Below are 72,089 nucleotides of genomic sequence, written 5' to 3' on the forward strand. Positions count from 1 at the left end.
CTTTCCCCCCTCGAGGATGGTAAAGAAGTGAAACTCGAAAGCGGAAACGCGAAATAGTTACCGCTCAAACAAGAAAACAAACGTGGGAAAATAAAAGCTTACAATTTTAAACTAAACAAACCAAACATAAACCTAACGGGCATAAACAGTCTGAGTGGAATAAGCCTACTTCTCAACAAAAGTGCTGAACAGAAAAACAAACAAACAAACTTAAACCGCGTGTGCGTGTTCGACAAGCAATATCGAACAATTTCTCTCGAACGACATTCGTATCACCAACTCGGGATGCGTAAGTGCGCGTAGTGTGGAGCATGAGTGTGAGAGGCTACTGTGTAGAGCTGTGTAGGACGGGGAAGATGGACACACGGTGCGCGAAAGATTTCCACCCCAGCTCGGTCAAAAGAACCATCGAACGGGAAACTCGGCCGTGCAGGAGGAGTATCTTGTGAGCGCGTGTGCGTGTGCAGAAAGAAAGGATGTAAGCGGTGTAATGAATAACATTTAGTAAAACCGGAAGTGCTTGCAAACGCACGAGATGAGAACTCAGTTGAAAACGAACAACTTGTAGCCGCCATGTTGATGTAGAGGATGAACAAACCATTCCAATACATCTTATACGTGTAATGTGCGAATGTTTAAACGTCGTGTGCGCGCGTGGACGGGAAAATCAAAGTTAAAATAGACGTCCCGGAAGTAGTGTAGGCCGGAAATACGAAACAAGAGAAAGCAAAAAACAGTGTGCGTTGTGTGTGCGTGTCGGAAAATCGATACGCAGTGCTGCTTACATCGAAGCAGCACAAGAAGCACCGAAGGAGTAACAAGTGGCCTCCGGGCGAAAGTGCTTGTGGAGTGTGGGTGCTTGTGTCTATATCGCCGTGATCGCGCGCAAGATCCAAGTGTGAGATCCATGCCAGTTCTAGCCGAAGCAAGGACAGCCAGTGACTGTGCAGTGCAAGTGAGAGTGTTCAAATCTATCTACCACCGGTACGTGCCAAAGTCAATCCAGTCCCAAGTTTTCAGGGCGAGCGTTTCCATCGGAAAAGTAGCCATATATAGTAATATCACACATCGGCCGGTTTCCAGCCTAGTCCCAGCATCGCACTCCCGTTGCCACGTCTTTGTGTGTACCTTGTTCTCCGGTGGGCGGACAGAGCACAGCTATAAAACACTCTTTCCGTTCCACCTGAGACGCACGTGCTACAAGTACTTCAAGGATTTGGGGGATAAAGCTTTAGGTTTTTTTAAATATTGGGCGCATGTCTTTGACATCGCACCTCGTTTATTGGTAAAGCTCATCTGTCACTCCGCTGCTCTCCGATCGAGGCCAGCAGAAGCGTGAAAAGCTGTTTCTGTACTCTGGTCCCGACCGGGGAGTGCAAGCGCCCAAGACGAAAGCCCGGAAAGCTTAGGCTCCGGAGTCTACAGATCCTTCTTTCGGAGGAGGACATTCTGCAACTATCATCACACACCGTTTGAAGCGCAGGCCAACCGCTTCGGTTGGTTCGATCGTCGGGGGCTGCCAGTGGGGGGATGCCGGATGGCGCACGTACGCTTGGTCCGAGACGTTTGGCATCGTCTGGATCTTCGTGGTCGTCGGCGTCGTCGGGATCGTAGCCGGGGTCGTCGCGCGATGTAACATCTTCACCAACTCGAACGGCGGGAACATCGTTGGCACCGGGGTGGCAGTGCAAGCGCGTGCAATTTCCAAAGCACCAAAGCAAAAGAAGAAGAGAAGAAGAAAAAAGAAGAGATGTCCTGTTGAAAAAGTCGAAGTCGAAGACGAAGAAAATGAAGAAGATAATGCAGTTTTCATGAGGAGAAGAAATCATCAAAGCCAAACTGTGATACTATGCAAATACCTGAAGAAATATGCGAAAAGAAAAGAAGAAAACTGTTTTTTATTAGTGTGGACGGTTACCATATGGTGATGTATCATTCAAGAAAAACAAAAAAACAATATAACCGAAATAATCAAAGCATATAGCGATTACTTTTATCTGTTTCCAATTGGCTCGATTTACTTAATACAAGTTTCATTTCAGTTTTGTACATTAATTAAGAGTTTTTTTTTCGTTTTCAGATATTGAATAGATATTATTTCATTTATTAAGTCGTGCTTTTTCCAATGTAGAATTGCTACAGTAACAAAGTGTATCATCATTGGCTGGATGTACCAAAACAAGTATAATTATGTGATAGTTTTAATGATTCATATGGAAAACTTCGTATGACCGTATGATTAAGAGCGGCTAATTTATGTATAACTTTGGTTAACCTTCTTCAGTACTAATATCTTTACACTTACAAGAAAAACAATGAAATAAATAAAATATTACTTATGTTAAAAATTTTTAAGATATCAATGGATCAACGAAACTAACAAATATTGAAAAACACATTTGAAAACTAAACCGGTACCGGATTTGATATACCGTTTTATACCGTTTCAATGACCTTGCCGCGGTTGATCTTGCGACAACTACAATGCCTTATTACCGGTTCGTTAGATTTCTGAACCGGTCGTAAACGAGCAATACCATTGCATACCTTTCAGCTATAACGGGTTTTGCGCCTGTGCTATATGCAATCCACACAACATCTCTTGAGCATTGTGATAAATCGAGGAATATGTTTACTAAATTACATTTTAAACATGGAAAAAGTTAACTTTAGGAAATTTTTTTTTCAGTGTTTTATGCTAAATCTTTTTCATTCATTATTTTCTCTTCTAAACCACTAAATTGCACTTCCTACCACTTGTCTTTGCAATCAATCACTAATGTGTTTTACAATCGTTGCAGATACTTCCACAAAATATTACCGACATTCGACACGAGACCGAAAACTACCACTGATGTCAGGTGAGTCACCCATAAGTACTCTTGTTTCTTTCCCATACCATGTTAGCAGTGTTACTGACGAACGCACGAGCGAACGCTACCAACTCTTCCATCAAGTGGTCGCAGGCACGCATGGTAATCAGACGTAAATTAATGGTGCAATTGGTTTTGTTGAGGAAATCGTACGAAACGCATTATGATATGAACGCGGTAGCAAGAGCTTGGTGGCACTCTGTTGTGACACTTTCGATTGATAAGACTCGCTTGAAGATGATGCATTCGGCGCAGCGTCAAGTAGATGCACTTCGCCTTGGGCCCAGCTGGTGGCAGTCAAACGACAATAGCTACAACATCAACTCCCTTCCTCCCGCGGAGCTGGGTTCATTGAGGTTATTTGGGTGTTTACGGCTGCAAACAAGGACGAAAGCTGTCCGCGATTTCTATCCTCATCGAGGTTGCACATCGAATGTCCGTGCATTCTTGCCACCCTCAGCTCGCTCCTCGCCGGCAGTGAGGTGGCTCTTCTGTCTGGGTCACCTGGTGGGCTGTCGAAACTGCACGTAGCGGAAACGTTTCGAGTTCACTTCATTTCCCACATGGGTGGACATGCACACGGTGGCCCATGCACAAAAAGTGCTCTTGTCGTCACTTTCTCGAAGAGACAACCCGCTGAACACTGACGGCCTGCAACCTTTCACCTTTCACTCTGTCCCGCCGGTGTGGGGGTGCATCCAACATAAAACTTTGGTGCTATTGGCACACTCGCAAATTTGGTGAGCAAAAAACAAAAACACGGCCCCAAACCCACACACTCTTATACGTGTGATGCATTCGATGACAAGAAATAAATTATAAACCACTATGTTATCGTATTTGAAGTTTTATTTAGCTGGTTTCTTCCTGCCGACTTCCTATGGCGCCTATTGCACCGATAATCATTTCAGCACGCGAATGCGGTACACTTTGGGCTCGCTCACCCCGTCGCCGTCGCAAGCCTTTGCTTTCGTCCCTTCTTCCTTCCCCGAGTGGTGAAAATAGAGACGAATGCCACCGATACCGATGCACGGCAGGACGGACTGCACCACGAAGGAATCGAAAAAGCATACCCCGCACGTTTACGCTCTTTTCTTCTTTTGCACGTGAGGATGACAGGTTATGTGTGATATGAAAATCGGCCGATAAGAAGAAACCAACCAAGCTGTGAGGCTCACGTTATCCGCGGCCCGGGGGAGTTTTCTTTCTGTTCTTCTGGTCCGGGGGTGCAATTGTTTCGCATTAAAACATACATACCGTGCACCAACCCGCCGCCGCTGTTATTTTATCGTTGTTTGCAATGATGATAGTTCGAACATTATGCACGCTTTGCCGTACGAAATTGCATCTAAATTGTTCTACGCCAGAAGTTTTTCGCCCCCACCAGGTTTGCACCGAACGCAGTGCAAAGAAAGCGCTTCCATTTTGTGCCGACACTTTCTCCGACCGAATCGTTCTTGGATGGTAAATTAAAATTTCCTTCCACCAAAAAAGGGAGCTGAAGAAATTTACCACCCCATGCGCACGGTTGCACTTGCATTTGCAAGGAAAGACGAAGAAGAAAATCGGCAATTACGACCAACTGAGTTTTCTCCTCCCCGTTTCCCGAGTTTCCTTTCGGAAGCGTCCCGAGGAGGTGGGTTTTGATTTTTGATGAACTTTTTAACCCTTGCGCAAGTAATGCAAGCAAAAAACTTGATTAAGGCCTACGTCGTGCCGGGTGTACTAATTGGATTCCTGTCTTCGAAGTAGACCGAGCGAGTCAAATCTCGGTGCCGATTAAAGGGAGTTATTGATTTTTGACCAAACTTCTCCCCCAGTGCCTTCTGGTGACGGTTGCAGACTATGCCCGTCTGATCCAAGTAATGTTTGTGTTCTGAAAATTAATTGATGTTTTCTTGTACTCGTTTAGTTTTCCAGTTTTGTTGGTTGGTTTTCTAGACGATGTACATCGGCGTTGCATCCTCGTACACGGGTGAATGCATTTCGCGAGTTATGAAAAGGATGATTTTGAAAAGGTTCGGTTATTATATTTGCCTTCCCATCAAACGAACTCTTAAACGAAAATTCTTTACTTGAAGCGAATAGGGGATGTACAGGCACGATTGGTCGAAAAAAAAATCGTGCCTTCATGCAGTGAAAATAAATGCGCTCCTAAAGAAGTCATCCTTTTCGATCCTGTTTGGAGCCAGATGGATGCATCGTTGCGCTGAAAGGATCGATACAAGTTTACGCGATAGATCTGCACTAAAAACGTTCCTATATTCCTAAAGGCTGTAAAGAAGATAAAAAAAGATAAATGATGGGCTCCACTTCTGCTACTACTTGACGGTGCAATCTCCACATCAATATGCCTTGCTCGTTGTTGGCGTGGTTGCTCGCTCCCACACTATCACAACTACCTCCACCTGCGCTCGCGACCGGAGATTCGTGGCGAGGCAAAAGATTCACATCGCGATTTTTCCCCCAGCGAATCGTAGTCCGCGACATCGAGTCGTAGAAAAAACAACCGGCTACCCTCCGCGAGAAGTGGACCGTGAAGCCGCCAGTAAACTGGCCAATAGCTGACCTGCTGTCCGTACCAGCGGAAGTTTTGGTGGGGGAGCGCAATACTGCTTCTCTACCATCGCGACGCGAAATCTAGGGGAAGCGCATAACTCAACACAACCGTGCGCTCGATCTTGCTTGCCTTTTGCACAACTTTGTATGCTACCGATGGTTACGTAGGCTGAAGTTTATGTGGCGCGGAAGAATGTAGGGTTGGGTGGGAAAATCAATAAATGAGCGCTGATCAGAAGAAGAACGAAAAAAATCCGTTGGTATTAACAATTCACCATGAAAATTCGCAACACTGTACAGGAATGAGTAAGGTTTTCCTACCTCCTGACAAGTCGCTTGAAACAAAATTGACTGTCTTGTCGAAGGTGTGACGCTTAGTAAAAGTAAGCGTAAAGGTAGATAGATGAACTTTGTAGTTCTTTTTAAGCAAATCCATTCAGGAAAGTCTACTGAATGTCATTCAAAACACCTAGCGCAAAGGTTTGAACAGCTAGTTAATTGGATTGTTAAATTTACATTCTATCGGTTTCAGTTTCTTTTAGGCAAATTTAATTTTGTTTTTATTTGAAAGCCGCCTCTTATCGGGACAAACTGGACTCATTTCTCCGCTCTAGGCTGACAAGTGAGAGAAAGGCAATTTCATATTTCGTCACGAAACGATTACTGTGGGGAAAATTTTCTTGCTCATATTTTTGATTGATTCGTATCTTGGCCCGGGCTCAGCGAGTGGTGTTTCGAGCACACAAAATGCGCCACACCTACGGTGCCCCCTTCAAGAACGCACGAAGAACCCTGGAGGTGGTTATGATTAAATTTTCTAGCCATAATTTCAACATGATAGCTTCCTTCCCCAACATGTCTTCCGAAGTGACACTGACAGAAACCGGGAAACCATACCGGAAGCGGCACTTTACGCTGCCGGTCACGCAAGGGCAAGAAAATCGAGAAAATGTGTGTTGTGTGTGGAGTTTGAGGTTCCTTTGGTTGTTTTTTACCCCTACGATCATGGGAGGGTGTTGTTCTGCCAACGTTCATGATGCTTGATTGCGCTTCCACGAATGCCAAAAACTTTTCACTACCGATGCCACACACTAAATGAGCGACTGCTCAAGAAACTTGAAACATGTACTGACATGTCACGCACTGAAGCGAACTTATGTGTGTGTGTGTGAGTAATCAATAAAATTGCAATGAATGAGTTTCTTTATTTTTGCGATTTTTGCGACATCAAAACGACCCCGACCGATGCATGGTTCGATGCACCACTCTTGATCACTTTTAAGTTCGTAGTCCGTTCAAGAAGGATAAAAGAAAAACAAACCCATCAAGAAACTAATTCAGAACTTTTCTAATCATACGTCCAACCACAGCTCCCAATGATTACCAAATGGATGCTGCTGGCGAAGCACTTGCAATCAACAGGAGTACCGTGCGGCGGGACATAGTCGTCCTCCCCTTTCAAAAACAAAAATGGACGGAATTGACTCCTTCCGATGCTTTTTAGCACACAAAAACACACACCCACCCTCACAATAGGTGCAGTTTGCCAAAGAAGCAATTCGAGGAAGCTGCTCTTTTTCCATTAGCATATTTTCTTCATTACTTCGAAATCTATATCTCGACCCCCAAGCCTCGGATGTCATGGAGAGGAAGCGAGAACGAAGGTGTAGCAACCAGAGCAGAGTTTGCAATCATCAGAATAAAACCGGGCAGAACCTTCACCTTCTGGTCAGTGGCGTCCTTCCCCTCCCCATGGAACCCGGATATATCAATACGTTCACAATCGGAAATCGGTAACTCCGAGCTTCCTCCGGAGTGGTTTCGCCAAAGGTTTTTCACCGGACATCCCGAGTCTTGCTTAGCCAGCCCGTCCATCCCGTGTACTACCGTGCAGCGAGACAAAAGCGAGGATATAACAACTTCGCCAGCCTCCCAGGGCTCATTGTGTTCGAGTCCATCTGCAATACATACTTCAGTGCCTCTCGGGGTAACGCACAAAAGTGCAGCAAGTTCATCGTCAGAATGCACAACCGTGCCGGTCGGTCACTTAGGGGGCCCGCAAGGGGTAGCGGAAACGGGAGCCAACCCGGGAAGGGGAAGGAACGGTTGGATGCTTATTAGCTGCAACTGTTTCGCTTCGAGCGGCTTTTGTTTTCGGAATGTGTAAAAGGATGCAATAGAAACGATGAATGTGGCTGCTTTGGAAAACTAGTCCCATTAAAACGCCTTTGGGCCAATGGCGGGGTGAGACGGTGGGTTGTGGCCTGTCGAAGAGGGTGGTTAATTTGGTACGAAGGAAATAAGTAGAAGTGGGAGCGGGTTTTGTTTGTTTTACATACAGAATATTGTGGTGTTAATTACTTGCAATTGCTGCTATTTTTATTACATCGTGATTGAGAAGAATCAGACGTCCACTTGTTTTTAACTCGCATGAAGTGAAATCATATTACAAATTTATTTTATTTTTAAGCATATTCTTGTGAATGATAACGTAATGTTTTTTGGTTGATTACGTTTTCAAGGACGAATTTTATGTTTCCGATGAAATTGATCCTTTAACTATTTTTGTTCTCTTTTTATATACGATGTATATTGAAAGGTATACGAATGATTCAGTATAATTTTTGAAAGAAGTCATACATAAGAGCAATATGAATCTCAAGCACAAAAACGTATTCTGAATAACATTTATCGGCTATGCTCTTGTATTGCGAGTAATTTTGTAATCTAGACAACTAAAACTGTGCGTGCTTTATTTTTATTTGTAAAATGATGACTTAAAACTTTCCTTTCGGAAGACAAATTAGAGTTTCAAAATTGTTCTTTCCAAATGCTAAGGTGCCAAAGGTCAAAAGTATATTTTCACAAAACCTTTCCACATTTGATTCCTTCGATCCATTATTTACAGGGATCAACGATAAGAGAATTCACTTCTTGAAAGTCGACTACCATCCATCCTACATATTAAATTCCGGTAATGTCCACTTAGCCACCCTCGGACGATGGGGGAAATGGAACAGAGAACTCTAAAGCCATCATTTACTTCCGATTGCAATTTCCGTACTTGGGCCCGCCGCGATGCGCCTCCGACCGCGTCTTTTGCCTTGCACCGTGCGGCCACACCTGGGCCCTTCTGTTCTGGAGTTTTTTGAAAAATAAAACTTCATTCCGGAGGAAAAAAGGGGGTGGAAGCGGAACCTAGTGTCGTTGGACTCTACCGTTGGATGGGGTCGCGTATGTTTCGCTTTGAATAAAAATAGGGCCAAAAAACCCCAGGGCCTTCGGTCTAAATACCTCACCCTCAAGAACGGTGTAGCACCCTGTGTTCACAATGCATGCGTGTGTGGAGTGAAGTTATTTTTCGTGCCGCTTTTTTTTTTATAAACACCACCGTTTTAAAACTCACCAGCAACGAAATGAAAAATGTAAAAAAAATACAGTGGAAGGGAAAAATCGGACCGGAACTACTGTCGAAAGATCATGACTTCTCCCGAAGTGGGCTACCGGCCGGAACCGAACGGACGCTAGGGAGCCGGAAGAGCGGCAACGAACCTCCACTTGTATAAGTGAAGCGGAAGAAATCGTGTCGCAAGTGGATGGAAAACGGAGAGCGGGATGAAGGGACTGTGGTACGGTGCGGTCTTCAGGGTGACCGATGACAATCAAATGATGTTATTTTTCCGACCACTATTCGACCCGCTCCTTCCTCCACGCGCTCTCCTTTGGTTGTCTCATGCAGAACGCGACAATGGTTATTAAGTTCTGGAAAATGAAGTCAACTTCGTGGGGCGAAGCGTCTACTCCGGACGCGATTTGATTGCGCATATTTCCACCACCCCACCCCACCCGGTGCTGATGGGAGCTTGGGAGGGGCGAGCGCCAAGTGCACAAGTGTACGGCTACGGTCAACACCACCAACTCCCTGTGGCCCGCTCCACAGCTTCAGCTTCAATGGAATGGATTGGCTCGAAAACTGATGACCTTTTGCGTTCGCATGGCTTGAGGAGAGGGTTTGGCTAAACCAGCGCCTAGAACCAACCGGTGTAGGGGCCAATCAGAGCTCAGAGCAGCACCCCAGATTCCGCCGAGCAGGTCGAATCTAGTGCCGCAGACATATGCCATGCCCGGGTTTTGGCGCGGTAAGTCAAGTGGAGCGCTAGAATAATACGCGCGTTGATTCGTGGCGTGTTTTCTGACCAGCGATGCGAGGAGGCACCGACAGAATCGGAAGTACTCAATGCCGTAGATGGGAAGGGAGGGGGAAAAGCTCCTCATCCCCCGCGGGGGATTTCTTTTTTTTTCCTCCCACTCTGAAACAACAATGATTACGTGCGAGCGCGTGAGGCCCGCCTTACACTCGGAAGCACGGTTCTTGCCGTCCGGTTGCGGCTCCAATCTCCGGAAAATGAAAAGGGGGACGTCGCGATATTTACACAAAACACCGGATATGAGAGGAAGTACCGGGGCCGTGATGCGATATGATGATTCTAGAGATCGGGAGGGGGGGGGGGAGCGAGAGACAGATCGGTCACTACTTCGCAACTGGTGCGCGTCCGTCGCGAAACGGACCGAAACCTCGCCATATCGAAAGGTTTGTTGCGACATGCACACAATGGTGACGCAAACTAATAAGAGAGCGTGCAGTGCTATCGTTTGAGATCTGGACACGGGTTTGCCACCCGGTTCGCGTTCGCTGCTTGCTGCAAGTGTTCCGGTGCTTTTTGTGTATATTGTGTGTATGTGTGTCTCTGTGCGTGCTGCCTATCCTCCTCGTTTGCCATTGATTTTGAGAGCCATTACCTTTAATATGGTCGTCCGCGTTTGCTTTGGGGCCGCGTCGTGTGGATGAACGATTCACATGGTAATTACTTCTAGAACGGTTCTAACGGCGAGCTGTTGGAGGAGGTCCACGTGCGAGGAGGGACCCCCCACCAACATGTACACGATGTCGCTTTTGGGGGCCTATCTCCCGATGCTGATGGTTTTAGATGTGCGACTCGAGATTTACTCCGCGCTTTGAATTGCTCGCCTCCACCGGAAGTGGGGAGTTCCGCTCGGGGTGGAATAAATTAGATAAATGTTTGTCTACGAGGTACGGCCCACCAATTTGGCCAGTTTTTCCCCCCGCGGTGGGTGAATTAAAGTGATGTGTCGTTAACTTTAAAACTTATGAGAAGGTGAGATAATGCACGATGATATTTTTCCGTTTCCAATGTTTTATATTACTTATATTATTTGTTAAGAATTTCATCATTGAGATTAAGGATTTCCTGCCTTTTTCGCAAATATTCAATCTAAACTTTTCCTTCATCCACATCCTGTTTTTGCTTTCCTTTTTTATTTGTAAGTTTTATTCTTTTGTATCGGAACGTGTTCATTTTCTCACGCCCCACAGAAATAATAGTAGGACATGAACCCGGGGTGCGGAACTGCGGCATTTTCAGGAAACTCGGCAAAGCGTAACGCCACACCACATCCCTATTTTTGTGCTTTTGTTTTTCCCCGTTCCCTCCATGGGGTGCGGGGTCCCATTTGAAGGAATTTCCCATGATTTCTTGTGACTTACCGATCCTGACCGCCCTCACATGGCGTATCGCTTCCCGCTCGTCTAGTTCAGTCATTTTGCTTGTGTTGCCCTCCGATGTCCTTTTGCTATACAGCGCGGCACATAAAGTTTTCGTCCCCCTCCGTGCTGCCTGCGCTTTACCTCGCAGGGAAAACAGGGAAGCAAATTCTTATCGTCATTAATCAATTCCGTTCAAAGGGAAGATAATTAAAATTTTGAATTTGTTTCCCAGTGGTCCTTCCTCACCTGGGAAAGCGGGAAGAGAGAGGGGGGAGCCCTATGGCAGAGGTAGGGATCCTTTTCGCCACTACATGCCGCTCCAAGACAGTGCAAAACAATGGGAAGAAAAACTCGACTCCTCCCATGTGTTTGACAGCGATATGTGTGTGTATGTGGACCGAAAGGGGTGAAAGTTTTGGGAAAAACTTTAATTGATTGAATTTTTCTCCCCCGTTCGTTATCGATCATCAACATTCCCATGCGGCCATATCCTGGTGGAAGGATATGTTCGGAGGAAAACCATCTTTTCAAAAGCCACTTTCATGCATCATCGGTTGAGAACGTAGCAAAAGCTGTGCGTCACCAAGAGAGGATGGAAAGTGATACACACACGAGTGTGTGTCGGTGTACTCGCACCAGAATGGATTTTTTTGTTTTATGCGCCCCTCTGCATGTCTTTCAGCAATTTTCCCACACCGCACACGGCGAGGTCTTATGAATAATTCAAGAAATTATTTAAATGTGCTATCACCCAACTATCGTTTGCCAAACACAGCTCAATTTCCTCCTCTGGATTTTCCGTGATTTTCCCTGCCCTGTTGTTTTTTTCGGCCGAGGGGTGCCCCACCAAGCGTGAAAGAACACTCCCACGTGGAGTATTTTTCCTTCCTGCTCCGCACTCCACCACAGGTGCATTGCTGCAGGAGGCAAATCACGCGAACGCCACCGGATGCCGGTCCGGAAATCAACTACTTCCGGAACTTTCCCACGAAAGTCCCACAGCTCATTACCATTGAGTGTCAATAGTCTTTTTCACACGCCCCACATCAACTGCCAGTTCAAGCGGAGGGGACGACTTGCTAACCTGTTGCACCGCAACCCGGAAGGTTTCCGGTTTTCTTAAGACGAACCGCCCGGCTGGAAAGGAATGGGGGTGAACAAGTGTTCAATCTTGCCATTCACACGCCCCCAACCCCCTTGGGTGGAAAATCCCCGAGGGAAAGCGAACGCTAAGGTAAAGCATAAACCCAACCAGCCGATGTCTGCAAAGTGCAAACAAAGCCGACCGACCCTCCGTTAGCTTGCTCCAGACGGCGAACGGATGTCTTCAGTGCTTCTGTTTTCTTAAGACGTGCCGTCGACAGAGGACGACGAACGATGCTTTCAACAGCTTGTCGTGTTTGGTCACGGCACGGTGGCGGAGAGCAGAGGGAAATGTTAAACGCTGGTAATCTTATTCCAGGTTGTAGCTAGTAGCAATGGGAAAACATCCCTTGCGGAGGATCGAAAGGAGACCGGGAAGTGAGGTGCTAAAAGGATAAAAGCAGGATGTAGCCTTTTCCTGCTTATACACTTAATTAAAACTTACTTTATTGTCTTAAATCGGATGTTCCAAGGAAGTTTTGCATATTTAAAAAGAATTCTTACAATTCTTAGAAAGGAACAGCATTGGTTTTAAGAATGTTACCCGTCAAAAGACAACACCCTTTATTCATTGCGTAAAGTAACTTCATCGTTCGAACATCATTAAAACGGCAAACTTGAACATCGTGAACCTCTTTTCAGGGCACCCGGGTGTGTCATCTTGAAATCTCATCGTTTAAGACGGATTTTATAGAATCGTCCGGTGAACGGTCTAACTCCTTCTCCCTCTTTGAAAATAACGCAGCACAATTAGGGTTCTATTTGTTTCTCAGCGCGAAAAGAAGCTGGCCTTTTCTCCATTCATCATTTCTTATAACTTTTAACCATCCCGTAAGGTTTACCATGAACTGGTGGTGTTGGGGAATTCAACAGACGATTTTACGGTCGGTCGAAATATGCTTTCCTTTCCTGTTCGAGAGTTGCTTCAAGCGCGTCTCGAGAGCGTGAAAGTGGATTAATTTCTTTCCCGCATCTCGCGACTTCTTTTCCTAACGCACTTTCAGTCCGTTCAGTTCAGGCTGAAAGGCACATCTCACGCCGAGTCGTTGAACGGAAAGGACAAAAGGAGGGCTAAATTTCTTGGGTGGCATCGAAGGATGCTTCGGATTCTGTTACGCTTCGTTTGGCGACTTAGCAAAGGAGAAGAAAACTTATCGGCATTGTTTGGACCGGTTTCATGGTAATTAAACCGTCTTCGTGGTCATTGCGGTTTTGAAGAGTTTGCTATTTCTCTTCAGCGCCGGTCGAGAAAACTTATGTCTCTTTCGAGACAACAACCATGGGCACGTCTTGAGCTGTCGGAGCGGAGCGTTGATCGATCGGTTGCCAAGATGGTGCGATTTTTCCCTGCGGAGTAGAACTTTCAAAGAGAAGAATAAAAACACGGGACGTCTTGCTAACCACCATAAACATCTTCCATCAGAGTGGTTAGAAGCATAATTATTTCCCGTGAAAAAGATTGCCGTTCCGAGGAGCTCTCAATCTCTTTTTTTCATGCCATCAGAAGTGCGGCATGATATAAATAACATTTAACTAAAACCGAAAAAGGCCAACTTCTTTGCCTCCCGACCGAGAACAAGGCGGAATAGCGAAATGTTCGCAAAAGTTGGCAAATTTTGTTCATCTAAGTAGATTTATTTTGTCTTCTTCGATGCTGCATTCCTTTGGCTCACCTGCGACCAACTTTTTGCAGGACAAAAGTTCTCTCCTAGGCTACCGTCCGTGCCTTTCGCGCCCTGCCCTAAATAAGCCTGTTTCCGCCGCAGACGCTTGGAAATATATTTCGAAAACTTCTTACCCCGTCGTGTTCCGTTCGCACGAATAACCACAAACTAAACCTCCTTCGTCGTCGTCGTACCTGATGGCCAGCAAGCCTCGGCTGTCCGGGTTTTCAAATTATAAGCAGTTGGGTTGGGTTTTCAGTTGAAGAAGTGCTCCGGCGTCTTTTCATCCCCCGGTGTGTGCGTGTGTACGCTTATTATTCATGCCGGTATTCTTAGCGGTGTACCGACTTACCTCTTTCTTCATTCACTGTCAATCTTGCTTGAAGGCGAAAGGTGCACCAGGAATGCACAATTGAACTCGCGTGTGATGTGGGTCGATGGTCTTCGATTGACATGTCAGATTTTTGGCACCCCTTTATTTGTATAAAAAAAAGAGCTGGAAAGAAATTGTGGGAATTATTCTGTGCAAATTCTTCACAGGATTCTTGAAGCGAAGCGAGGATTTGGGTCTTGCTAAGCAAATAAAGGATTTACCTGCGGCTCAAGAAACTTGCATTCAGCATGATACCATTAGACTTATGACCAAAAGAGGTGGAAGTGTTTGCTTCCGAAAATATAAATTTATTTTTTACTTTTGCAGATTCTTGTCGAGACCAACGTTTTGGAAACCTTTGTTTTTGTTTGAAAAATGAATGAACTCTACAAGCAAATTTTATTTCAATCGAAAGTATATTGTTAAACGTGCTAATTATTTTATTACTCTCCAAAAAGCAAGCAAAGTTGGTGTTATTTGGTAACGATACGCCGTTGGATTTCCTACCAAAATTTCTATACCTTTCGTCATTCCCATACAGCGGGACGCTAAAGTTCAACGCCTAGCTTTCTTCGAACGCATCGCGCAACGGCTGACGCGTGCCGGCCACGCGACCACGCTACCAGTTTCCCGATTTTCCAGGTGAGGTAACATCCTCATCATGAAGACGCCTTGCATGAAAAAGTAATCAACAAGCCGTGGCTACACGACGGCATAGGTTTTGCTCTCTTCCGGTGCTTCTTCACCTCCCGATGCCACCAAGCACAACTTCATGTTTCCCTTTCCCGTTGCGCCGCTTCTTCGATGGGCGTCGTTTTAAACCCATCGATAAGAACCCACATTTAGAGGCAACAGCAGCGAGATGGGCACAGCAACAAATTGTAGCAGCGGAGCCCAGGGGTCTTCATCGTGGCGTTCGTTTTTTTTGGGCACGCGTCCACCGTTCCGGTGTCGCGAGTTCCTGCACACAAAAACGTGTACGTGTGCGATACAGTCGGAAGAAATTGCTGTCCAACTGTTTCTTGTCACCCTAACGCCATGCGGTCTATTGGGATGGCCCTCTTCAGAAGGGGTTTTTCTCGCGTGGAAAGCCAACTCAGCTTGAGCTTGAACTAGTAACAATCAAACAGGCGACAGCTGCGTTGTTCGTTTGAATTTGAATGTCTATTCGGAGGAGAATGCTTTTTTTTTGTTATTCTTATTGTATTGTTGAACTTTTTGGCTAAACTATTTGCAATCCAGTTTATCTGTGTTGCACATTTTAAAAATGTACAATATACTTTATTTTACATTTTTGGAATTGAAGTTCCTTTTTGTAAAATTAGCTAAAAATCGATCCATCCATCCGAATCCATCCAAAAATTATCATATATGTTTTCCTTCGTTAGTCGAAATCTTTGCCTTGTCATGTTTCAAAACGCTTCAAGTGGTTGAATTAAATTTATAACTATTCAATTCAATGGAACCATAAACCCCTTTGGAAAATTGTCAACTGCGAGCTGGTGTTGTACAGTCTACAACCTTCTAACGCCACGCACGCCGGGTAAGAGCAGATGTCCACAACCCAGGCGAATCTCGAAGACCACGGCGTCCTCGATGTCAAACAGAAGTGCTCCTACTGCGGCATCGCGTCAACCGCGCGAGACCTTCTAATTTGCACGGAATCCACTCCGGAAGGGATTGTAATACCAACACCGGCATCAGCCTGCGCTCCCTTACCTTGATTGAGTCCTTCGGTGCAGCTTAGCCGTGCTGCCACCTTTACAAACATTCTTCATTCCCTCGTTCGCTGCGGCGTCCCTTTTTGCCGTGCCAGAGGAATGCAGCCTACTGCACACGCTGTTCGGCGCTGGTAAATCTTCCCCGATAATTCCGTCGAAGCTCGGGCCGGGTTGGGGGAAAAAACCTCCTAACCTTCCAACTCAAGCCAAATACAATAGATCCCGGGTTGTCCTGGCTGGCGTCCTACGACCCTTCGGAGGGACCCTCGACGCTTACGGTGTCTCGTACCGGTGTTTCTTCCCCTTTCCGAGCGGCGCACTCCTTTACGTCATAGATGCAGCAGCTGCAGGATCCGATAGACGATAGCGTCTCTGTGTTGGACGAGCGTGTACGTACCACGATGCACACACAATGCGAACCCCGGACAGGGCGAGTCCTTCGTCCCTTCAGTCGTTCACCTTGTTTTTCCCTTTTGCGAACAGGAATAGGAAAGGAATAAAGAAGAAGAAGGCACGCACACCATCTCTCGCCATGAAGCCCGCGGTTGTCCCTTTCTCAATTCCTCACTCACAGGGACCGAGGTCCCTGTATTCCAAGGGGTCCTTTTTCTTTTGTCATCCATCCAGTAAAGCTAAAAGATCGTTGTCGGGGGTTCTCGTGCTCGCGTTTGGGGTGCGTTTGGTGTTCGTTGTAGCGTTTATAACGGGGAAGTTCAAGGTCCTTACTGAGGCCCGTATTTCCAAGAGCCTATAACAGGATCGTCCCGCAAGTACAGTTTGACGCCGGAAAGTCCTGCGCGTCGTTTGAGGGAAACGTTGCTGGCTTGAGCGTGGACTTTAGTGGAACATTTTTGCAAAAGGGACGCTCCAGACGCTCGACACTCGGTTTGTGTTCGGTATCGAGGGTGCACAACAACGGGCGCCTGGTCGTAAGCTCATATGGCACACGGAACCGCACATTCGTCGCATCGCTGACTTTCGATCAGCTAACGCACCGATCATCAACGATGACAACGACAACGCGGGCACGACAGCTGCGAAAGTAATTTTCTTACGGACCCATCTGACCGATGATGCGACCAAATCCCCTGTCGATGCTAACTTACCTACTGGAAGACTCGATCTAACTGTGCCTTCTTTTGAACACTGAAGCTCCAGCTACCGAAAAATGCCACCACTCGCGTTGAAGTCTCTCGGCGATCTGAGAAATGCGGACCGTCTTCAACACGTCCCCATCTCACGCAATACTCAAGCGCGCGACTCTCGAGCAACAATAAGAAACTTCCAACTCCCGTTTGTAAGAAAGTGCGCGCTTGTTCGCTTTTCCCCTACTTCTCAACAGCTTGCGTCGTTCCGTCTTACTCATACACAAAGCGAAGGAAACCCAACGCGGACCAATTTTCTTTCCACCACACCACCACCAAAGGTTGCCTCTTCGGTCGGTCGATTTCTTCCCCTGATTTTCTTCGCTCGCGTCTACGCAACAACGACGTCTCTGTGTTCGTTGCATTCGCCTGTGGCCCTTTCCGGTATTTAAACTCTTACGTCACCGAACACGAAGGCGTTTCCCGTGTTTTCTTCTCCTCACCGACAAAGGCGGGTTTTCTTTCGATCGCCGCGAAGAAACGGGTGGGAGAAGACCCACGTCGTTAACGGTGACGTAAGCAATTCCAATAAGAAACTCGTGGTGGTGAGTTTCTTATGGTGAGTTCGTTTTCCTTTCAAACGATCCTTCGAAGGAGGTAGAACCAGCAGCTCGTCGGCAAGGCGAACGAGGTCATAACGGCGTGCCACCATATGGTGGTCGGTGGTGGTTGAAGATGATTATCGGGAGGTCGTTTAACTCTGGCCAACCAAAGGTACGTTGTGTTGGTGGTGGCGTTCGTTGGGTTTGTTTGTTGTTCCCTCCCTGTTCGACCTTTCCTTGCCGGTATGGCACGGGGCCTTCGTCGTCAGCTGAAGTTAAGAAACAGATGGCAGAATCGTTTTTTGTAGAACATCATTTTGTTAGCTGTAGGGGGTCAGGAAAGGTGGTATTTAACAGAATTGCACACGTTGTAAAGGAAGAAAACACCTCAAAATCATTCAAAAAGGAAGAGGAACATTACCGGCATAGAGAAATTATCCATTTATTTTGACATACGACAGGTTTAATTGAGATATTTAAAATACTCATTTTTATTTGGCAGACTATTTGAAACAAACATGTCAAACATTCAATGTAACATAAGTTAAATGAATGTTCTATGTTTTTAAACCAATTACCTTTTTTTTATTATTATTATTTTTGGTACATTTCTTAAGTATTTATTTCTCTATTTTGAAACAAATTACTTCTTTCTTTTTTATGTTAATATGTATCAATATTTCTTTAAATTCATCGTTTTTTTTTTGTTTTAAAAGTTTCTTTTCTTCTCATCAAACCCCTTTGTTTTCGAAGATGCGTTTCTCATGCTTTCTAACCGCATTATTTACTTCATGCCATGAAGTATCTAAAAAACATTCTTTCCGTTTTATTTTAAAAGGAACTCCACTTCCGTCACACATTTCCGGAAGTTAGTGAAACTTTGATATTTATTTGTCTACATGCATCGTTGGTTCGCTCACCCCAGCTTCTGCTTATGCTTCGTTCATTAGCACATCGGACAAGACGACCCAAAAGGACGCATGTACATCCTTGAAGTGGATCGTGTGTTTTAGTCCTTTCGGGCTTACTTTTCTCTCCTTGTGAGGATGCTTCCACGGGACATGTTTCTCTCCGGGCACATTGTCACCTTGTCCGGGCGTCTTTTGTTTACGATGTCGCTTCATTTCTTTTCCTGCCGAAAGGCGGGTCTCCTGTTTGTCTGACTGCTCTCTTGGAAGGATGTCGGTCGCTCGAGGAGCTGGTGCGACGGTAGGACGATGTTTCCGGCCAATGTCCTTTCTTTGGTTTGCTGGCAGTTGGTTTAGATTTTTTTCAATTGATCTTTATTTTGTTTTCACTCATTTGCTTCTTCTGCTGGTTTCTTTCTTCCGGTGAATCAAGGTGGTAATAATGTCTTAGAACGGTGTTGGAAGGTGCATGATTGTCTTAAAATTACCATTGCCAAGGGAAACAAACCTTCTGCCCAACGGTAGCGACTCAAAGGGAAGGTGACCACTGTGACGCATTCATTTCGGGACAGGACAACAACACAGTGGGATCCCTACGTACCTTTGCACCACGCGGTGAGGACACATTTCCCGAGGCGGAAGTCACCATTGATTCATTTCATGGCAAATTGAATTATAATTGAATGTCATTATTCCGGTGTCCGCGTTCGTGAAAAAGGTGTGAAATGGAAGTGCGCCGAACCGTGTCTCACCGGGCCAACCAGGGAATCCGTTGTCCACCAGGCTGGAAAAGCCACCGTTTCGGAACACAACCGTCGCCTTTGCTCGGCTTGTCTTCGAAGACGACGACGTTGGTTCCAATTCATTCGTTTGGCGCATCAACTGCACCGCGGGCTACCACATATGCCTTTTTTGGGGCGATGATTAGGGCGCTTTCTCGGTAATCGAGCCCGAAATGCAAAGGGAAGGAAATTGAGCCACGCCGCAGCCGGCCTCGGGTCGATTTATTGCTTCGGTTTATTGAAATCCCTCATCGTGTTTCGATGGCACGCAAAAGGCCGGCATTGATATATGCAGGCGGTGGCAAAGGTAAAGATCTTCTCCGACGCTGGCGCGGACGCGTTCACATTCATTAGCGCACGCCCGCATTCGCCAGGAATTCGATTCCTTCCAAGGAGATGCTATGGTTGATAGGTTGCGCTTTTTTTTTCCTGTGTTTGTTCCTTCGTCCTTCGGATCGTCGGGCCCAGTACAAGCTGCCGCTTGCATTGAGACCGGATTGACGTGTGCCATAAGGCCCGCGCGGGATGGCAGGTCGCTCGTGCTAACCTTCCCCGCGCCAACCCGCTTACCGATCTATCCCCGAAAACAAGGATGAGTTTTGAAATATTTGGGTCGAAATTTCTCTCCACCGTGTAGTGCCATATTGGATGTGTGCGATGGTGCTCTACATTGTGCACATTTCCGAAAGCGTTCGGTGGTTGTTTAACTTTTAATACTTCCGTGTACGAATCGGCCCGACCCCCAGGAGGAAAGGTACGCTTCGTTCCCTCGACTATTTGTATACATCCTCTTCTCCAACGCAACGACTCTATCGTGGCGACCCCACTCGCTCGAGAGAAGGAGTGAGCACGGTTGCCGGCGATGCGCGAAGGCAATGACTTTCAAACGGCGATCGACTGAGACACCTGGCCCTCACCTACCCGGTGCGCGTCCCTTTTGGCGCATGCCGCATGTTGCGGTTCCGGCCCGGAGAACCATCGTACCGCGCACCACAAAACCAAAAACCTCTACCGACGACGACGGTGTTGCAGTTTCGGACCGGTTCACCCTTCGTTCCCGGTGAGGACCTCTTCTGCTGATGTTGAGTGCGTCGGCGAGGATTTTGAAGCACGACCGAAGGAAGGTCGCCAGGAACCGGAAGGAGGCACAACTGTGGTGTTACAGATATTTTTGCTTAATGCGTTTTTTACGTGATCGGCATATTTTTTGTGTAGGAACGCCGTGTGTTTGTTGATGCGGAATAGAAAATTATCATCTGGCGAGAGGGATATTTGAGAATTGATTTCTTCCTGCATATGGTATCCCTAAGGAAGTAGCTTTTGGGTCTGTGCGTGAGGCTTTGAGTCCAGATGAAAGCTTTCGAATTGAAACCCTCAAAAGAGAATAGTAATTACATTTCTCTAATCAACTATATCCAACAAGTCAAATATCGTCCAAAATCTCCGTTACGGATGGACTTCTGGACTCCTGGAACTTTGACCACCGTTTAGTGTGGTTTAGGTGGGAAACATGATACTTTGGAAAGAAAACACACTGAAATTGATGCGCAGCTTGCGTGCCCCAGCTTCTGCTTCTTAAGATTGCGGCTCTGGACGCGTCTCTCGCCTCGCCAGATGGCCTCGGGAGGCATCAATGGACTGTAGGGGTCACCGTTTGCAAACGATGCGATGATTAATGGCAAAAGCCGTGGCACAGTTTTCAGCGCATGCGGTGCGAATGAGTAAACATTTAACCAACAAAGCAACCGGTGGACCGATCAGTAATCCTTTTGCTTACTTTCCCTCCTTCAATTCACTTTCTCTCGTCTGTCAATCGATTTGAGTAGCAAACCGCTTCAATCCGTGAAACCCTTGTACTCTCCTTTCGGTCCACCTTTCCATGATGGGATGCCAAAGAAGAGGCGGCACCGGACCTTTTCTGCCTGCACACTGCAACTCTTCAGCAGCATGTGTTGTTATGATAATCCTTCATCGAGCACTCTCTCTCTCGTTACTTCTGCCTGGTATATGCAAAAGTGAACCGAAATCTGGTGCAAAATCCACCCACAAAGCGAAGGGATGACCCTTTGTACCGCTGACGTGGCAAGAAGGATTGTTCACGACCCTTTGTACTCCTCTGGAGGTGTCCTCTGATGTTTGGTGAGCTGTTCTACATTGCTTCTCCAAACGCTTAGTTGGCAACAATCTTGTTTGACCCGCTGACGTTATGCACAAGGTGTGTTTCAAATTGGCAATAGATCATTGGGCTCTTTGTCCGAAAATTGAGGCAACCGACGTGTCTGCACGTCTTAAGTGATTGAGCTTCATTTGTACCTTGAAGAACGCCGAATGGTACTGAAAAAGGGGTATTGGGATATTGGACAATGGCTCTATTACCCAAATTTTCCACGTCACTCCAGTCCGCAGGCCGCAAACATATGGCACAGATGTGGAGGATGCGGCACAAATGTGAAAACTCATTCACAAACATTTTTCAAGAACTCCGTGGTTGTACGCAAAAACAAAAAATCTACCAAGATGGCCACGCTGGAGCGAAGGTGAACAAACGTATGGCGCGCTCTGACTAATAAGTACCCGGAGGTTTTTCTCCTCCTTCTTTGCTGGGTTACCTGCGCGAAACCTACTTTCCCGAAAAGAGACCAGCATCTATTTGTAGGCTAGCTTTTGACGACTTCACACAATAATCAGCAAACACACCGAAGCTGCAGATGCTACCGTTCCGCACGCCAGCATCTCGCTCACCGCGGGGGTTCCGATGTCTTGGGCTTTTCTCCGGCTCGGTTTGACTCATCAGCCCACGTGCCTATCAACGCAACGCGGTACGGTTTTTGAACCTCGTATTTGCATTTCCACCTGCATCGTCGTCTTGTCGCGTTGAACCACACAGTATGGTCGCCATAGATGGCGAAGTTGCTTTAGAAACCTGGTGAGTGTTATCTTTTTTTCTGTCTTTTTATGGTTCAATGGAAGCAACTTTCATCACGCAATGCAAATAGACGCTTTCTGCTGGTTGGCATTTTTCTACGACTTCTTCCAGACTGTGAGCCTCCAAGGGTTGGAGTTCGTGATAAGCTTGCTTGCAAATGCAATGATGCATGCTGTCATGTGTCTTGCGGAACTTTTCTTCCAGCCCCGGAGAAATCTCTAGCCTTGCAAGTACCTCTGGTTCTCATTTAAAAAGTCACCACACAGGATGTTCCCATTGGGGCCAAGGAAAAGAACTGAAAAGGATTCCGATGCCTTGTAACTTTCCCGGCGAGCCGCACTTCAAGCGGAAAACCTGCGGAAGAAAGATGATCCACTCGTGTCCCAAGGCAAGAGAAATCAAGAACCACAACATACACAAACGTTAGTATCTGAGGCATAATTATAATGAGACCAGTGCGGTGTACACAGGCGGTATTCTGATGCTGGAGAATTCCCTTTTCTGGTGGGTTTATTTTTATTTTTTTAAGCATCCATTTACTTTGCGTTTCGTTACATATTACTATCTCAACCGCCTTTGTCCAGTGTTCACATTCTTCCACCATTGATCATGCTTTCGCAACAGGAACGCATACGGATATCTTTTGAATGAGAGTCCAGCTGGAAGAAAATTGCAGAATGCAATAGAATCCGTGCGGGTTGTTATTGTTGTTAGTTTCTTTTTTTTCTTTTTGTCGTATCGTCCAAGACCAAGCCCTCCCTTATGCGGGTGTGTTGTTGTCATCCTTTCATCAGATCCTTTGCGTCATCCAAACGCACATAATGAGCTACGATGGTGGACGGTCTGACCAGGAATCAAACGGAGAACTTTACAACAACGGACTTGGAACGTGCGGCTAGAGCACTCCTCTGGCAGTTCACTCCGAGGAAGAGTGGGGTGGGTGGGTTCTAATCGGAAAACAAAGAGGAAAAACTTTTTTTTACTCCCCCTCCGCATGCTCCATCGATGTCGATAGGATGGATTTTTATTTCTCGTTCGCTCGAGGGGGAGTTGCTCGGAGAGAAAGGGTTGATTTTCCGGTAGGCAAAACCAAAGTCTCGCATACGCCTCCTCATTCCCGCCCTCCCCCCCCATTCCCGCCCCGTCAGGCCTCCTGGTGGAGAGTGGTCACCGTGACCGGTCGGTTTCGACATTGTGTGTGCTCTGGCCAGCTTCAATCGCAACGAACCGAAACGCACACATATTGACTTGGGTAAAGATATTGGAACGATTCAGGCTGTAAGTTGGGGGCATGGTACTGTTTCCAGGGTTGCCATTCGGTTCGCTACCTCGGACACGGCGGGGCAGGAAACTCCCGGAGGACGCGGTTTGGCTTTTGGTTAATTAAAAGAAATGCTTTCCGTCGGATGAATTCAAACCCGGTTCGAAGGTTGCATTACAAGGGATGGGAGGTACTAACTTTGATTCGTTAACTTTTTCAATTGCAAATTAGATTGGGAGTTCAGGAGAAAAAAGTCCGTTGAGTCCTTGTGCGAAAGGCATTCCGAAGAATGTCTAAAACAAGACGAACATGGTGCTATGACCCTAGAGTTCAGCAGGCTCTTTCTCGGGTAGAACGTTTACAATCTTTTTTAACCGACTGAAGTCGTTAGATATTCCACCGTGTGGGTTTGGTTTTGTGCATTGACTTTATTGGCTCGCCAGGGAGAAGGTTCTGTTCGATAATTTACTGGGAGCTGTTTGCACCTCATTTAGTCTCGCGCTTGGAAGAACCAGGATAACTTGTCGCAGTAACGACAATTACTTTTTTTCTTCTTCAATTTTTATTTCGTATCGTTGATTTTGGGTTCATATTATGCAGTTCATTGGTTAATCGTCAATGCACCGTAGCGAAAATGTTAGAAGAATGCACCGAGACACAGATGTTCGGGAAAGTGATCAAGGGAACGGTCACAGTTAACTTCCTTTGTAGTAACTGCAGTAACGTCAGCACCTTCAAAGCAACCTGCATCAAAAGCAAAAAAACGGAAGGAAGGCACATGCACGTAAAATTCCAAGCGCATAGACTAACGTTGGCAGTAATCGGGAAAATTACTTTATTCATCCATCTTCTACGGTGTCTTTCGTATAGCGCTGAAATCTCGTGGAAATATTACTTCTTTTTCTGCTTATCGAATGGAAGCTTCTGCCCCAGGATAGTGCATCGTTTTAATGCACCGAATAACTGAAGCGCCATCGATCGATTTCCTCGCGAAGGCTTTTTCCCTCGCCCGCTAAATTCATTTGCGGTCCGTTATGTTTAGGCTTCCCGTGGTCGTGTCCTACACCTCACCCCTACTCTCGTCGGAGTATCTATTGGCGAGGGGTGTAGGGTGAACGCTTCCCGTCAAAACGACAGGCCAGAAAGCGCCCCGTGGGAGGACGAAAATTCCGCAGCCCAAGAGAAGGATGGCTGCGGGATTTCTATTCGCGAAAGGCAACAACCACGGACCTATGTGCATATAAATTGAATCGGGCTCTTCTCTCACCACACGGAAAAACCGTCGCGCGGGATTGATCGAGAGGTGCAGCCTAACCTCGGACGGTCATTTGACAAACACTCCCGGTTTTGTCCCGGGAGAGAGTGGACAGTTCCGTTCGGTCGCCTATTTGCCGTGAAACGCTGACAAGATTGACAAGCTGTCGCCTAGCGGATGGAAGCTGGCACCGGTCGTCCGTCCGATGCAACGGATGCAATCCCGGGGCGAGTGCAATAAAAACCAGACCACCACAAAGAACGGCCAGTAAGGAAGAAGAACGCAAATGCACCGACGCTCGAAGGACTAACGAGTTTTTGACTCCTTCTTTTCGCGTCGTGCACGTCCACGTCCATCGCCGTCCATCCGTCGACGTCGTGACAAAGCGAATCCTAGCGCATAAAACCCGTGCAGCTGGTGCACATAGGCACGGTGGTAAAAACTGCATCTAGGCAACGTGGTGTGCATTCCCTGCGGAAAAGCTCCCAACGTGCACCAGCCCAATGTCCAGCCGATTTCGTCGACGGGAGCCCTTTTCGGACATGCACCGATGCACCACGATGCAACGGCGAGGTTGGTGGCCTAGCCCCCACCCGCGGGGGAAGGAGGAAGTGGGAAACTGCGAGCAAAATCTGCATTCAAACGAAACATGCCCACCACCACCGTGCGTTTATTGCGTTTGCGTTTGGGGGGTGTACTTTCGCGTCCGAAAATGACGCGCGGAGCTCGATGCGAGTACATAGGTGTGTATGTGTGTAGGGGTTTTTTTTGTTGCACTCAAAAGTCCATGCGTCCGCGAGGCTCCCTTTTCGAGTGGGGTGGTAGCTAAAATTGCATTTCAAAACTTTATTTACTTCAAACACTCGCTCGGGAAGCTGCATCTGCCGAAGGAGATGGAACGTGGATGGGCCTTGGCTCGGTGTGTTCTTTATATACAAGTGCATCGGTGATCCATGTTGGTCAGCCTGGCATAATATGCTTTTTCGTCCGTTTTTTCCTTTCCACGATTTTTTTTCCATTCCGATCCGGTGCATCTAGGCAACGGCGGACGACGGGTTCCGCACCGGTATCGATAAGGGAAACGGGCGAAAAATTGGAACCGGGACAACCGGTGCGCGTTCCGTACGCACCAGTTTTGCAATTTATCTTCCGGGCTTTTCTGATGTATTTTTTTTTTCTGTTTTTGCAAACCCGGTCCATAGTGCAACTTCAAAAAATTACAAAATTTTTGAAAGTACACTCCAACTACAAGAGTTCTTTTTGCGAGCCTGGAAAAGTGGTAAAATTTGTTTCAACTTGCGATATTCAACGAGCTGAACTAACCACCAATTAATGCAGCCTTTTTGTAGGTAATCTAGCATTAGTTTCTTGAAACATGTTAAACCTACGCGTACGTAGACACATACATCCATGCCGTGTTGAAAATACGTCGATACCTAGTCATCGAGAGAAGTGGACACGTCGCGTTATCCGAATTGGCAATACACCCTCGTCCTGATAGAAGTCCGTCTTTTTTGCATTGTGCAGGAACGTTTCGGTGGATGTTGTATGGGGGTTGGGAGGAATGGGGAGGGAATGGACGAAGCAAGCATAAAACACCGACCATCGGCCACGGGACGCCCAGCCACGGAAAATCGAGATCAACTGGGCATTATTGGCGATGCGTTTTGCTAGCGCAAAAGCGCATTCATCATCACCGCACCCCCCCACCCTTCTGCCCTGGCTTGTCGGAAACCGGATGTTCGCCCGGAGCCCTGAGAAGCGTTTTCCATATCCCATAGCCCTGGCGAAAAGGCGAAGAAGAAACGGGAGAACTATGGTTGCGAAACGAAAAAAAGAAAATGGCGAGCCTGGAATGATGTTGCACAACGGATCGGGTCGCGAATGTGCATGTGCATACGCCACACACATATCCGAAGTGCATTCGTACGCGAGGCGAATGTTGCTGCAGCTCTAGGATCCAAACGCTCTGGTACGCTTCCCTCCGCCCAACTCCATCGACGATACATAAGGTGCACATGCACTTTTGTCCACCTCGTCGGGATCGGGAGTTTTTGTTTGGAAAGGGATAAACTGGACGATGGGAGGAAGGGGAAGAAGGGGTGGAGGAGGGGGAGGGTTACTAGTCACACAAAACTGGACAAATGAAAGCACGGACAAACGGATCCTGATGCTAGTGGTGGTGGTAGTGGTGGAGACCATTAGAGGCCGCCGTGGGGATATCGGGAAGTTTTTCTCTTCGCTGCTTTGTTACGCCGCGCTTTCGCCTTCCCCCCTCTATCGCCCGCCGAGAACGACACGGAAAGATGGACACAAGCGCGCGTGTTATAGTGCGCGTTCGCAAAACTTAGCGTCAGGATCCGCCGTCATCCAACCCCCTCGGACCTCCCGGCCCAATTTGACGTCCGCTTCCTGCCACTGGCGGTATCGATCCGAATCGTGTAGGGTCCCCCCCTGAGGGCTGCGAGGGACTTGTCCGAGATGCCATTTGATATTCGCAGTGTATGTGTGCACCCTCCCATACACCCACACACTTCCCTCCCCATTCCAACCATTGGCCAGTGGCCATCAGCGCAAACCTTATGCTGCGGAAAGTGCGTGCGAATCGGTGCATGCGTATGTGTGCCCCTCCCCCCACCCTCCAACGAAAGCTGGTGATGCGCAGTGGCCGTGTATGCATTCTCGACTGCATCGGAGACGGCGGACACGGTGGTGGAGGTGCGGGGCTTTGGGAAATTCGGTGCGCGATTGGAACGGCCCGATTCCCGAAGTGTGTACGCTCGGATGGGCTGCAAGCAAATAGGATTAATGCCTCGTAGGCTTTATCAACTTTTCAGTACGAAATTGTACCCAATTCCCCCGGCCGCTTGCCCTGCCCTGTTATCTCGTATCCCCGCACCTTGGATCAGTCCTTGCGGTTGCCGAGGGCGATTCGATACCGCGGACAAACTTGGCCCTTCGTCGACGAAGAAGAGCGGGATTAGTGGGACGGGACTCTAGGGGGATCCGGGGACAGCTCCACTCGACATCGACAGTAAGGCAAACAAACTCTCCACATACACAGCCACATCCATGGGTTGAGCTAGGAGGTTGCATCACACTGTGAACAGCGTAGCCGATCGCCATCAGGCTCGGACTTAGGCCCGTGTGTGAGATAAATGCATCCAACAATCACTCGCGGCTGATTATCTTTTCCTCTCCTATACCTCCTCTCTCACACACCCCCACCCCGTTGGGTGAGACGTGCGTGATACAATGAACTGTATTAACAGCCTTTGGTGGAAGTTTGTGCAAGCGAAGGGGATGGCGAGGCGGCATGGTGCCACGTGATGGAAAAGTTTTAAACAATCGGTATTATCGGAACGGTTGCGTAGGTCCTATCCGTACACTTTTACGCTATTGAAAAGCTTTAAATTATTAAATGTGCGCGTATGCAAAGAACATCGATAGCCACTCTAATCCGTTGCAGAAATTCATCTCCCGATGCTTAACGCAACAGTGTGAGTACTTCTGGAAACTAGGGAAACTTTTTTCAATCCATTTCTAATCATACGAGTGAGTTTTGGAGCTATAAAATGAATTGAAAATGTTCTAATTAATTTCACTACTGGAATATAATAGAAAAGAGTACTGACTCTCAAATAAATTAACTGATTTATAGTGGAATATTTTCCGAGCTTCAACTCATGACACAACTTGAGCTTGCTTTCATTTTATTATACCGTTCCATTATAAAACAAGGCGATTTTATCGAAGGCCATAAACACTCGTGCCTGAAACAAGAGCAGCGCATGTTAACAGTGCGCTGGGTGAATCCTTGTGAGCCTTGTCGATCCCAAATGAGGTATAACATAGACTAACCATTCCTAGAACCGTCTAGAGAAGAAAGAGAAATATTTAAAAAAAACTGTGGATATGGGAGGCGGTTAAAGGAAAGCGAAACACAGATCAAACCATTTTTACCTTTCGAAAGGCATGTACCGGGTTGAGGATGTGTGTTTTACCCGTCTCCTGTTCGATGGTCTTCTCCCTTGTCCCGTCATTATCAAAGCCGGAACCGGGGGCATCATCCGAGCGCCGTAATCCGTAGTAAATTAAAATATTCTTGAACCTCAGCGCACAAACACTGCAACCTGGTGCATGCAAGCAAACATACCAGTCCAGTGATGGGATGGGTGGAAGGATGTAACAACCTGTTTGGAGGCAAAGTTTAATGCATCTTTCCCGGTTGGATGCATCGAGATCCACCTGTGCAGGGATGCTCTTTCAGCAAACACCGAAGCGTATGTTGAAGAACTACTTTTTCTCATATTGTTTGCGGATAGTCTCGGTAGGGAATATTTGGAGATTCGCGTTTGGTTATTTTTCTTTTCATCCTACTTTCTACATCGTAGTTTATCTAGACAGAAAGTTGCATAACAAGCGATCTTTTTTTCTCTTTAGTCACGGTTGATAAGCGTTTCGAACCAAATAACGCCCCTTCTCCGCCGGCAGCTAAGAATTCCGATACACCGATACTGCAGTGTCTCTGCGGGTTCTGTTTTTCTCCAGAAAAAGCGTGCAAGATAAGAGATTGCCGGGCTACTTTACGCCTAAGTTTCGATAGCTAAGCGGAAGATCATCATCCCAATGAGCCATGTGGACTTCATAAAGATAGCCCTCGCTCGAGACGCCCCCCCGATCGCGTCGCTCACTGTCACTAATGACAACCGTGAGGAATGGTTCATTTCAAGCCCGTAAAATGACTCATAAACGCACCGTGCTGGTGAAGAAAGCGAACGCTTGAATTTTTACTGACCGTTAAACAAACCGAACAAGATGTTTTACCGGCGCTCAGCGAGCCGGAACAGAAATCGGCCTGTCATATGCACCTGAAACGCAAACAATGGCCTGTCGATATGCACCGAACTCTGTGTTTGATCGAGTGGATCGAGTGTAATCAAACTTTTCCTTCCAAGATGATGGCTGAAGACACCGTTCATCACCCAACGGCGCAACATATTTTAAGGCGTCGTGTCCTAATACTGACCTTACACATCAGACCAGCGTACGTTTGATGAACCTTTACGAGGGCACTAATTGCTTCATCTTCTTGTGCGTCGGGGGGGAGTTAAACATATGCGCGCGCGCGCTTCGATCTCGCGACCGGCTTCAACGTCGAAATAAACGCTCGTCAATTTTTCAATAATCGCGTCTTCCGGACCGGGAACTCCACCGATGCCGGTAACACGCCATATGAGCAGCAGCAGCAGCAGTGTACCTTTTTCGACCCTTGACCCGACCGACCGCGTGCCTGCAGTCCTTGGAAGGAACTTTTCCCTTCCCGCGGAAAATGGGTTCGATCGTGACGCTCTGAAGAAGATGACGGTTCCCTGGAGCTTGAGTGTTGTCCCTGTTGTGTGGGTAGGGGTGGAGGATCGGGGTAACATGAAACGGAACAAGCAATTGATAAAATTGTTCCCGGCCTGCTCAATAATATGCGCGGGAAACTGGGGAAGCGAAGCAGAAAACAAATAAACCTTCAACATTCTTCCTCCACTAATCCGTCAATTGCTTCATCGTCGTCGCCGTCGCCGTCGTCGTCGCCAAAGGGTGTGTACTGCATGGATGTACACGCACGATGTGTCAACCATAAACCACAATTGACCACAGTACTTCCTCCTTCCCTTTCCTCCACTCCTTTGCCGGGTGGGTCTTTAGCCGATACAGATTTGGCGGCGGAGAGATGCATCGCGACGCCACTTCCGGCTCCCGGAAGAGCACTTGGGTGAGAAATTTGAGTCCTTCGGTGCTGACCACAGCTCGGTCAGCGGGTTCCCATAAGATCGGTATCAGCCGCTCGGAGGTCGCAGCATATATGCGCAGTGACTTCAATTAAACTCCGGCTGTAACTCCAGTGTGTGTCGTCGTCGACGTTGCGATACAGTTTCCAGTTAATCAAGCACGCTGTAAGGGCAGAGGGGGATACGAGAATGCATCAAGATGCAAATTAATTAATCGTCCTCGGCCCGAAGTGAGTCACACTCTCGCCCCGAAGCATGACTGCACACATTTTCCACACCGAGAGAAGGTCGATCGGGTGCGATGACTTTCTCGAAAAAGCTTGCGGTTCGCGGACGATTAAATTCTCGCGTCTTCGAGTCCTCCTTCAATTGGACACAGTTCGGTGAGTCATCAAACCAAGTGCTGACATGGGTTCTAGCTGCTTTTGGTCTGTCTTTAAACCTAACTGAGCGTGGGGCGGGGGTTTAAAGTAACACGTGAAGGAAAAATTTTAAACATCCACCCATCATCTGCCAACCGAAAGAAACCGAAAAAAAACTCGTTCGCGAGGAGTCGCGTGGAAAGGTGGGAAAAGCGGCGAGCCCATTTTTTCTCCTATCGTTTCCCTTAGAGCTGCAACCACCGGGATCTAACTTCCTTCCTTTGGGTCGCACCTTGGGAAACAAAAAGCGAAAAACGGCGCCCCGAAATGCCGGCATTTCCTTTCCGTTTGGATCCGCCCGTGATGGAGTCTTATTCTCGTTTGTTTTTTCCGTTTCTTTTTTCCTCACATTTCCAACTTTACCGTTGCATCGTTGGAAAGTGCATTCGTAAGTGCATACACAACGGATCGTCCCGGCTGGCAGCCAACCACCACCTCCACCAACCCCACCACCCCCACTGGGAAGGGGGCGTTTCGGAGGAAAAGGAACCGACAGAAATGCACACAACTCCACAGGACTTCCATTACGCCATCACCGAATTACGACGATGCATTTTTCAGCATCGTTTCGGTGGCTCCTTAAAAATTTTCATTATCTCCTCCGTGTGCGCCTACCCTTTCCCTTCCCGGTCTCGGGTTTTTTCGCTGCTTCCTCAGTCGTTGGGAATCAAATAAAAATCCTTATCAGACTGCGGCTTCGCGAGGCCCAATAGCATCCGTTTGGTGGGCGCTGACTTCACCGACCTGCATCGTTGCACCGATGCAGCGAAGACCGATGCCATTCGTCGTCGACTTCCCTTCCCTGCCTTTTACTTCCTCCCTCCAGACAGGGTATGATTGCTTAATATGTGATTTTTATATTTTTGCGAAAGGGAAACAAAAATGAAGGATTTTTTGTCGGTACTTTTTTTTTTATTTCGTACTGTTGCCACTTTCGCCCGTCCGTGTCTGGGCGTGGGTTACAGGCCGCTAAAACTCCGCGGCCATTTTCCGTGGGGCAGGAGCGGCAAAGACGGCTACTTTATTCGTTTGTTAGAGCCGTGACTAGAGCTCGTGAATGGGAAGAGGAAAAACTACGTCCCGACCGACGGGACGACGCCGAAGTGTGTTGGTGGTGGATCTAGACGAAATTTAAATTGTGCCGAAAAGGCAGCAAAAAATCAAAAAAAGAAGTTGCTCGTTGCAGTAAATGCAGCTTAAAGCATAATATTTGGAATATAAGCCCCCGCGGTCAACGCGTTGCAGAGATGCATGATGCATCCCAGTTTTGCGTTGAATGCATTTGCCTTCCATCGGAACGCAGACGGTGGTGAAGGGAAGGGGGTGAAAATACTCACCGTCGGTTACATTCGGGTTGGCTATATGAAGGCACGCTGATGGATGCAACGTCTATCGTGAGCGATGGTGGTACAATATTCTTTTCGTGGTTTGGAATGGTTTTGTTTGCTTCTCCAATATCTACTTTGCGCAAATAAATGTCTACCCTTTCGCGAGGAAGAAAATATCTTGCTACACATATACACACTCACACAAGGAATAAACGCGTGCTTCCTTTGCATTAAGAACTCACTTCAGCCACAAGAGAACGACACGCACTGCACACAAGAAGCAAACTCATTAAATCCGCTCGCACACTCCAAGGAGATGTGCACAAGATGCAGGTCTCTGCTCCCTCCTGCATTTTGCAAGACCAGCTTTGAAAAGGCTGGTTCTTTTTTCTTCCGCACATTCTCAACCCTTCTCAAAAACTCCGGTCCGGAACAGAACCGGCGTCCGGTGCGTGACAAATTCATTTCTGCAGCTCGATGCGAAACGGAAGAGCGACGGATAGATACACTTCCCGTCGTTCGGCGAGGGAAAGGATTGCATAATTTGCCACCTAAGACCACAAGCAAATACCCCCCTTGAGCGACGCGCCCGGCGTCGGTGGAAAACAACCCCCGCACCGATCCCGGGGAGCTCTCGAATAGCCCCCCCCGGCCTTGGCAACCTAAGACAAAACTCGAATGGGAAAGGATATTCGTGAGACAATGGGCTGAGATTCGGTTCACGAAAGGGGACGGTAGCGAGGAAACGCACGGAGTACGCTGTCCCATTCCTGGTGCCGTGGCGGAGTTTTATCTTTTCATGCGTTGCTGCGTCCTTAGAAGTCGACGTGCGGAGATGTTCGCAACCAAAGGAGCCGCCAAGCAAAAAAAAAAAAAAACATAAACTCAGTGTACATTGACGAGCGGGCGGCATTATGCTGCAAGGAAAATCCAGGGCTTTGTATTAATTTTCTACACTTCGCAAACTGCACATATTCTCTCCCCCGCCAGCGATTTCGGTCCCGTCCATTTTTGGGCCCCTTTTTTGCGTTACACCAAACACGACTGGTGGGGGAGAGGGGGTGGAGGTTGAGATGAACATTTTTAACTTCAAGCAAAAGACAAGCAGTTCCCCGTTTCCTTGAGCCGAAAAAGGAGGAATGAGTGGCTAAAAAAAAGGTACAGCCGGGAAATGAGGAAAAATAAAATCTACCACCAGCCCACCCCGATCCGAGGTAGCTGAAGAACGGGTTGAATTTTCATCAGTCGCTGCTGCAACTTGAAACAAAACTTCACTGCCCTTGCAAGCTACTAGGGGGAGGAAGAACGTTGATCTTCGACGCATCACGCGAGACGAGCTGGGAAAATCAATATTTTGCGAAAGGGAAGCAGAAAGAAAAGCGAATGGCAAACCGGTCGGTTTCCTTCTTCTCGTAGTGCTGCCGACCCCCTTTGGCATGCGAATAAAATATGCATTTTCATTATCATCGACCTCATTAGCACACGCAGGAAAGGTTGCCCAGTGGCAATGAACCAGTTGGGTGTATTTTCCACTTGCCACACACTCACACACACACACACTAGGGGCGATTACAACTGGCCCTTCTTTCCTGATTTCATTCTCCTTTTTCTCGCTCGGAAAAATCGGATCGGAATTTGTATGCTGGGTTAAAATTAAATACAAGCGTAAGACAATACCCCGTTTGGCTCAGGATGTCAACATCCTTTAAAACCGGCCACTCCTGGACCTGAGAACCACCTCTGCCCGCTGGCTATCGGATGGATCCGTACCGTCGGTACGATTCCGACTCGGTTAGCATTGTTACCGCGCTTGACGGGCGAAGCGCCGTGTCCGGTACGTCCGGTCCCGATGACAAACCGAGTCACTGCTGCACCGTTGCACCGGCACACCGGATGTGACAGGCCGAGGGCCCGTGACATGACCGCGACACTCTTTAATAATGCAAATGTCGTTCGAGGCGGCGTAAAGAAGTGTACATAAAAATTTATATAAAACAACTCCCCCTCCACCAACCGTTTGCGATTGGGAGGAAAGGGCGACGAAAACGAAACGAAACGAAGCAGCAGAAGGGCGGGAAAAAAATTATGCGACTCTAAAAAAAAATGTCCATTGCAGCGAACACGCTTGCGATGCTGTATTTTTTGGTTGCATTTCCATTTTCCGGTTCTTCAATTTCGTCGCAGTACGCGTGGATTGCACCCGGGTCCAGCATTTCCACCCACTCGGCGTGGGCCTAAAAAAAAGATGTTTTTTTACTTATTTCCCAAGCTACACAATTTTCCATCCATGTCCGTGACAAAGACTATGACTGACTAAAAATGAGAAAAATGCGTTCACAAACCGCCGATCCGTACGTACGGCAAATTATTACGAAGGGCTAGCTAGAGCCGAGATTGACTGTCCCGCCGAATCCGGCCCAGTTTGATCCACGGCCTCCTCTTTTTATGCATTTTGTAGACGGAATTCGTAATTTGCTGCTGCATATCTACCGGGTGGAAAAACGCAGGCCACAACAGCTGCATGATGGAACATTTTCCATCCCGTCAACCGCTGACAAATCGTTCAGCATGAAGAAAGTCACAATGTTGACGTTCCATCAATACCATTCCGACTGCCGATGCATTTGTCTCGCTAGTGCAAATAGCTTCCGGTAAAAATTGAAGAAAATTATTGTAGATTACATCCACTAAACGATGGAAAATAATATTACTTTAGTGGAAATAGCGTTGAACCATTTGTATGGAAGAGAAGAAAAATGGAATGAACAACTTTCCATGCTCATCACTTTTAATTTGTCCGCCTCACACAGACAGCGCTGTTTCTTTTCACCACACAGCCACAATGTGTCAGCGCCCTCGTTGCCTGAGATGCATATTTATTCATTATTTTATACTTAATACGGACGCGCCACATCTAACCACACGCAAACAACGTGGAAATGAACGTAAACATGGACACATTAACAAAGTTCTTCGTAATAATCGCCCTCCACCGCGTCGTGGCCACAAGGAACGGGGTCGCTGGAGAATTGCCCCGTCTTCTTGGCACTCGCACTGTCCCGGGCCTTTGCCCCCAAAACCCTTGGAGATCCAAGACAAGCTAAGCTGAACCGAACGATATGCGAACAGCGTGTAGGATAAGAATATTCGCCTTTCCCTTGCACAAAATCCACCCACCGGGGGGGGTGGTATGTTTTGTGGTTGAAAAGGGAGAAGCGAGGGCGGGGTGGGATCCATCCGAGGGTCCTAGTTATTTGCCTCGGTTGCATAAGAAACCTTATATGAATGGCTTAGGATGTTTCTTCCTCCTTCCAAGCGCCCAAGGGCAAGGGGTGGTGTGTGAGAGGGGGTGGGTGAAGGAAAAACGGGACGTATTAATGGCACACGGGGCCGTTGGGACGTGAATGTGTGCTGAAATGTTGATAACCAAGCGCTGCAAAGATCCAACTCAAATAGAACCAGAAGAACTTGTGCATATTTGCCTTCTCGGCGTGGCCTGGCTTGGCTCTGGGGTTTTTCCTTTTCTTCCGCTTCTTTCAAATCCTTCCATCGTTGTGGCGGGGGTGGGAAATGGAAGGAGAGGAGGCCCTGTCCCCACTCGCCACACCCCGTCCCCGTCCTTCAATTCCTTCGCATTCGCAGTTTCCAATTGCAGCCTGGCGTTGCAATAATTTCCTTCGGGCTTTTCTTGCTTTCTGCTAACGGTTGCATTTCTTACACACCACCCCCAAGCGGCCCACCCTTCTCTCCTCACAAAACGGACGGTGCAAGGACTCCATTGCCACTGTGCAAGCCATCGGCAAGATATGGTACGCCCAGACCTCCGAGCGCTGGGATCCACAGAGATATCCTTCTTCATCATGGGCTCGGTCGGGGTTAGCTTTTCCTTTCGAGAACGTTCAACAGTCCGATGTTGGTAGAAGAGATGGAGCTCGACAGAAAGCGAAGATGGAGCTCGACAACAACACACACACATACACCCCACGCTGTTATACACCCACGTTGATGATGGGGTCGCAGACGACGACGACGACGACGACGACGACTAGGACGATAAATACGATGACGATGATGTGATGAATAAACCGTGCAGAATGAACTTATGAGTTTTAATTACTCGCTTCTCGCAATGTGCAATCTTTGGACGATTTCCTTGCCGAGTTTCGTTTCGGTTCCCTTTCATTTCCTTTTTTCCTCCTACCCCCTCCCTACGTTTGTGAATGCGCTGCTCCGCGGTCTGTTGCACCTTCACGTGGCCCTCCCATCCATTCCGTCCCACCCCAAAGCGCGATCAAAGTTAGTCCCCTTCCTTCGCCACCCTCGGTGGTTGTGCAATCCTTTCGTGCAATCTCCATCATTCATTTACATTGCGGAAAAGGCTACATTACGACCACCATCATCGCTGCTGCTGTACATATCTGCATTGTATTCGTCCCGATGCTATATTGCACCGATCATCGACAGTATTAGGCGCCTGGAGAGATGGGGGATGGGGAGAGGTTTTAAGAGGCTGGTTGGAAAGGAGGAATGAACAGGATCCTTATCCTTATGAATCCCGGTCGAAAGACGCGTGTCGCAAGAACGGGGCAACTCAAGACAATCGCACGGAAGGGGTGAATGCTGCCCTTGATTTTTTTAAAGTATGTGCACGTCTGGTCTGGTATTGATGCCGGCGTGTCTGTACATGGAAGGGAGGGTGTTTTTAAATGGGTTTCCCTTATTTCTTACCGCTGTTTGTTTAAAATAAACTCCTGTACTTAGTTCACCTGCAGGAAAGATGCAAGGGTTGAAGAAAACAAGTGAGTTCTTCGTGCTATACTTTTTGATTTTGCCTGAATGTGCGATTTGGTGATTTGAAAATCGTTATTTTGTTATGTTAAAATTAATGTTTTAAATTCTAAACATAAGTTACCTGTAACATAATTTCCAATTTTATTAGGTAAGAATTTGTTTCAAAGAATATGGCAAATAACAAACCCAACCAACTGGATTGACAAGTCACATAACCTTTTAAAATGATTTTTCCGCTGGATTCCTTTACCACCATCGTGGCCAGATCCGGAAGCACATGCCCAGCAATCGTAAAACAAGGGACGCGAACGACAAAACATGCATTACGGCTAATCAGAAACATTACTGCACGGAACTGCTCGCGCGAGCAACCGAACGACGGGTTGAAACGCTTGAAACAAAGCAAAAGGGGAAGATTGAAAGATAAAAAAAATGAAAAAAGCCAGCAAGGAAACCGAAAAGGCCAAAATCTGTCATGTTTCCTTTCAATTGAAGCTAATTGAACTTGAAGATGCGTACAGCGACCGACCAGTTGAGACCAGCACAAAGTGCTGCCTATGCACTTTTCCTTTTCAACCGATCACTGCACTTGCTCGATGGATGTAGGAGGAAAGCAGAAGAAGAATGGAGAAAAAAAACCGTACAAAACGGACGTCAACTGCAACAAAATCATGAAAGCGGTTAAGACACAAACAAAGGGTACTGCCAAATAAATCTCGTCAAAAGGGAAATTTAATTAGATCTAATTGATAATTGTTTGCAGTTACGCTGCCTTTACGGGAAAAAGGCAAGGCTATGGGTAGGATTTCAGTAGTTTTTTTTTTTCTTTGACCAGTACTGCATTGCATTGTTATGCTGGAATTGCATAAGATGCAACGCGGTACATCCCTCGTACCCCTAATTTTATCTTTTGTCAACCAGCATATTTTCGATCCCGGTTCGATTTTCAAAATCAGTTAGAAGCGACGGAAAAGTATGGTCAAAAGGAGGGAAGGAAAGAAGAAAATCCTCACGAAACAAAGGATGGCAGTTTCTTTTCACGTGAGAACGAAAATGCAAATCGTAAGAAAGCGCATCTTTGAAGAACGGAGGAACAGAAAGAAAAATATAAACCACCAGTGATATGATATGATCCAATCAAATCATCATTCTCATTCGCACGATCAGGCTCCTTCCGAGCGGAAGGAGACACTTTTCGGGCATGATACTTCCTTTCGCACGGTATTGTGCATCGTTGCGGTTTGGTCGAAAGTTTATCTTCGAGCCGCTCTTCTGCCCGTCATGCGTCGCCTTGTGGGAGAATTAATAATAATCAACACTTCCGGACGTGCGGACGGCGAACCCGAAGTGTGGTGTGTACCAAAGGGGAAGAAACCCCGCCCGGTGGCCGGCGTTTAAAAACCATAACATCTTCGACCACAAAAACATCCCGATGCCCTCCCTCCCTCCTTCTTTTCTTTCTCTGGAAGATATCGTTTGCACTTTCGGAACCGCACTCGCTTGTGTCCTTTCTGGAGTGTCTCGGTCTAGCGGAAGGACTCCCGAAAAGGAAGACAAACAAGTGCGTGTGCCCCCCGAGGGGGCGTGTGTGTGTGTGTATGTGTTCGGTTTGATTTCGCAGAGGTCTCAGGTTCGTCTCGAAGGGGGCGCGCCCTGCGTCATGCGTGTTACGTTTCCCGTCCATTGTTGATGCACGTTCTCTTTACATTCCGGTGACTTCCAAAATCGTTTCAACATTTTCTGTTTAACGGAAAGAATAGACGAAAACGAGTGTAACCGTTTGGCGAAAAAGCGAACAAATAAACCACTGAAATATGAACACCAATCAAGGGCATGGGGGAGAAAATCTCAACCGAATCGAGATGGGGAGCTCAAAAAGGGGGATCTCCGTACAAAATAAAATTAAAAAACGGCCGTTGGCAAGTGATAAGTATCTTGAGAAATCGGCGACAACATATTATTCTCGCACGCGACACAAGCCGAAATGGAACGCACAACCTGCAATTATTCCATTTCCGTTCACTCGCCTTGTCCTCGACTCCTCGACTCCTTCAAGTCACCAACAACAGCAACACCCTCCTGAATAAAAAAAAAAAAGTGGCATATGCGTTTGCGAACCCTCCCTTCCCTCGAGCACAACAATTTCGGTACGGCGCACCGTTCCGTGGCGAGTTTGAAGATTCCTTCACGTTCCAAGACGTTGCGGCGTTGCGACCCTTCGCACCCGTTGGAAAAACCGGCAACGTCTTGAAGAAAGTCGCCCTTCTTGACGGTTCCCTTTTTTTATTCACCATAACCGATAGTGCACCTTTTGCCGTTGCGGGAAGAAAGCACGGTGCGCAACCAAGCAAAACTGTAACGGTCGTCTCAAGACGTTTGGAATGGGTTCTTTTTCTCCTCCCCATGGAGGTGCAACGACATTAACGAACTTTTCTAAGTTTACGTTTTTTTTTTATAAACAGACGTGAGGACGTGATAGGCATCTATATAGAAACGTTTGATTCACACGCTTTCTGTTAATGTATCCATAAAATAACTCCTCACAATGCTGACCCGATTCCCGCAACGGAATCAAATACTTTGTCCACGCCGTGGCGTCCCAGTGTGAAGCAGAAACAGACGCGCCTTGATGGGCAATGATGCACTTAAATAAGACCATCGAAGAAGTCATCAAAAGAAGTGTGAACTGGATTGTCTCCACCCCGTCCTCCAAACGCGGTGAAGGCGCATGGACAATCGCAATGATATCACTGTTCGTTCGTATCGTTTGGATCGTTTGATGCTGACCAGAGTCCGCACGTCTTCGACCGGGGAGGGTAGGCCGGCGGGGAGGGGGACGTGGTGTACGCAAATGCCATTACCCATCGCCTCGGAAGACGCCAACTTATCAAGAAGCAACCCCGCCCGAGGGGAAGGAGCCGTTTTATTATCCAATTTACGAATGTTTTGATGAGTTTCGTAATCGGAGGCTGACCGCGCGCATCAGCATCGCGATGATGACTCAGGTTTTGTTTGGGGTGGCGTCACCCAAGCTCGGTTCACAACGCGCGCAGTGTTTGGGATAAGCGATGGAACTTGTGGCCACAGACCGCTTTAAAAGACTGCGAATCGCGAACGGCCCGAACGACGAGCGAGCGAGTAATTAAGTGTTGCCGGCTCTTGTGTGCGGAGGATGGCCAGTACCATTCGAGGCAGTTAAATTGATATTTATAAGACACACATTGGAGCGTAATTAGAAGGCGCCTGGGTGTGTTTGGGTAGGAGACGCCAACCAACAACAGCTGACTCGCCTTCGGAGGAGCAATTCCATAGCGCTCCTTTCGGTTTCGATTCCCTCTCGCACTCAAACACACATACATACACACACACGTTACCTTATCCTGCAGGACGCGGTGTTGCATGCGATCGAGGCGCTGGTTCTCTGTACCTTTTTTCTGCTCCTCAAAGGTGCTGCCTCTGTACGGGACGGTGGAAACGGAAGGGATCGACTCGGGTGGTGCTGTTCCAGGTGTGCATCGACAATTTCTATTTCCCCCATGCCACGGCGGAAGGGCCCGGGATCGAAGGGTCCTGCCGTCGTTGATTGTCTGAAGCAGTGTGCATCCATCTGGTCGAATTCGTGAGCTCTACCGATGATGGAAGGGGATTGAATTGAAACTTTTGCCGGATCAGCATCGTGAATATTTGACATTTTCGTAAAATTTTGAACTTCTGTGAGTTTTTGCTGCTCTTAAAAATGATTCTTGAATTAAAATAAAATTATATCAGCTTCGATCAATTCATTGTAGGAAGATTAAAAAATTATTAATAATAATAAATAGTAATTCCAAAAAATACCATCATAAAACTGACGTCCTTCATTTAGCAAAACAAGCATCAAAGGACATTTTCCCAGGAATAGATTGTTCCTTGCCGTGTCTTCATATGGATAGGTAGCGTTCGTTCTCCGGTGCGTCGTTCTTCATTCTTCCTCGTCGCCGTTCATCCATCTTCCGTTCTTCTCCAGCACGCGCAAGCAGCTCGAATGTTCGTCCTCATTCATCCAAACAAAACAAGGACACGGCAAAAAAAACGGAAACAAAACTAAACTAACGACAATCTTACTTCTCTCGCTCATGCTTTTCTCTTTCTCTCTCTCTCCCTCTTGTTCTCGTTTTCTCCTCTTTTTGTGCATTGTTCCCGTGGTCCCGCTCGCACACCCGCGCAGGCCCATGCAATGGAAGGGGAAAGCTAAAGCCGGGTTAAGCGACCGTTCGGATACTGGAAGGGGCTTGTCGTTGTGCGGCAGTGGGAAAAAGACGACCGGAAGGAATCAGCGTGCGAAGGAAAAGGAAAAGGAACGGCAACAGCAGCGGAAGGCCCTAGCGGTTGATAGTGTGCGTGGCACCGGGGAGGGGAAAATTTCCCCCACCACCGGGAAGGCGGTCGAATTTTCAGTGGTGGTGGTAGGTGCCTCCGTCGTCTTCGCCGTCGCCGTCGCCGTCGTCGTCGTCGTCGTCGTTGTTGTCGTCGCCGTCGTCGTCGCCGTCGCCGTCGTCGTTCGCAGCGGCAGCAGGCTGTTCGTGCATCGTTCCCCTGCTTATGATGTCATCGGAGGAAGACTCTGATTCTTTCGGTTTGTACGTCGATAAGTTGCTAAAGAACGACCCGACCGTAGTGACGAACAGCAACAGCAACAGCAACAGCAGCAACGGCAGCAGCAGCAGCAGCAGCGCGAAGCGAAGCAGACAGCGCGTGGACGCAGGGGAACCAAGAAACAGCTACTCCTCGATACCCAACTTCAGTGCACGGCCGTCCTTCATGAGCGGCGGTCTATACGGGGCTATCTTTAGCCAGGCGCAGCAGCAACACTTCAGTGGACTATTCGGTCCCGGCGGTTACGGACCGGCGGCCGCTAGCAAGATGCTCAACGAACTGCTCGGCCGACAAGTGAAGCAGGCCCAGGACGCGACAGACCCGGACACGCTCAGCATGCTCTCGGCGATCGAGGCTGCCGCGGCCGGGATCAGCAGCAGCATTGCGGCTGGCAACGCCAGCGCCAATGCCAACACCAGTAGCAGCATCAACAACAACAGCAACGATGGTGCCGGAATGACACTGGACGGCAGTGTCGGCGGCTTAGTGAACGGTGCTAGTGGTGTGGTCAGTGCCGCCAAGCTCGGCTTCGAGAGTGCGACCAATCTGAACAACAACAATACGAACACGAACAATAACAACAATACGAATACCGGCAGCGGCCACAACAACAGCGGTGCTGCCGTGGCTAGCAATCACAGTGGAAGTGCGAATACTGCGAGTACGCTGAACGGCGGTGGTAGTGGAGTGCCGGAGGTGGTGCCCACGCCGACCATGGTGGCCAATCGGCGGAGCAGCAGCACGAGCAGTACTGGCAGCAGTACTAGCAGCAGTAGCAGCAACAGCAGCAACAGCAGCTCCAACAGTAGCGTGAACAGTTGCGGCACGGCTGCGACGCACGGCAGCAACAATCCCCCGAATGTGACGAGTGTGAGTGGCGGGGAGCGAGGAAGCCCCGCGGCAGCGTCCGGGGTGAAGCAACCGGACAACGGCCACGGGCTCGTCGACGACGGTGGCGTTATAGACCTTGACGGTGACTCTACAACGCCACCGGCCAGCGAGCTGGCCCACCACATGCTGCGCAATATCCTCCAGGGCAAGAAGGACCTGCTGGCGCTCGATCAGGAGCTGCGGGCCACCCTGCAGGCCAGCAGCCAGGGCGGGCGGATATCGCCCGACAATAACAATGTGATCGGTAGCAAGAATAACAACAACAACACGATCTTCGACGTGAGCAAGATCAGTGAAAATAGTAACCCCGCAGTGGTGGTGAACGGTGGTGAGCTGAGTGACTCGAGTGACGCGGGGGGTAGTAACCACCTGCAGCAGCAGCACCATCATCACCACAGTCACCACCATCATCACCACAGTAAGCATCATCACCACGGCAAGGGTGGTGGCGGTGTGTCGGTGGGTGGAGGCTCCACCCGACAGAAGGCGACGAATCCTTCGGCCTCGGCGACGACGGCGATGGCGGCGACTAATCAAAATGGAGGGAAGGGAGTGTCCCTGCTCGGTGATAGTAGTGCGAAATGTGATGACCTGCTGGCGGGCGGTGACGATCGAACCCTGTCGAACGGGGGCGGTGGTGTGATGAACCCGAAGCAGGAGAAACACGATGTGATCGATGAGCTGGTGGCGTCTCTGCCGGACGAGGTGGATGAGACGATGCCATCCCCGGCGTCCTCGCACGGTCGAGGGGGAGACGTGATCATCACCAAGCAGGAGATGGACATCGACGAGTGCTGCCTGGACGATAAGGATCGTGACGAGCGAACCCCGTCGCCCGGGAGCGCCGGTGGAAGTGGTGGACTGATCGGGGGTCAGGGTGGCCGCGCCGAGCCCGAAGCGCTCAACATGAAGCGGGCTCGCGTGGAGAACATCGTGTCGTCGATGCGTGCCAGTCCGGCGATCCTGTCCCAAGCGCCGCAGGTGAACGGTTGCAAGAAGCGCAAGCTGTACCATCCGCAGCAGCACGACAACAGTGCGGCGGAGCGGTACGCGGCGGCAGCGGCCGCTGGACTCAACCTCGGCCTGACGCTGCAGAACTTCATGCTGAGCAGCAGCGCGGCCGCAGCGGCAGCAGCAGCCGCCGCCAGCACGAACAGTGCGACCGATCCGGCCACCACCGACGACGATGACGATCTGGTGGAAACGATCACGACGACGCCCCACATTCACCAGAAGCGGGTGGAAAAGGACGTACTTAAGTCGCAGCTCCGCTCGATGCAGGAGCAGCTGGCCGAGATGCAGCAGAAGTATGTGCAATTGTGCTCGCGCATGGAGCAGCAGTCCGACACGACCCAGGAGGTTGCGGACGACAGCTCCACGAGCGACCTCATGGAGGACGATCTGGCCAGCGCGTCCGACCTATCGCCCGAGAAGTCCCTTCTGCCGGCGAGCCTCTCGACGGCCACCACACCGGTGAAGGATGTGGGCAAGGGTCAGTCGAACGCGGCAGCAGCGGCGGCGGCGGCCGCGGCAGCCGATGCGTCCAGCATGCTGCAGATGATGAGCAAGATGATGTCGGCCAAGCTGCACAGTCAGCTACCGCCCGCGCATGCGGCGCTGCAAGCGGGTGGATTCAACGGAACGCATCCATTCCTGCAGCATATGCAACAGGCGGCGGCTGCAGCAGCTACGATCCCTCACGAGACAATGAGCCAACAGCAGCAGCAGCAACACCAGCAGCAGCACCAGCAGCAGCAACAGCAGCAGCAACACCAGCAGCACAGTCAGCAGATAAGCAATGCGGCTGCCATGTATCAGAAGCTTTTCCTCGAGCAGGAAGCACGGTTGGTGAAGGCGGAGCAAGCGGAAAGAAATTTGCAGGCTACCAATCAGCAGTTGCTCCAGCAGCAGCAGCAGCAACAAGCTCAGCAGCAGCAACAGCAGCAACAACAGCAACAGCAGCTTCAGGTAATGTCTCAAGCGCAGCCACCCAGCATGCCAGATCGGAATGCCAGCAGTAATCCTCAGTCACAGGTAATAACTCAACCGCAAGTAACAATGCAACAGCAGCAGCAGCCACTGGTGCAAAGTCAAACTTCTCAGCCAATGCTACAATCGCCTGTTCAACATCCGCAGCCCCAGACGCAGCTCCCGGTGCAGCAGCACTCTCCGCCGGCACTCCCGCAACCGCCCCAGCAGCAACCGCAGGGAGGACTGCAATCGACGCCACAGCAACAACAGCATCCGCACTCGGTGTCGCAGCAGCATCAGTCGGCTTTGCAGCAGCAACAGCAGCATTCGCCCCCGCAGCAGCAGGCGCAACCCGCCGCGATACAGCTGCCACCATCGAGTCACGTGACGGCTCCGGTGCCGATGGCAGGCCATCTGCCCCCGATGCCGAAGGGTCCGACGATTCCCTCCGATTTGACGAGCCGGCTCAACATGATGCGCTCGAGCGCGAGCTCGATCGCGCCCATGTCCGGGACGGACCTCGAGGGGCTGGCCGACGTGCTGAAGACGGAGATTACGGCTTCGCTGTCGAACCTGGTCGACTCGATCGTGACACGGTTCGTGCACCAGCGTCGGTTTCTAGGCAAGCAGTCGGAGGCGGCCGCAGCCGCCGCCGAGCAGCTGAACAAGGACCTGCTGATGGCCTCGCAGCTGCTGGATCGCAAGTCGCCCCGGACGAAGATCAGTCAGGCGGAGCGCGGAGCTGCCAGTCAGTCAGGTAATGGGCCTATGCTAAGTACCACTAGTCTTAACAGTGCACCGGTGCCCGGGTCCGGCCCGCCGCAGCCACCCAACGTCGCACCCAACGGTCCCCGGTTGAACGGACCCGCCGGTTTCCCGGCGATGGGCGCCCTGGGACCAATGCACGTTCCGAATGGGGGACCCTCGCACGAAACGCTCGGTGTTGGTCAGCAGCAGCAGCAGCCGCCACCGCCGCCACCGCAACAGCAACAGCAACCCGGTGGCGCGGCCGGTATGAACTCGCTCAACATGCCTCCTCATGTACGTCCTTCTTCCTCTACAGCCATGTTCCAACCGCCGAAGGGGCCGCAGAACATCAACTCGGTCGCCGCGGCCGCGCTGTACAACTCGATGAACCAGGCCCTCGGCGGCCCGCCCAGTCAGGTGAATCCCTTCTGCCTGCCGCCGCCGGAACCGCGCGAGCACAATCCCGAGCAGAACGAGGCCCTCAGTCTCGTGGTGACGCCGAAGAAGAAGCGCCATAAGGTGACCGACACGCGCATCACGCCCCGAACAGTGAGTAGAATTCTAGCCCAGGACGGTATCCTGCCGTCCGCGCCTCAGGTGCAGGTTGATTCACAACAATCTCAACAACAACACCAACAGCAGCAGCAACAGCAGCAGCAACAGCAATCGCAGCAGTCGCAGCATGCTTTGGGCGGTACGAACGGTAGTTGTCTTGCCAACACCCTGAACAACAACAACAACAACAACAACAGTTGCAGCAAGAACAACAACCAGCAGTCAGCGCAGCAACAGTCGCAGGTGACTTCTCCTCAGCAACAGGCACCACCGCAGCAGGTTCAGTCACAACAACAGCAGCAGCAGCAGCAACAGCAAGCTCAGCAGCAGCAACAGCAAGCTCAGCAGCAGCAGCAGCAATCGCAAGCCCAGTTCAATAGCCAATCGGCCAGCACGATGAAGGGCGAGTCGGCCCCGGCGGAGTGCACCTCACCGCGATCGTCCTTCCACGGTGGCGCCCCGTCCATGCTGCCCGTCTCACTGCCGACGTCGGTGGCGATCCCCAACCCGTCGCTGCACGAGTCGCAGGTCTTTTCGCCCTACAGCCCCTTCTTCAATCCGCACGGTCCGCACGGTGGCCCGCACGGACCCCAGCCGTCGCAGTTCCACCACATGAAGGTGTCGTCGAGCCCGCCCGGCATCAAGGGCATGTTCGATCCGCGCGACTCGCCACCCCTGCCCCACCCGCCAACGATGCTGCATCCGGCCCTGCTGGCAGCCCACCACGGCAACTCGCCCGACTACGGACATATCAAGGCGTCGATGGATGTCACCGATCGCAACTCGGACTGCACGTCCGCGGACATCTCGTACAACGGCATGGAGCCTACTATATCCTTTTCAAATATGCAACTTATTGACAGTTCCATTGCAGCGTAAGCATCGATTCCTTTTTCTTGTTTTTCACAACGATCACGCACCACACAGCTACAGGGTTGGTCTTATGTTACGGTTCTCCGGACTCGCTTTCCAAAAGGATTATTTTAGTTTCATTTCTTTCTCTTTGTCGAAACTAATCCTTGCTTTTGAGTTTTGTTTTTAAAATAAGCTTCCACCTCCACAAGGGCTCCCACTTTCGTAGAAACAAATAAGATTTGCTTTCCTCAAACACTTCCCAAATGCCCTCACCCGTCTAGTATGTTGGCGAAAAACGTGCAAGGTACGGGGAGTACTGATGTTTCTTAATCAGATTTGCGACTACCATTGATATTGTTTTGTAAAGTATTCTTGGGAATCGGTTCCACACTTTTATAGTTTCAGTCGCGGAGACTAGCACACATTAGGGGGGTAAACCATATCAAGAAATAGGAATTTAATTCGCACAACACAGAATATAAAACCCCAATGGCTGAGATTACTTTGTAGCGAGCCACCTTTTGCAAGCCGAACCGAGGGAATCCTTAGCGGTGTCGAATTAGCCAATCGTTTCTTGCGGGTCCTCCGGTGGAGATTAGTCTCGACATAGATCAATCCACTAGCTGAGTGCATCGTAACATCGTAGCACATCGTGCGGGGTAGTAGAACGTGTAGCAAAACCATTAACACTTACGCACCTTCAATCAGTAACCGTTCCTTAACTCCGGTGAACTCGTCAACCCTGACGCCGATGCACCTGCGCAAGGCGAAGCTGATGTTCTTCTGGGTGCGATACCCCAGCTCGGCCGTGCTGAAGATGTACTTCCCGGACATCAAGTTTAACAAGAACAATACCGCCCAGCTAGTCAAGTGGTTCTCCAACTTCAGGTGAGTGTTTTTATGTTTTCTTCTTCATATCTACATACTATGACGCCGATCGTATCCCAACGCAAGGGAATCAAGACCGGAGGGATTCCTACCGCTTCAATAGACACCGGAAATGGGCCGACAGGAATGAAATTGAAATCAACGCCGGAAGTGGGCAGGATTTGTTTGCAACCCCGTTTTCCTAGGGAGGGTTGTCGGATTCGGATGGCATGCGCAGCTCGCATCAATCCAATTGGTCGATGGGGTAAAGGGGCTGACATTTGAAAGGTTTGACCCTAGCATACGCTGGAGCAAGAAAAGGCAATGGTCTCGGGTCGCCAATATGAGAGCTTTCGATTTATTATTAATACATTAATTATCAACTTCACTCCCGAGGTCAAACAGTGTCCACGGAATACGGTCAAACAATATAATCTAGCTCACGAAACGAGGATACAGTTTTTCCAGCACCTAGAAACAGAACTGGAACCGACTTCTTACTCCTTTTGGATACGCTTTGGAACTCCAAAATCCCACTCATAATGGAGCTTTTCCATCTGTGTTTAGCTTTCGGCGGTCCGCTGATAACATATTTAACGTCAATACGTCTTTCGGCTACCGCGGGACGTGGGACGACGTCAAATCAAACATAATATCCCACAGGTCAAACAAGGTTTCGATATTGGCGTTTGATTGGCAAGCAGGATTCCCCCTCCTCCTCCTCACCCTATGCAGGTTTTTGCTCGATTCAGTAATTTGAATCACAATTGCAAACTAAAGTCGGACTCGGGCCAAAAGGCAAAAGGACACGGAAAAAAAGGAGTCTCCCCGTAGTAATTGATCGAATGCAAATTTACTTTGTGTTGTACCGCAATTGTATCGTCTCTCGTGCATCGTGTCCCGTATGACACAACCTCCCGGGCGAAATGCGGGACGTCGGTGAAACATGAGCCTGATTTTTGGGTTATCTATCCTTTTTTTTGGTCTTTCCCGCCACCGGGGGGGATTACTTCCGCGCGAAGAGTTATGTTCCCAGGGCAGAGCGATCCCAACCCATAGGATGATCTGATGGGAGAGGGCAGTGGTCTCTCGTCTCGCGTCATAAATTATTCGGATATACTATCAATCGATTCAGCTCGCGCCGCGACTACCCTTTTTCTCTGAGGGATCGCGAAAATCGATCATTAAAATCTAACATATCCTCAACCGGCGCTGCACGCTCGCCGCGAGATGTCACACTCTTCGCAAACAGCTTGTTCCAGCGCACGAACTAAGCTAAATAAGTTTGGTGTGTGGCCAGTGTTCCCATCCATCACAGTGCGATGGAAAAGATATACATGGTTTGTTGTTTTCTTATTTCGGTTTGATAAATTTTTGTCCGCGTCCGAATTGTTCCACCTCACGCCTGGACCAACACCATCCCGTCGCCCTTCCGACGGATCCCAACAACCTCGTTGGGATTAGGTTGGGTCCAGCGAACAGTTTACTCTCCCGTGCCCAAAGGTTTGCCCTGGAACCGTTTTTGTTACCAAGGGACAACCGTTCGAGTGAAAGGCCATTTTTGGCCAACAATAAAGTAAAATCGCACGCCACGCTACGGCGTTCGGGTGTGGGTAAGGACAATAGGGACATGGAGGTTAAAAACTCCGAAACACTCCGAAGCGCACACAATTCTATTCCATCATGGTTTTCCCCCCGCTTATTTTCCTTTACTTGGAGGATAGTCTGGCAGGACGGCGGGAAGCGAGGCCCACGTCCCGGGCACTAAGCTTTTGTGCAAGGTGCGCGTGTGTGTGTGTTTGTGTGTGTGCAGAATGTATTCTGCCTATCGGTCCTCTGGCAGCCACCCGCTTCAGCAATAGTTTTCCCGAAAAACACTCTCCAAGCTGAAGTACGTGCCCGGGTGTACATGGAAATAAATTGCATCCACATTCGGTTAGAATTAATAGCATTTGTTATTATGTCTGCTTTGTCACACAACAGACCATCCTAGGCGCTTGTGGACAGCAGCTGGGCTTGGAGGTGGACGGACCGAGCCCATATGCGTATGATGCTGCAAGCCGTCGGACGGTTCGGTGCATTTGCATATATCGTCCATTTTCCCGGGGTGCATTCCGGGGACGGCCGGGATCTAAGCCTCCCCCCCGGAAGGTATGTGGGAGAAATAGAGTTGGTGGAGGTGGTTCGGAAAGGCCTACTGCTTTTTTGGGATGCTGACCCTCCAAATGGGTCCGGTGGTGGACGGGTAATGTGCCCTGACTATCGACTCAGCTGCATATAACGCAAATAATACACACACACACACACGTGCAAGCGCACGCACCGGACGTCCAGTTTTTGGTGAATGTACAGCCATGCTCCAATGTGCGGTTTTGAGCGCTGCGCTTTGGCGATCGATGCACTTTGCGTGCATTCTATGTTTGAGCGGACTCCTAAGCTGGGTAAAAGGGATGCAGCGAGGGCGAGGATGGATGCTTGCGGCGACCAAAAACTGTCTATTGCTTTTCCAACCGGTGGCGGCGGCGACGGCGCGAGTACATACACACAAGGAGTGGAGGGTGGTCAGGGCGTGCGAATAGTGAAGCATACAAAACTGGACTTGATTTTGTATCGAGTTGCATCACACCGCTTTCCCCGGGTGGTTGTGTATTCGGCCCGAAAATAAAGCCTAATGAAATCCCGGACTGCGCAGCAGAGGAGTGCATTCGTGTGCATTCGATGCAATTGCTCGTTGCATCCAGAGTAAAGGGGGTAGGGTTAAAAATTGGGCGCAAGTTTTGTGGGGACACATACATAAAATGCAATAGATCGGGCGCCCATCGGGAGCCTCACAAATGCATACGACACGCACGGGCACATACATGCACGAGAGACATATAGGCTTGGAGCCCGGATTTTCGGGAATCGTGGGAAGGAAATGCATCGATGCACCACACCCCCAACCACAGCTGTTTCGAGCTGTGGAAACTGCAGCAGGAGAAGAGGCTATTGCATTTTGATGTCTCGTTTGTTTTTGCATATGGAACCCCCGAACGCCGGTGGAGCTGTAGATATGATTGTTCTCCCGTTAGCCTCACATTTTTCTGGTACGATCCCCACCCCAGTTCCGGTGCGTGCGCGCAGCAATAGTTCGGCCGTATGTGCGTACCTTTTCCGAATAAATAGAAAAGCATAACTAACAGTAGTGCCGCCGGACAGGGTCAGATATCCCACAGCCCGCCGCGCGCCTTACGTTATGTTAGTGCCGTTTGTGCATGGGATTAGCGCGCGATGGCGATGGCCATATACCCCTCACCGTGCGATGCGTATCTACGTGGTGCAATTTGAATTTTAGGAACACCGCGATTGCCCCCATGTAGCATCCAATATATTGCTTGCGGCGGGCATACGGGATACATGGCGTACATGCAAAATTCGGTATCCTAGCGGGATTTATGTGCACATTTCGTATTTTATTTTGTCAATGTTTTGGAGTTTTTTTCTTTATTACCTTTTTTACCTTGGGTGGAAATTCCGAAACCTGCTTTTTATCGACGGGTTTTGTTTATCTAACGAAACGGTGCGCCGTTTAGCACGGGAGGGTAATGGTTTTAAATGATTAAATGTTTAGGATGTTTCGTTGTGCTTGTTTGTGTATTATTCTTTCGGGAAATACATATCAAAATATACATTGTTTGTGTATGAAATTTAATTTTACGTTGTCTGTATCCAGCGCTTTCGAAATTTCAATTTATATTGATTGCTTAAACTAGTGACATTTGTTAACTTTGACTATAAGAAAGGTTAAACAGTAATCTACCCAACAAGAAGTTCCTTAAAAAATTCGCCTTATATTCTTGGCTCAGTCTTGTCGAATGCTTACCTTTTTTTATTGTAACGTTAACAAGCCTACGCCCACTGAAAGGCCACTGAACGAATCTGAACGAACTCGTCTTACCGTGACGAAAGAGTTCCTCTGGCAAGCTCAACGTTCTTACACCGCCACCAAAAAGACGTTGTTGTGGGTCGTGCAGTTGCACAAAGAACCGCGGGCCACAGCAAACCACTTGGCGCTTGCTCTCGGATAAGTTGGGAAGGAGTAACCCTTTTTAAAAAAGAACTTTGTAGGAAAAGAAGCAAAAAAGAAAATGCTACGGAAAGGATTTGTGTTTGCATGGTCGGCTGCAAGAATCCCCAGCTTATAATGGACCGAAGTGGTAGAAACGTCGTAGAGAAGGCGGCGAAAGAGTTGGAGCCTTAATTAAAAATCGCTTAATTAATGTAATTTCACTAATTAGGACGGTAAGGAGACAAAACCGGTAGGTGAGTGCTAGGAATGCTAGGGCAGGGGAAGTTTTGAAGAAAAGATTGTACAGTCAGGTTTTTTTCGCGATGCATCAGCATGAATTGAAGGCAATTCCTAGGTGAACAGAATTGCATCACTAAGATAGCGTTTTGTTTCATTTTCATACAGTGAGAATTACTTTCATCGTGATATTTGTGAGAAACCCTTCGAATGTTTTATCCTTTGAAATCGTCAACACCATGAAGAATTGTTTTATCTCCTTCTGAATGTGATGGCATTCCTGGGATACTTTAGAAATTATGTCCTCATGGTTCCTCGCGCAGGTAAAAATTTAACTCTTCTAGATACAGGTAATCTTTTCCCAAGTTGGTTTACTGTAAATGATCTTCCAAATCACTAGCGAATTCGGCTTTGAAGAAGATAATCGCTAGAGATTCGGAGTGCTCACTTTCTCGTACCGCTGCTCAAGGAATGATCCTGTTACCTGCCGATCATCTCCCAGCAAAAGCATCCCGAATCCCTCACGTGGATGTGTGTGCGAGGAAATTTGGCGGGAACGTAAAGCCCATGGCAGCCGGCAAAGTCACGATGGATGGGAAGGCAAACGGCACAAGGAGCTAAATCAAAACCGTGCATCGTTTGGATGTACCTTTTGCTACCTTTGCAATCGAAGGGGGAACTTGTGTTTCTTTCTTCCCGAAACGTCTTGGCTTTCATCCGGCATATGCAGGGCCGTCTTACTGCAGGCATCCTTTCGACTACAGCTTGCGTCTTTAAGACGCAGTTCTTTCCATTGTTTAGTTCGCACAACTGGTCCCAGTCCCTTTTTTTCTCTCTCGTCCGGGCGCGTCCCTAAGACTGGGTAAATCGTGATCGTTTGTGCCATGCGACTTCGAACCGTACAGCACCGTCCTTTCGGAGTCAGCTGGTTTTTTTCTTCCCTATTTCTTTCTTCCTATCCTTGCACTTCTGCCTCCGATCGTCGCCGAAGATTTGGCTCCGGAAGTTTACGATCGAGCCGTTTTCTGGGCAAGGGGCTTTGTCACCTCCCTGGCTCTCCGGCAAACCGGCAATTATCATCAGCAAGTCACACCGAAAGTCGGCTGCCCAAGAACTCTTTACCCCCGCCGTAAGCGTTCGCGCCCTTTACCCGTTGGGGGAAGGATGGAAAAGACACAACACATAAAAGATACCGAAGAGATGAAGGAAGGAAAAAACGCTACCACACTGGGAATTATAAGGGTATTTAAATTTCCTGTATCGTCGCCAGGGTTGGTGGACGGTGTCGTGTGTGTGCATTACTCTTGGCCTGGTTCCGCCCGGTGCACTATCGATTCAGTTTTTCTCCACGCGACGCAAAAGAAAAGCAACACACGTGAGGGGGAAAATGTTCGTTATCCGTTGGTTGTGAACTGTTTTCCTTTTTTTTTATTCTTTTGTTTTGTCTTCAGGGACCCTTTCTTCCTTGGTTCCTTGATTTTTCCGAGTGCCGAGAGAAAACTTGCACACGAACGTCTTCCGAATTGTGGCCTTTCCGTACGAAAAACCTACAGGTCGGTTGATGGCTTTTAATTTCTCTTCACTGTTAACGGCCGATTTTCGGCTGGGAACTGGTGGTTGATTAATCGCCCTCCCCTCGTTTCCTTTTCTTTCGGTGTTTCGTTCTTTCTTTCCCTTGCAACAAGAAGAAATGCAATGTGGCATATGCCCGTTGAGGAAAATGTCCGTTGAACCGAGCGGGAGAGAGAGAGGGAGAGGAAAAATTAGCGGTTCGCTGATTTTGACCGTTGGCAGCGTGCTTATGGACTAGGCGCCGCTGGAACCGGTAGGGTCAAATGTGGTTCCATTTCGTTCCTTGCGCGAGGGGACAACATCGTCGGCGCGTGAGAAAGAAATCGCTCTAATGGGAACGTTGTTTTCTTACGACCCGGTAAGGCACACACACCGCGTACGGTTGCTGTTAGTCAAATGATTTGGTCCGTTAAGCATCCAGCAAGAGACAGTGTGTCTCCGGCCGGCCACCTCCGCGATCATTCGTGAGAAAGTTTTATCGTAAGAAACGGTTTTTTTAAACGTTCCACGCATAATGAAGGCACATAGAATTAATGATAGTTGAGTTAAAATCAAGCCTTGAAACAAAACGAGTGAGATTTAAATGCAACCGTTAGAAATCTGTACGTCGTCGAAGCCGTTTTCCGTTGAACGGTTGCAATTAATGCCTCTTACCATCAGGAGCGTTCTATTAATTATTCAGATTAATAAAGATATTAAGGACATGAGCAAACACAGTGGCCTACCATGCAGCGGTCCTTTATGGCACCGAGGTGAAGTTGACTGAAAGGAAAGCTTTCCGTTCGACGATGGGTTTCCACTCGGTTCCTCCCACACACAAGTGTGTGCTGACACACTAGCCATGTGTAGCCGTTGCAGTGTTCGTGTTTTTTTGTTCATTCCTGCTAAGGATCATTGCACATTAATGATTATCCTTCTCGGCAAGTGGCGCTCTTCAGCGCATGGTGTTGCATTCTTGCCAACACACACACGCTTGCTGGTCGACCTCATATTTTTCCTTTCTCTATCCCCGTACCTTTCGTTCCACTGGATATCCTTCCTCCCAAGGGATGCAGGATTCTTTTCCATGTGACTATGGATACGCCCCAATGGGGATGGTGATGAATTTTTGATGACATACGAACGATGCACGCCAAAGCCAATGCCATGTCGGCGAGGAAAGCTTAACGTTTTTTCTCATGCTATGATTTTTTGTTTTCACCCCCTACCTACACATATGTGGCCGAAGATTTTTTTTTTGTTTTGTCTAGTTTCGCATGCTGTCAAACGTTCTCACACGTAAAGAAAGGACACCCATGGCCGGGCGAACAAAACGTGGAAAGAATGTGGCGCTTTCAGTGAAGTAGGAGACACGTAAATGGGCAAGGAGCCACAACACGACCAACGACATTATCGCGCATAATGTGAAGTGAATAAACGACAAAAGAGCGAACCATGGCTAAGCCGCACGCGGTGAGCGATTATGATTATGCTTACGAGCCGGCGGGCGGGAGGACTGTGATAACACTGGCACAGGGTGGTAATTCCGGTGTCTTTTCTTTTCAGTGCGCTAACTCATCATCTCTTGTGCATTGTGGGTGGTGATCGTGGAAGGGCGTGCAGTACCGCATCCCGTGTGCCCCTCTCCACAAGGCTCTCTACTGCAGCCTTAACTAGCTTCTTGTGCATGCACTTTTGCGGGCCGTGCGTTCTGGCTTGCATTCGGTAAATGCAACCGAGCAACGCCGGAAAAGCTGAAGAACAACAGCAGGACAATGGTGTCATGTGGGCGTGAGGCGCAATTCTTTTCCACCGTGTTCCGGATAGTGAGCTGGCGCGCCATTCACCGACGTGCCGGAAAATTCACACTCGCAACAAAAGAATGCAAATATCCGTGCATGTCATACGAACCCGTTTTCGTATGGATCCGACTTTTTTTTCTGTTATATATTTTTTCATCCATCGTGTGGCAAGAAAGTGTTTAATTGTACGTACAATGAAGGGCTGATTACGGCCCGTTTTATTAACGCGCTTGTTCATTCGATCGCCTGTTGTGCCTTCTCTTTTTTTTTATTTGCTGATTATCCTTGCCCGGAAGTGCTTTAATTATCCTTCGCTAATAATGCGCAGGAAAGGACAAATGTCACTCCGTACAGGAAATTTGTAAATGATGGTGGCTTGCACACTTCTGCCTACGCTGACGCCCATCAACAATGATTAAGAGTGCAACATATTACAGCATATCGCAACGTCGCGCCTTCCCCGCGATGGGCGACAACGGTCTCTCGTCCTGACGTCGTCTAGTGTGGGTGCTTCTGAAGGACCGAATTGTGACGCGGCACGGTCTATGCTGCCGGCTCTCCATTTGCATATGTGTCGCTCGCTGCAGGGGCATATGGACGGGACACTCTTGCATGCAGGAATGTGTGAACACAACACGACATCATTGCGAAGGCGTCAAGACGCAAGAGAAAAGCATAATATTAGCATTGGCGTTGGAGATGCCTGACAGTATTTCTCTTGCTTTGACGCCTCGCCGCAGGTCTCTCCATGGCACCGCGAGGGTAGCCGTTGTCGGTCGGTGGGGCTTATGTTTGTCGCGAGGTGAAGCGTAGCGAACCCTGGGAGCGGAATCTTTGTGGGTTGGTGGGACCGTTTACCTACTGGCTTGTACGGGCGCGCTACTCAAGTGCTACTTCTCGTATGCATTTATGCCTGCGGTTGCTTGCTTCTCGCACGCTAGCCTGTTTTTGTGCCACTTTAGGTGTTGGTTAGTTCCCGCAGCCATAGTCTATGGTGACACTTCCGAGCGCTACTTCAGAAGGGCCGAAGTGTGTGTGTGTGTGTGTACAGTATGACTTCTAGTGCAGGATCATCAAAAGATCTTCATATTTTAATTGGCGTAATCATGGCCTCAAGTTTCTCGCTCTATGTTGGGGGTAGGTTTTGGTTGTTGTTGTGTGCTTGTGTTCCCCCTATGACCTGTGAGGGAGAAATCTGCCGGTGACAACAATTAAAAGTATTAAAGCTTTCAGCTTATATTGAATTGCCTTTTTTATTACTTAGCAGAAAGATTAGTATTCCCGAGACTCATGAATTTGCACACCGTTTACAGGGAATTTTACTACATTCAAATGGAGAAATACGCCCGTCAAGCTGTGAGCGAAGGCATGAAGAATGCCGATGACATCCATGTAAGCAATGACAGTGAGATTTACCGCGTACTCAACCTACACTACAATCGGAACAACCACATCGAGGTAAGTCCTAGGAAACCCCCATTTGTTATTATCTCTATGTATACCTTTGTGTATATTTGACCCGCAAAGACACCTACCCCGGGGTCCTGTGTGGTCAAATATACCCGGGACCTTCCGCCCCTCTCCAAATTGGCAAAGCAACATGACGCACAAATTATCAAAACCCTTTATCTATGCTTCCCCTTCCCGCCTTCGACGCTTTTAGGTGCCCCAAAATTTCCGATACGTCGTTGAGCAGACGCTGCGTGAATTCTTCCGCGCGATACAGAGCGGCAAAGACACCGAGCAGTCGTGGAAGAAATCCATTTACAAAATCATTTCCCGTATGGATGATCCTGTGCCGGAGTACTTCAAGTCTCCGAACTTCCTCGAGCAGCTGGAGTAAGAGAACGGGGACCGGAGTAACGGACCAACCCGTTACAACGTCTACCGGTGCAGCGAGGAGGAAGTCGAGGGAAAAGGGTGGGAGACAGGTGGAAAAAGCTAGCTAAAGCTACTAGAGCGTGTCAACCAACTGACAAATCGAATACCAAAAAACCCGGAAACGTGTCCAAAGCCCACAACGGGGTAACAAGAAGATGAAAAGAGAACTACGACACCGAATCAATAATAGAGAAGGAAAAACCCACAATGAAACAAAAAAGAGAAAGTAATATATAAAGCACTGATTGTGTTTTGAAACGAAAAGAGAGAGAGAGAGTAATTTTATTATTAAAAATTAAAGTAAATTATACAAAATTGTTATCTTAAAACAAATTTATGAAATATGAGTATGGAGAGCAGGCGAACCGGAAGGACAGAGAAAACGATAGCGATGAACTCGGCGACAAAGCTAACAATAAGAGTGAGCAAGAGGAAAAAACGATGAAAAAGGACAAAGAGACTATATTATTTAACAAAAAAAAACCCCTCTAAGCACAGAAGGAGCAAAAACTGGCGATAGCAAAGCAAAGGCAGAAGCGAAATCTATTAAACGAATCAACAAAAACAAAACAAACAAGTAATGCAAAAATGGTAAAACATTTGTGGTTCCTATAATGTAGTGCGCTTTACCCAAAGATACACACATACACACAAACACGTATAAGGCGGCTGGAGACAAACATACGTAGCCAACACAATTGAACACAACAAAGCGTGGCGAAGAAAACAAACAAAAGTTGTCCACCAGAAAACCAGCGCAATCCCGCACTGTACCGGCAAAAGGGTACACACGCGGGATAAAAGGCCTTCAGATTTACTGCAATTTAAACGCTGTAAAAGCGTCAGTGGCAACGAGAAAAACCATGCAAGAAATACTTGAAAGACGGAACACACCGAACGGTATCTCAAAAAAAGATAATCATGGACGGTCAAAAGTATTTTAGATGGGACAAAGAAGAATCGAAACAGAAAGCAAATCACACGTACACGGCAAACCTCAAAATTTACCAATTTTTAGTACATTTAAGGAAGCGTTAGAAGAAACATAAGAAGTAAACCAAAAATGTGCGCCATTCAGTGCATCATCCCTAAAAAGCGTACGGTCGCGCGACATATGGTGTGTATGTCGAAGAGCAGAAGGTATTCCGTCATGGAACAGTCACGTGCATTTATGGCGCACTAAAACCAGGAAAGATCAGCGGCATTGCAAAGGAAAAACACAAAAAGGCTACATTGCTAATGGCGCAGGAGGAGGAAACACCTGATGTAAACTGTATTGCGTAACGTCGAATCGAAAGGCGATTCTAATCGGCGACTAAATTACGTACGTTTTGTAGTGTTGAACTGTTTGATGCAGGATTTTGTTTTCTAAAATATCAAAGGTAATATACCTTTGTGCTTACAAATTTCTTTCTTCACGGCCGTTCACTTAGACTAGGCGTCAAGGTGAGAGTCGTCGTTGTTTTTCACTCATTTTTCACTGTTCAATACGATGTTTTCATATTTCTTCAGTTTTGTATAGTTAGGCTTTAGACTCATTAGTTTCGTAACTAGGTTTTAAGGATGGGAGCTGGTTAGAGAGTTAGAGTATACATGTACAAATGGCTAGAAACACGGATAAGCAGCATGTGCTTTTCGCACCTGCAAGTCGCGAACTCCAAGATTAGTCCTTGGGTAGATCAGCTCGAAGCAACAGAATCAGATCACTGGCGCGTTGAACCCACTCTCTGTTGGTTTTTGGCGGCTTCGTGGATATGTAAATATGTTTATTTATTATTATATTTTTTCCGACACGGACTACGGAAGACGGAGGTATGAGGAAAACAAAAACGAGGCGTTGAAAATAAATTATGTTTATTGAGCAAAATTCTAAATCTAAATTTTAAATGAAATTATCAAAATTGCAAAATTTGGACGACCGTTCGAACGGCGACGCGCTGCAGAGCTCTCGCCACGGGACCGTGGCCGACGCCGTTTCCTGGTCGTGTTTTAGGTAGTGAAAGTGTTTAACCATTTATTTTTTCCGTTGCCTATGATTTCAAGCGGTTCGGTTAGCTGGAAGAGTTGAAGGAGGTCTCGTAAGAAAATTTTTGAATATTTTTAGGCTAGACACACACACACCGTGCCAGCAACGTTCCGGTTGCGATGAGAAAAGATTCTTTTCTTTTCCACCCCATGTCCCGGAATGTGTGCTGCATGGTGTAATCGAAATTAGAGGCAAAATTTGTTATTTCTGGAAAGATGTGGGGACAAAACTGGTCGAGAAAGCGTACTGATGTTTCGTTTATTGTTTTTGGCGTTATTTCGGCAATTTAGGCAAAAGAAGATAGAAAGAAAAGATGATTAGACATGTTTTAAGAGAACGGAGTGTAGTAGACGCCCTTGATCGATGTTGCTTCGAGTGTTGATACGGATCGACTGATCGTACCGATGATCTATTACCGCAGGATGTACGCGTATGGAGGATGGTATACGTTCACTGTTTTTGAAGACAATTGGTGGGCAAAAACTTGTTTCGATCGACTGTAACGGGTGGTTTATTATAATTTTATTTCCCCTTTGGGCGCATTACAAACTTTGCGATCGTTGATTGAAAAACATTAATGTCCTTACTTTGCATTGCGTACCATTTTAGGTTTCTTTTATAAGTGTGTTGTGGCATCTACTTTTACCGAAGGAAATGTTCGTTAGTTGCATCGGCGTTCTGGATCGATTGACTGTGGCCCTTTGAAATTGTGCACTTGCATCGCAAAACTATTAGATCAATTCCATGTAAGAAAAATATGCAATAGTAATATTACTCGATATGGCAATACTAAGAAGGGCCCCCGGACAGTCAATCCTAGCAGGGCGCGCTGCTGCAAAAGACGGGGCTTTTCTGGCAATAGTAGTACTCACGGACTTACCAAAACGTACAACAGTCGCGTACCAAAGCTTATTTTTAATCAAAGCTAAACCTATGTTGGGGATGTATAGGCCCCAAAAGTTTGCTTTCTAGCGATTAGGCGAAACGATGCGGTAACTACTCCATTTGCCACCATGGTGGGGGAAAAAATCCCTGCGGAAAGAGCGACCAACCTGGGGCTAAATGATCCTAATTTGTCAAATTCTACCTTTTAAAAAACCTATTGCTAAAAATAATCACAATTTCATATTTTATCGGTGAGTTTCCTAGTCGTTTGCGTAAATTGATATATGATAGGTCGACTCCCTTTGCGGAGGCAAAATTGAAATTGAATGGATTCATCAAGAAAAACAAACCAAATCCGTAGTTCTGGACGGTGTTGAAAAAAGTTGAATGTACTAAAAAGTTGAGCAACCAAATCGATGATCGATGATATGTCAAATCTTGGGCGGTAGTAATGGTTTAGCTTAAGATATATATATTTTTTCGTCCTTACCAAATATCACTGTTTGAAAAATGAATTATGGACTACAAATTGGCTTATTATAAATACACTTCATCCACGCTAGAAAGTTATAGTGGCGCGCCCACCCGGGCCCCCGCGACTGAGACCGGACTAGGGTGAATGAAGCAATTGTACAAAAAATAAAGTAAAATATTATTAATTCAAAATCTACCAATTGATTGTGAGCAAAATTCTCCCCCTACCATTATCCTGGTCCTCTTCTTGCATTTTTCTTTGATTCGTTTTGTTCGTTCCGAAATTGGATTGAAATGTATCAAGTTATATTTATTGTTTTTACATTTATTTTCTAGTATCATAGAAACATGCCGGAAAATTCGGCCCGGTTTCGTATTTTCGTTCTGTGCAAATGTATTGAAAATAGGGAAAACAAAAAAGAACCTATTTATATCATGCCTTCCAAAATTACTCGAAAACGACGAAAGTAACTGAAATTGTGATATTAAAAATTTAAAATCACTCACTCATTCGGTATGATCGGCTACTCTAGCGGTCCTACGGTGGCCACCGGAGACCGATCGCAGCGATACACGGCCACGGAACATCGATCGGCCGATCATATCGATGTGTGTGTCTGTGATTCCGCGCGGCTCACAAAAAAAAGCTGCTCCTAGTTAAGGGAATAGTTGTTGAAATCAAAACTAATGCAAATTACCTTTTTCGGCCCATGGCACAAACACGTTTCGGCATCTTTTTAGGCATATGATATGAATAATGGACGATGGACAGCGGAAATCTTAAAAAAAAAAAATATCGGAAAAGAAAACATCCCGAACCCTTTATGAACCCCTTTTTTCCAAACGAGAGTGTTGTTACAGAATACCTCTGTTATCTTATTCTTGTGCAATGCGGCACACAGTCGCACAAAACTTGCGTTTCTCAACCTTTGGTTAAAATGTTCGAGATCCTCTTTTGATTTAAACTAAAGCGTAACAAACGAACCCTCGGGATGGCGACCCTATGGTGCAAGGAAGTGTCCAATGCACTAGAGAAGCCATGCACCACCCGATTTGCGATTTGCGCCCGTACGGAGGGTCTTTATGTGGAGATCATCGCGCCACCCTTTGCTGGATTTGTATGGGTTGTCCTTGGAGTCCGCCCGGAACCCGGTGGCACAGCGCTTCGCTCACGTCGGCGTGACCAGCTAAGCAGGAGCAACAGCATTAAATAGTACAGTATAAATGGATAAACGTACACTTAGTTCATAAGCAGGCAGGAAGTTTGCGGCAGCAGGTATCATGCTACACATACAAACACACAAACAGATCGCAACATTCACACACCATTAACATAAAGTCGAAGTCTCGGCGATGATCGAGCGTCATTGTCTACAGCAAATAATTAAATGGTAGAGTTATATTACAGTGCGTGTGTTTTAACTTCCTTAAAACTCAGCATTTACTGCAATCAAGCAAGCATCAAGTAAATTTAATCAATTCCTTATTAATCAGTGTGAGTTACGAGCGCCGGACCAACGGTTCGGGGCCAGCAAACAGACAACATAGTAATGCAAGCAAACAAACAATAGCCAGATAAACAGAACAGATTTTTCAATTTCTACTTCCGCCATCAACCAAACTCCAACATAACCCGAATCGCGTCGGTGTGAGCGAAGGGGAGACCGCGCTCGGCATCCCAATTGGACGCTGTGCCCCGGGCAAGGTTCTGAATACTCCCAAGTCGGAGTCGTTTGGGGCGTGCGCACCCGCACTCACCCCTCCCCGGGCGGTACACCGAACGGAGATGGATCCCCATCGCCAGATCAGTATGGAAACCAAAGCGCGTCACATCCCGGCAACACGTCCCTAGCGAACCGATGCAGATCCGTCCGTCCGGTCGACTCCCAAGCCCAACCGGGAAAGCCTCCCCTTTGGCCGGCATTCGTGCCCGAAAACTTTCGCTCCTCCCCCAACTGACGGCCCCATTTCGATCGTACGATTCGCTTCAAAGACTTCATCCCGCTCGTGCAGCCCATCTCTACCATGCGATGCGCACGTACAGACTGTTCCTGGTGAGCCTAGCCGCAAGTGGGACCTGCGTACCAGGACTCGGCGGCACCGGGTCACCAGGAAACGCGAGCCTGTTGGATTCTGTGGTTTTGCGCGATTTTCATCACGGGCTCCGGGCAGACTTGCAGCCCGTCTACAATGCCATCCAGTAGCGGCCGCTTGTGCCAACTCCATCTTCTACGAGCGCGGGCCGGTCTGCGCGTGTGACTTTCCCATTGGTTTTGATCGGCGAAGAAAATGCCCCTTTTCGAATGGAAATGGAAGGAAAAACCCCACCCTGCCCGCTAGGGCTTTCAAACCAAAAACCTGAAAGGCTTCCCGAACGTCGTTGCGCTTGGCGAACATTTTGCTCGACAGCGAGACCAAACGAGTGCGCCCGTTTTCCCGCTGTCCGGTGTAAAAATTGGCCCGGATTAGTCATCGGTCTGTCATCGCTCGCGAGGATTCACACGAGGTTGGCGGGGCGTGAACCCGCTTTAGCCAGAGGTCGTTTGCTGCACGGCCCCGGGGAGGAAGGAGAGGACACGGGCGTACCGTTAACCCTCGAACTACAGTGATCTGTAAGACAACAATCTAAACAAGCGTGGTAGAGCTCTTCCGGTGCAGAGCTTCGGGTGTGAGCCCATAACGATCCGCGAAGGGCGCTGATGATCTGACATTGACTTTCGAAAGGCGCTGAATAGACGCAGCCTCGGGAGCGTGACATGCCCGGGGGGCTCATCACTGTAATTTGTACATAGTTTGCACATTATGACCCTCTTTCGTGCATTTACCAGCGTTCTATTTATGCAAATTGTAACGATTTTTTGAAAAACACTTTGAAGAAACGAAAAACGAAGTCCAAAAGGACGCGAAATGGCCTGCTGCCATCCGCCATATGACATGTCATACACTTTTGACGCATTTAAATTTAAACAAAGATTAATCGTAAGCGGTTCGGTAAGTCATACTACATCGGTATCCACATTGGTTTTGCGCTAAAACTAGCTTTCGTCGACACATTCGTCCTTGTAGATGATTATTTTAGCTCGATAAGTTTACATTGCTTTACCATTTAACGTAAGAAACGTGTCGCTCTTGCCGTATATAATCGTCGTTTATATTTTGTGAATATAAACATATCATTCACTGGTCTCGCCTGGCAGGTGGAGCATATCTAAAGCATGTTCTTTATGTGGTCCAGAGTACCGAGACGACGAATGGAACGAACCGTTTTGTATCGCTGTTCAGTTAGTATATCTTCCAATGTACCAAAACTGTTTTGATACGACTTTAGAATGTCTTATGATTTTCCAACCACCCGTAGGGAAAAGAGGTGAGAATTTTTCATTGAAAATTACATTACGGTAGCGTTTAAATTTGTTCAAAAAATTGATATAACATCCCTCCAAACGTGCGTTTTTAGGGTCGACGAAGAGCATAGGAGTGATTTATGATTTGAGACGGAAACTCATGGGAAATAATGGCGGAGATTTGTGTTTCCATACCCACGCAAAACGGTTACAATAGCGCGGCAAATCGAATCCAATTAGTTTTGCATGTTGATTAACACTTATCGGCAAACATAACTTTTATCAAATATCCATCCCCATTTCATTTCGCGTAAGTAATATATTTATCTACATCTTTAGTGTGAGCGAAAGCGTACACCCACCATCCGTCGGAATCCATTTTCTACGAGTTTTGCGTAGAGTTTGAGTTAAAACATACGTTGAATACTTTTGGAAATTAAAAATGCAATACAGTTTACACGAGAATGCAAGCATAACTCGAAGGATAGGAAGGTCAAACAAGAGCAATGGCTAACTCTGAACGTGAAAACAATTCTGCAATCATCAAGCACTATGTTAGCACACCATCACCACCACAAATACCTGTTGGGCGAACTTATTTCGGCATGTATTCTTTTCACGTTTGGCATCGTTTTGACAATTTCGAGCAGCAGGAACGGGATAGGAATTGCAGAAGGGCAGATCGCTTTATAAACTTTTTGGATATCATGTTTCGGCATAAATTCAGATGTGGAGAAACAAATCAACGAAACAACAAACGATAGTGCTAGGGTTGACACAGGAACATCGCAAATAGCAGAGACCAGATGCAACAACAGAATAGAAATAATAATCTACCACCAATAGCAGCCACCATCGGCACCAAGGGAAAGGTGTCTCGCCGAAAGGGACGGTGTGCGAGAACACCCTTTCCGAAGCAATCAAGGATTTTCCAAGGAAATAGACCTACCAAACCAGTACCATAAACACCGGATTCAACCGAAACCGATACGCAATTACACCTGAAATAGACTAACAAACCAAACCAGAGACTAGCAGCGGGTTTTATGCAACCTACTCAGGGAATAATGTTACAACCATTCGATAGTTTTCATATACTGTGATGTAAAGAGACAGAGACAGCGAGAGAGGAAACTGTTTCATTTGACTGATTTCAAACCGAACCGCGTTTCAACCGAACGGTGTCAAACCCAACCGCAAACCGGGATAAACAAGGCTGTCCTGCCGGAAGGCGGCAGGAGCAGCACGCAAACCAGTCAGCAAGTCTGCAAGCCAGACGAAACAGTCATATACAGGATATATAATCATTAACCGTAATTTAAATTTAATGCAAATAAGAATCATGAATGTTGTATAAAGCCGCTTGAATATGAGATTGAAACCGGAACCTGATATACTCCCCCTTATTGCCAATTCTCTGTAAAAAAGAAGAAGTTACAAACACACAGATCAAACTATCAATAATCAAAAAAAAGTAACTGAAATGCAGTAGCTTGTACTGTGAAACGGATGAAGCAAATAGACTATACAAACCTGTTACAATGGTAGCAAACAACGACCGATCGAACAATTCATGAAACTCTCGACGCTTAGCGCCAACTCAGAAGACAAACCGACGAAGGGAGATTCTTCTGATAATCGCATTTACTGCCCCCGTCGACCAGCGTTGGTGACGAGGGTATTTTAATTTGAAAACAAAATGAACGAAATGATAGTGGAAACCGGTTATTAAATGATTCAGTATTCCAACCATCCTCAGCTGCTCGGACTCTCGAAGGATCGCTATTATTTGTCGGAGAATCGCCAGTTTTTGTATCAAAAGAGATGCAAAATGGAGTCGCAACATCAACACCTAGCACTGGCACGGTTTTAGATCGAGAGCCGAGGCGGTTACAATCATCACGCCGGGAGGATGAGAATACCGAAGCAGTAGCTCTTTTTTTTTTGTGAAGTGAAAACATGAAATGAAAATCCAAGCAAGCATAAAAGTGATGCAATTAAGCGTTTATCATCTGAAAAGAAAAGAAAAAAGATCATCTTCGATGGAACGCAGTAAAACATTGGTTATCTAAACGATAAATATCGATTGGCTAGTACGTAAAACGAAACAAAACAGAATCACCAAAACTGAAAAACAAATCTCACGAACAAACCACTTTTCAAAGGAGAAACAAAGAGCAACAATGGTTGAGCTAACGGTCTGGAGTTGTGAACGATTGGAACGATCAACTCCAGCGAGTACTCCCGATTGTAGCACAAACGATATACTTTTCGGGATCGCATTAAGCACCCTTTTTCGATGGAACCGATTGAGGGTCCTATCTAATCATTGAATCAAGATCCTCTGTGCTGCAATAATTTTGTACAGACCGGACGGATCAGTCATTTTACTAAGGACAAGTTCCGAGTTTTTTTTCGGAAATTGTTACGATTTCCCAGTGAAAATATGTGAAATCCATCTCTTGGAAAACATCCCTCAGAACGCAGTTAATATTTTTAACATTTGCAAATAGCAGAAATTTGCTCCGATTTGGTCGAAACTATTATGACTTTGAATTTCTCTACCTTATTTTCCAATGACAGTATAAGCGTAGGACGACGATGAACAACCGAGAACTATACAAAATCTGTATAAATTTGGCACGATTTGGGCGTAAACTCGGCCCAATATTGCACCGGAGAGCTTCGAAGCAAAACAAAAAACGGAAAAAAAACGAGACAGAAGAGGAAAAATCGAAATTACTGCAAAATATTTTCCATCGAACATATTTATCGTTTGAACGATCCGTATTCTATTTAATTCATTTTGTGTAGTATCGTTAATAAGGTCATAGTCAACCAAATTATTGCTATGAAAATAAATGCAAAATTGTAAGCACAATTAGTGTCATCGAGAAAACTTATGCCAAACGCGTGCAGCAGTTCCAAAATTTCAATTCTACTCACATTACCGGAACGAACTGGACACACGCTGCAAGTTCGATTATGTCTAAATCAGTAATGAACAAAACAAAAAGAAAAAAGAATCATTTAAATTGTAATAAACTCGAAAACCATTTTCACGCGCATCGCCGATGGTTGACACGACGAACGGTGAACCGTCACAACGTGCATGTTTGCCACACGGCGACGCGGTTCAGAGTCTCGAGGAACTCCAAGAGCTCGATTCGGGTGGGACTCGTTTCGTGAGGAACACTCTAAACGCCTCAAGTATCCCAAAAATGCTGCTGGTCGACTCTAATCCACCGATTTTCCGCTCTGGAAAGTACAGCTGGAAGAGTTTTGTTCGACGTCTGAAAAGCAAAAAAAAAGTATATAAAAAAATATTTAAAAAAAATTGGACACGTCCGATTAAGCCAGCGAAGCCATGGGAGCACGATTTGGAAGCCGGTCCGTGGTGCGGATGCAAAATCCCGTGCAAGTTCGCTGCCTTTCATCGGCTGCTGTAGTCAGCGAGCCTTTCGGTCAACCATCGGCGGCATGCGCGTTAGCTACTTTACATACACCGAACAAACTAACACAAAACTCGCATGCTAATATTTAAATGAATTTTAAATACTAAAAACAAATGAAAATCACATTTAAGCAAACGAACAAAACTACAGCAAAATCTGATCACAAAAACAATATACTGAAATTTTCAAACCAAACCGCATCCGGACGATCGCGCGAGCCAAGATCGTAAACGCCAACGGCCGGATGCATCGCATAGCCGCCCACCCACCGCCCGAACATCGCCACCTCTTAACAACGATCGGCGATCGCTGCTGGCACGATCACAGCAACCGGTGGGATACGGGCGCGCTATGTTTCATTTAGCGAAAATCGTACTTTGGCTAATCGTATCACTTTTGAAACAGTCTGGCTAGAATGATCACACGAAACAAATTGAGAAATATAACATCAAAAGTAATCAAAAGTAATGGAAAATTAAAATTATCAACTGGAAGATGTAACAAAAACCAAAAGAAAAGAACAAAACAAACAAACAAAAATCCAAAAAGCAAGCAAAAATGGCGAACCATTAGAACACGGCAAATCTAAGATGATCCCGAAGAATCTAAAATTGTTTTGCATTCAGTTTCTACGCAGGATAAACCGGATAATGCTTTAGTTGATAAATCTATTTGAATAGCAGTTACGTTTATATTCACTAGATTTCATCATAATATCAGTTTTCATCAAGCACAATTGGCTACGAACAATTTGATTGGTGTATTTGAAGCTAAGCATAAAAAGGCAATAGAAGTTGTATACAGATTGCTGAGCAGATTTTTGACGCTTGAACACTGTTTCTGAGAGCTCTGCTTTCACTCTGTCTATTTGTTTTTACCTCCTCTCTTCAACTATCTCTATACGTTTCGTTCAATTTGGTATTCAAACTATTTTTATTTAAACACTTTACTTTTTCACTTCATTTGATTTTCTTCAGCTGATTGCACATAAAATATTTATGATTGTTTTAAAAATAATTGTCTCTTCGAGATATCTTTCTTAACATTTATTGAATTTTCTCTTGTATGGGCTAGTAGCAAAAATCTGCTCAGAATGAAGCATATAAAATATACTGGAATGTTTTTTCATCTTTGAACCAACAAAAGCCATGTTTTCATTTCCAATTGAGTATCCATCCTATGTTGAAGCATAATGTAACTGAATGAAGAAACCAAATTCACTACAATTCATTACCAATATTCCATTCTAAGAATCGAAATTGAAACCGCAAGAGAATGAAACCCATTGGAAGTTCTCTGTATAGTATAACACATTTATTACACAACTAAATTGCTCTCTAAACCTAAACTTAAAAAGGAATTACGACGGTCGCGATGAACAGTGCGCCTGGTCGTAAGAATTGATCAAAATTCAAAATTTGTTGATGTATGATAATGCATAGCCGAACATCTGAGAAGCTAACCAACAATGAAGTTAAACAACAACAAACAACAAAACAAACAAAATAAATATCTAATCACGTAAGGAGTGAAGTATAACAACATCACCGGTCAGGAAAGACGCTAGCAACATCTGGAAAGGAAAAGCAAACAACAATATATAACAATGCAACCAACAATAGTAAATCACAGAAACGAATTTTCACTTCTATTTTTTGCAATAGTAAAAAATATATTCTCATTCACCTCGCAGCATCCTTCAGCTGCAGCCACTGGATGGTAATATATTGCACAGTTTTTAGTTTACAATAGAAACCGGCAAAGTACGGTATGGTCCCGGGGACGCAGGGCTCAGCAAGGCGTGGGATGCCGGTGGCAACCACCGTTGCATGACCCCTCCCCGTGGAATCCCGTACGTTTTTTAAATAATAATACAAACAAATAATCACATCAGCAAAGACAACACACCACCAGCAGCTGAAAAGCGAAATGACAATTTTATTTCTCATGATTTTTCACTCAGAACGCAACAGAATGAAAAAAAAAATGAAACATCCAACAAACACATAAGATCTACCGTTTGTTCTCGCTTGCATTCGTCGATCAGTTTTCGTTAAAAGAACATCCACGAACTGTATCAGGCTACCGCCATCTTTGCCAGCGCGAGTGCAAGCGAGCTAGAGAAAACACAAAATGAACGCAAACAAACCACAAAATAACCCAATAGCAAAAGAGAGAACCGAAAAAGTCTCTATTTATCTTTTAATTTGCAATAGTCACTACCACAACCGTACATACAAAAAAGCGATAGCAGAACGACTTGGGGTGGTATTGTCAATCTCCTGTTACTAACACACAATGCAGATCCATCACAACTCACAACTCCCCCGTTCCCCCCGACAAACTTCCTGCCATAGAACCACAATAGCAACACAATAGAACTAATGGAAAACATAAATCAACTCCCCTTCAAAACAGTCGAAGTGCCTGAGGTCATCCCTCCGACCGACCGATCGGAAGTGACTTTTTAATCGTAAGTGAAGGAATCCTAGCAGTGTAAATATAGTGACACGATCGGACGGACTATCGACCTTCGGCTGTTCCGAGATTAAGTGACAAAAAAAACAACCGTACAATAGTTAAATAATGCAACAGAACATTTAATGGTAAGCTAAAGGTGATAATCAAAAGCACCGTGTTAAAGCAGATTGACGATATCACTCCAGTGTGGAGAACAAAATCCAACAAAGTAAGGAGAAATCCAATTCTACTGAGCGAAAAAAAACATAGCAGCAACTACTCAAATAGGCTAAAATAAATGAAATAAACCGGAATGATTTAAAGTACAACACAAACCACTTTTTTAAACGATAATATATTTAATCAAAGTAACGAGAACTAATCGCAACAGATCAAAGCAACCAACCAACCAACCAACCAACTCACAAACATACAAACAAGTAAACAAAAAAACAGTAAAAGCCAGAAAACCAACAATAGTAATAAATGCAACAAAGATGATATATTTATATTTTTATACAAATCTTATTACAAGAACAAGTCGAACGCTGCGAGGCACGACCCTTGGGTCGTACAAACCCTCGAACGCCAAACGGGAAAATCGAGCGGAAATATTTAAGCAAAAGGTTCTTCTAACGGCGTGACACTCCTCACGCAAGCCGGAAAACCACTTGCCGCAGGCCCGATGGCAGCGTACAACCTTAAGAACAATAATGATAATAGCAGCAGGCGGGGGGTGGCGGGCTGTCGGTCCACTTCTGGTGCGGCACGGGGTTCCAACATCCGTATCCCCGGCCCAAGCCCACCCCAAGCCCTGCCGATCGGAAGCAGAACAGTGAACACACACAAACCATATAGTCGTTTTATATATTGAAATCAGTAAATTTTACCATTAAACATCCTTATTTTTAAACATTTTTCTTTTCCAAAACCAACAACAACAACAACCAAAACCAACCAACAGCAACAATAAAACAGCAACAACAAAAGCAAGCAACACAATATAATGAAAAAAATAGAAATATGCGCGAACACTGACGACGAATCAACAAATTGAAGCTTAACAAAACCCACAAAAAAATAAGCAAAACATTGAAACAAGCCAAAAAAAGATACAACACGTAAATCCAATTCTCAAAGTAAAGGAAACACTCAGCAGACTGTTAAAAATGTGATCAGATATATATATAAAATACATATATATATATAAACATACATATATGTATATGTATTACTAACGTAAATAAATCAATAGACAAAGCAGGAAAGTTAGGAGTATATTTAATCGCAATCAACACAACATTGAATGCTAACTGACAGCAATTAGACGTTACGAAGGTGAAGCAGCTCTAGAGAGTTCCGGACCGAGTTCCCCCCCAAAAAGGAGCGGTCACAAAGGAACGGAAGACGTAAACCCGGAAGAAGATCAGTACAGGAGCCGGAAAACTACAAATGAATAATTTACTTTTTCTTGTTCTTCTTTTTTTTACAAATTTTTGCGAATATTCGCTGTTTAATATTGAAATTTTATATACAAAATGTTTTTATATATACAGTGTCAGCCGAGGAACGGATGGCGATAGCGCGCCGGACAGAGGCTGTAAGAACACTACCAAGCGAATTACAAGAGCGGGAAAAATTTACGACCGTCGAAGCACGTGCGCAAGTGTGGCAATATTTATACACCGAACATCAGCATCCGTTAAATGTGCGAAGCAAAGGCGACAGATGAGTGCTACTGACGCCGCAAAAGGGCTGAGACAAATAGATATATATACAAATATATATACATATATATTTATACAGAGTATAATTTTACACGCCATAGAACAATAGAGTAAATGTCATTGCCAAAAGCCAACGACTGTGATGGCGCCATCTGCCACCGTCGGCCGGCGGATGGCCATCGGCGGTGCAGAGGGCGCGATACAGCTTTGGACCAAAAAAGATGCAACAACCGGGTTTTTTTGAATTTTACCAGTTCATTTGAAATAGAGTCCGTGCGACGTCCGGAAGCGGTCGTCCGGATCATGCCATGCCGATCATTCCCGTATGGTGGAGACGTTAGCTCCATAGCCTTCCCGGGATCAGCTCAGCGGCAACGGAACCATCTCAAAATATGTGTTCAGCACAGGTTTTGTGGCAATTTCAAAGCCAGGGTTTGCAAGCTTAACTGCCTTGTTTCGTGCGGAGCGTGAACCCGAAAGCGGAATGTCGGCAGAAAGTGGATGATCGCTGTGGACGGCCTTAGACTGGCGATCGCACAGGAAACACAGGGATATCTTCTTATGATTTTCGAAAAGATCGTCAACCGTGTGAACAAAGCCGTCGAATCGGCACCAGAAACAAATGTTTGTGATATT

At 47.1% G+C, this 72,089-nt stretch overlaps 1 protein-coding gene across 1 annotated transcript; it reads left to right on the forward strand.

Moving 5' to 3' along the window:
- Positions 1 to 1,461: 1,461 nt before the first annotated feature.
- On the forward strand, positions 1,462 to 57,770 carry LOC131286864 (homeobox protein prospero). Its single transcript, XM_058315870.1, has 9 exons — positions 1,462 to 1,924; positions 2,802 to 2,861; positions 41,250 to 42,926; positions 43,038 to 45,296; positions 45,603 to 46,120; positions 46,151 to 46,716; positions 47,405 to 47,584; positions 56,515 to 56,659; positions 56,865 to 57,770. Exons 3-9 carry the CDS (start codon positions 41,624 to 41,626, stop codon positions 57,042 to 57,044), a joined length of 5,151 nt encoding a protein of 1,716 aa, XP_058171853.1. The 5' UTR covers positions 1,462 to 1,924; positions 2,802 to 2,861; positions 41,250 to 41,623; the 3' UTR covers positions 57,045 to 57,770.
- Positions 57,771 to 72,089: the final 14,319 nt, after the last annotated feature.

The sequence above is a fragment of the Anopheles ziemanni genome, chromosome 3 (genome assembly GCF_943734765.1).
Source record: "Anopheles ziemanni chromosome 3, idAnoZiCoDA_A2_x.2, whole genome shotgun sequence".
Classification (NCBI taxonomy): domain Eukaryota; kingdom Metazoa; phylum Arthropoda; class Insecta; order Diptera; family Culicidae; genus Anopheles; species Anopheles ziemanni.

Coding starts and splice junctions, on each gene's coding strand:
- LOC131286864 (XM_058315870.1), top strand. CDS start 41,624: ATGATGTCATCGGAGGAAGACTCTGATTCTTTCGGTTTGTACGTCGAT. Junction 42,927..43,037: donor TGACTCGAGTGACGCGGGGG/GTAGTAACCACC, acceptor CGGTGGGTGGAG/GCTCCACCCGACAGAAGGCG. Junction 56,660..56,864: donor ATCGGAACAACCACATCGAG/GTAAGTCCTAGG, acceptor CGACGCTTTTAG/GTGCCCCAAAATTTCCGATA.